General features: G+C 37.9%; 1 protein-coding gene across 1 annotated transcript; it reads left to right on the top strand.

Moving 5' to 3' along the window:
• Window positions 1–21161: 21161 nt before the first annotated feature.
• FAM83B (family with sequence similarity 83 member B) lies at window positions 21162–70827 on the top strand. The gene is made up of 5 exons (XM_041410692.1): window positions 21162–21320; window positions 25862–26365; window positions 57674–57838; window positions 66275–66399; window positions 68472–70827. The coding sequence occupies exons 2-5, from the start codon at window positions 25922–25924 to the stop codon at window positions 70825–70827; spliced, it is 3090 nt and encodes a 1029-aa protein (XP_041266626.1). The 5' UTR covers window positions 21162–21320; window positions 25862–25921.
• Window positions 70828–72089: the final 1262 nt, after the last annotated feature.

The raw sequence follows: 72089 nt of genomic DNA, 5'->3' as shown, positions 1-72089 counted from the left end.
TAAAGATGATTATATCACAGAGGATGACAAATCAACATGAAGAAAAGTTTATCATTTTCCAACCATCTGCTTTGTGTTACCCCTGCCATAAAAAGCACTCTAACCACAAAATTCTGGATAAACTGTCTCTGATTACTTCCCACAGGTGAGTCTTATAGGATCTGCATGTAATAGGAACACCCATTTTTTTCTCTATGAGCAGTGCCATTAGGAGATGACTTCGGGAAAAAGCAAGCTCATAATTATTTTTACCAGAAATACAGTATTTTTGTCAGAAATGAATGTGCTGTCTTCCTTAGCCACCTGAGTAGTTTCTTGAGGAAGAGTTGGTCTTAATTATATGATTTTGGGATATATGATCTTGAGAAACAGAGCAGACAAGTACAGGATTTGAAAAAAAAAAAACAAAACACAACAACAACAACAACAACAACAACAATGTGCAGAATCAATTTGCACTTTGTTGCAGTTTTTCCAAAGTATTTGTAATGAATTGGGAGCAGTACTGCACTAACATGTGGCATGTTTTCTTTGTTTCAAAGAAGGTACAGCCCTAATGTAGCACTTTAAAACATAGGATTAAAGGCCAAACTAAGTAAAGGTGTGAGATTAGTACTGTGGATTATAAAGAGAGTTAGCTTGGAGATATGTGTTTGGGGACAGCAGAGTGAGAGAAAAGACCTGATAGATGAAAGCAGAAAAGATGTCTAGCAGGATAGAAGGAAGGAAGCAAAGCAGATAAAAGAAGCAGGAAAATTAAAGGATTTGGAAGAACAAAAAAACAAGAGAAGAAAGATAAAAGCAGGGGCGAGGTGATGAGATACGTAAAATTCTACTCAGACACTTATAAAATTAAAAACACACCCTGATGTGTACAAAACTTAGCCACACCTTCTTTTCACACACAGATCACTTACACCACCTGATAGTCCCATAGATATGCACTCCATTTCACTAATATAAAGGCATATAAAATCCACATCCCATTAACTTTCAGTCTAAATCAGATACAACTCTCAGCTGAGCAGCAATTTATATACACACTGAACTTATTAACAGGAGACATCACATTGATTATTAGCAGGGCTTTACACTGTCCTGAAACTTGCTATGTAAATAACTACAGGTTGAGACCTCTGATATGTGTGCTTCCCACTTTATTTCCAGTTTAGTGCTATTACTAAGAACCTATCTGTCATTAAAAAACGTGAGTGCAGTGCTGGTACACAGCATGAGAAGTGTCATCCTTTGAGATCTTTGGGTAGTTAGAAAAGTGCTGTGCTAAAGTCACAGAGTGGTGTTTGAGAGGCACTGCTTTCATGTACACTCAAGCCTGCAGATATTAATGTTAGGGTGAGAGTTTCCTTTTTGGTTTAGTAGTCAAACCCATCTTGCTCTGAGGGTCAAGTGGTGCCAGGATACCAACACAAAACAAATCACAGCAGTGGCCTTGGAGACTGTGGAGGCACCTCACAGCATTAGCTCCCTATATGGGGTGGATGCCTGAGAGGAGGCTGTGACCCTGTGGGAAGCCTGTGGAGAGAGGAGCCCACGCTGGAGCAGCCTGTCCCTGAGGGACTGCACCCTATGGGAGTGACCCACTCCTGCTGAAGCAGTTTGAGGGAGCCTACTGTCTGTGGGATGGACTCACACTGGGGATTCTATCACCTGTGACAGGAACCCCGCACTGGAGAGGGGGAAGGATGCCTCTCCCTGAGCAGCAGCAGAAACCCCTGTGATGAACTGACCATAACCCCATTCCCTGCCTCCCTGCACTGCTGGGGGAGGAGGTCAAGGGGAAGGGAAGGAAGAAGGGAGAGGTGGGAAAGGTGTTTTTAAGGCTTATTTTACTTCTTATTATCCTGTTCTGATTTTGTTAGTAATAAATTCAATTAATATCTCTAATTTGAGCCTGTTTTGCCCATGAGAGTATTTGGTGAGTGATGTCTCCTTATCTCAAATAATGAGCCTTTCATTATATTTTCTCTCCCCTGTCCAGTTCCACAAGGTAGTAACAGAGAGGCTTTGGTGTCCAGCCAGGGTGAACCCCCACATTTCCTCATGAGGGCAAACAGAAGGGCAAGCACTGAGCTCATCTCTGGTGACCAGTGACAGGACCCAGTTTTGGGGGAAGTCAGTTACTAGAAGAAGCAGCCTTGAGCAAGAATTCACCATTCTGGTTGCATGGATGTGCAGTAAAATCTGAAAAGGGACTTGAAAGCTGATCTAAATGCGTGTGATCAATGTTGACACAAGCACACATTCACGTGGGTGTACACAGTCATGTAAGCATGGAGACATACATGTAGATATAATGGTTGAAAGGGGGAGTCATAGCTGCAACTAAGCATCTACATATTTTAATCCTAGGAGCATTTAATCAGATGCTTACAGCTTCAAGACCTCCATTTGCACCAGTAGTGCAAGTACTCTTTGCAGCAGGGTGATCTCACACTGCAAACATTTTTCCTGACCTACCGTATCTGTGCAATCCAATAGAGAATGAGATCTCATGAAACATCTCTTTCAAAAGATTCCTGCCTCATTCAAAATACCTATTTTGTGGCTCCAAGAATAAGGAAAATAAAGTGTTAATAGAGATAGTTAGCTTCTCACACTTTGACATATTTACTGGGTCTTCATCAATACATACAGTGTATAATTAATCTAATAAATCCTGTCACACTTGACCTGGGTTTGCACTTCTCCCCAAGACATACACACACAGCACTATACTCAGTGTCACTGTCCTGCTGACTCACTGCCAAATAAAATTATCCTGCTGGATGAGTCTAAACAGGTGAGGTGAGGGTAGATTGTTAGTTATTCCAGCTTTATGGACCCTTGGCTCATTTCCAGACATTTTGCTACAGGGAGGGCTTAAAATGGGGTGAGTCTGGTTTATGTCTTTCATGCACTAAAAACAAGCATGTTAAAGGTGTCAGTGCTGCGTATTGTTGCTATGTCTTCCCTAGCTTTAGAACTTTTCTAGCAATTGTAGAGGGGTGTCTATCACACTGATTAAAAGTACTGTCAAGCTGCTACTTCCCTTCTTTATGTGCATCCACTCAGTTACCACAACACCAGTGGCAAGGGAGATAACATCACATCCTTGTTCTCTCTCCTATCCCAGGTTTTCACAAGCAGTTTAGTAGGTGTAGAAGTGATGGTGACTAAGTTCTGTTTAACTGGACAGAATAAGAATTGTGGCAGCAGACATTGGGAGGACCTATGAGCAATAGGGCTCTTATTTTAACCAGTGTCATATACTGGTTCCAGTGGACAGCCTCACTGATTATTTAGAAGGTTTGATTATGACCATGATACCTATTTGGAGATCAAGAAAAAATACATGGCAGATAACTCTTCTCCAAGCAAATAGTAGACACAGAACCATGAGATGTCTGTTCCAGAAACTGCAAAATTGGTCTAATAACTGAACACTGAAGAGTTTGGTTCTAGAAAGCAGAAAGGGAGTGATTTCATTCTGACATTTCTAAAAAATGCCTTAATAAAAGTTCAAAAGGAAGTTAGGACAATTTCAGATTCAGACAGTTGCTTGTCTTTGAGGAAATAATTTTTTGGAGGCTTCGTGGTACCTTTTCAGTGAATGGTTGCAGTACTAAAAATGACAAATATATCTAAAAACCATTGGCACTGCAGCCTGCACTGTCATCCTACATGTTCAACAGGCTTCATGTAAATGCCTGACAGCAGAGATTTATAGGCTTCTTTTAAGTAGTGTTTTACCATCTCTCATTACCCATCTCTTCTCTGTACTCTGTCAGAAGATTTGACTAGCATTGCATCATCTTGCTCAAGTAGCATCATGTCACTTAGTTAGTATCTGGAATAGCATATGCATTAAAAGCTGCATAAAAGGCTAATAAATAAAATTATGCTGTCCATAGCAAAACACTGTTCACTTTAACATGGTGTTAAAATGTTCTTGTTTATGTGCCAAAATCAGAAGGTCTGTGATTTCAGTAGAGGTCACCTACTGTTGGAATCCAGTATTTTTTACTTTTTTGTACCTTTGTTTTTGAACCAAAAGTTCAATTAGGTCTACTGGTATCACAGAGTCTAGATATATTTTAGCTACTGTACAGTTCTGCAATTCTGATTTTATTTTTAGTTGAACTACATGGCTTTTAGATTTTAAGGCCAGTTATAGGTATATTAAGCAACCCTATGCAATACAATTGGCAGGGGAAAAATTGTGATACAGAGGATTTACCTGACAGATAACATTTGTTTATCTGGTGTATGCAATTTCTATTTAACCCAGTTTCTATTTTAATAACATATGACAATGTCGTGTTTCCTCTTTCAAGTACAGAACAATTGTTATAAATGTAGATATTTGACAATTGACTTTTAGAAAAACTATTAAAATAGGTGAAATTTTATCTCAGTCAAAAGACTATAATTTCAATTCAGTAATTTCCAGCTTAAATTTATTATCACTGTGTTTAACTTTGCTGCAAAATTTTAGTATTTTTTAAGATGAAGAATTCTTTGGTTTTGGAGGCAGCAAGGTCTTCAACACATCAGTGAAGGCATTTTAAATCTTTATTACTGTCTGTGTTTGACTAGAAGGCTGCTCTAAAATATTCTGTTTCTATGTAAGTCGAATTTCTTTTCCTGATTGGAGTGACCTACACAATGTCTCATAAAAAGTGTAATATGTCCTGGAAGCCGTCGTTCACAACTGTGAAGTTGTTAGTATTCAACTAATGTTGCTGAAGTTAAACTTCCTGTTGTTTGTACATGAATTATTACCTGGTTGTCTACCTGGCATTAGTGGCTGCAAGACAGAATTTCAGGTTAGGAATATATTTACACTGCTGTCTTTTCTGTGACTGCAAATGTTGCTGAGCAAGTCTGCAAAATCCACTAGGGAAGCTGAACAAGCAGTTTAGAAATCAACAAAGACACACTGCTCCACGCTGCTGCCCTGCACTACGAGGAGCTGAGTGCCAATACCCATCTGATCCATTTAAAACTGGCTTGGGTAGGGCTTAGAGTCTGCAGCCAGCCTCCAGAGGGTGCACATCAGGTCTGCCCTTGGAGGAAGTACAAATGATTCCGGAACTGATTCGCACGTGAGCTTGGTGAAGTGACAAATGATCCCAGTGCAACAGCAACAGGCGCCCCTGGGACCACAGCTTCTCAAACAGCAGCTAAGGGTCACCAAGAAAAGAAGCAGAGGAAGCATTAGGCCATTCCACAGGTGTTAGACTGAAATTGCAAATCCCTGCATACTGAAAACCAAACCAAACCAGTTATTTTTATTATATGACCTAACTGCAATGAGATCAATCTGATATTGTGTTCAATAGATCCCAGCTAGTATTCCAAATAATTTATTACTTTAGTTTAATCGGTGGATTAAATTGAACAATTCCAAATAAACATATTCCATTTACATTGCCAGCCTTTTGCAATCATAGTTTATAGGGACCTTATTAGACTCAGCCATATCTGTGACTTTGGTGAGCATCTACCTTCCTCCTTGACCTGTAATATTAAAAATTATGGATTTGTGGGGAATTACATTCTTTTTCTAAACACATTTAATAGAGATTTTTATCCTGGCTTATTTCACACTACTGAAAGCACTAAACTTAGAAAGCATGGACAGTCATTTCAGTCATTTCAGGAAAATGGTAGCTAGCTGTTTTCTGATTTCAGAGGAAAGCTATGCCAAGTGTTTTCTGTGCCGACTTTATATAATTCAATCAAATCTCATTGTCAACTGGGAAACACAGTCTGCCAGAAGTATTCTTTCCCTGTTCTTTACTTCATACAAATTTCACTTGCAAATTAAACCTATTTTTTAATGGATTAGCAACATCCTAACACAAGTAGTGAAGGCAAAATGCATTACTGACAGTTTAAAATTGAAACAAAGTATTTTAGCCTCACACTGTCATTGAAGCATTCACCAATTTACCTCTGTATATATATGAAATCTCACTCATTTGTTATATCTAAAACAAAATGTCTTTTCACATCCCATCAAAGTGTCAGCAAAGAGCACTTCTTATCACTTTTATCACCATTTATAAAAATGGTTCTGCACTCCCAAAGACATCTAACAGTCTTTGGACAATTTGTCCTTCAAATACTTTAGGCTTTGATTAATACCTTTGAGCTTAAACAGACTGCCAATTTAGAGGTGCTTCTTCCATTTTAAATTCAGCTTGTTTCTTGGTTTGCAATGTTGGGCAAAATGGAATTTAAGGCTACCCAGTATTTACACAGGAGAGCACAAGCTGGGGAACAAGTGAGGCTTGATTTCACCATTCCTAATACCAGCCATGCATGACCACATCCCTGAAGAAGACAGACTTGTCCTGGGTCACACAGGGGTGCACAATCAGACTGCAGAGGATGAATGGGCAGGCAGCCACAAGACATGGTGCACCAATTTGATGCCATCTACAGAGAGACAGATGATAACTTAGGGTGAATTAAATTCAATACATCATGGGATCTGTTTATCAAATACCAGTGTCTTTTCATTTCTATATCATCATAGTCAACTAAAGCAAAGTTCCAAAAATTTCTGCTGTTAAGAATAGCCCTTATTTGCATTGACTTAATTTGAAGTTAATGGGAATGTTCACCTTGCTTAGGTAGGTAATGTCTTTATATCCTTGCGACCTTGTAAGAACTGAGGAAATTAAAAAAAAAAATTATTTTCAAAAAAACAAATAGCAGCGCTTCAGCACTGAAAAATAATCACAAACAAATCTTTGAATAAATGTAAAACATTTATGTAATATTTGAAATTCCTTTTATTTGCAGCTCTCTTTCAGCTTTTACCAGTACTGGTGTAAATCAAAGTATCTGCCCAAAGTGGGATAAAAAATAAGTTTCTTTTTAATGTGCACTGAGACTTTGAACCATTTTCCAAAATTCCTGAATTCCCAAAGAATTAATTTCACAATAGAAAAGGCTATATGGATAATAGGCAAAGTCTGTGTCTGAATATAGTACCAGCTGGTTATCTGCTGACAGATATACACAGGCTCAGAGTTTACCCATTGGTGGAGATCATCAATTGCTGTTTATGAATTAAGTTATTATTTAGTTAGAAGTCAAACAGCCAAGAAGAAAGCTTGATACTGGTGCTGAATGACCAAACCTGCTGGCAATACAAAATGCTTCAACAAGCCTGTGCTTGGCAGTTGGTGAGCTAAGCTTTCTGTCAACGCACTAAGAACGTAATGGTATTGCATAGCTACAGATCTGCACAGTCTTATTTTAACTGCAAAAACTGTGCCGCAGTATATCTCAGAAACCAGACACAAGTGCAGAAATTTAAAGCAGCTGATAAAGAAAGGGAAGCATTTGCACAGAAACTAAATCTTGATCATTTTACTAAAGCCCAGTCAAAAGGCTTGGATTGCAATAATCAGCCCAGATCTCCAGGACTGAGAACAATCAACTGCACAGCAGTGGCTCCAGTGGCTGTAAACATTTTTTTCAAGTTTTATCTTGTTTACAAATTAATTTTCTTTGGCAAAATGATTAAGAATAGGTCAATGTTAAGTTCCAACAGTCTAATATTCCAGAAATGAACTCCAAGTTCCAGCATGTCCTATATGTCAAAACCAGGACACAATTAGTGTTTCTGACCCTGGCAAGGCATCAAGGTAGCTCTGACGGCTGCAAAAGATTCAACAGAGAACATTCACCAATCACACTAAATTATTATGGTATTTTAAACGAGGTACAAGAAATAGGTGTGTCATTATGGGTCTAATATATAGTATGACATTCCCTTTTATCAAAAAGACCATCCTTGAAAGAAAAGAAGACAGCCAAGTCCTTCATCCTACTTTTCCTGAAGTGGTATACTTCAAGATAGCTCCTGTCCAGGTAAGCTGTCAAAAGCATCATGTAGTCAAGAGTATTTGGAGAAGAAACAAATAAAACTATGATTATTTTACATAGGAACATAATGTTATTTTGCAAAGATGGAAAAAAATGGTAAGAAAGGTTTAAGTCATTGGTAGACATACTACATATCTACAAAATTTAATGGAAAGGGTGAGTTAAACAAAAATTTGGGAAAAAGTCACAAAACACATGTTTATCCATCTCTAAGACCTTTAAAGATGTAAAATAAATATATGGAATGGCAAGATGTAAGAATGACAGACACAGATTTAATATGGCTACTAGCACAGAAATCTAAGAAAAAGAAATGTAAAGGAAATAAAGGAAAGTAAAACTGGTAACACCTGAAAGTGATAAACCATTTTTTAAAAGTACCACAGTAAGAAGATGCAGGGCTTCTTACTGCTTATCTTGAAAGGAAATAAAGAAGCTAATAACTTAATGAATATACTTTAACTTAAGCTTGCATTCAGTTCCTGAATTCATGAGATAATTTTTTTCTTGGTGTTTTCAGTTGCAAGAGTGTATTGCTATCACTTTTCCTTGTAATAAAATCCTTTCTGTGAACAGATCTGCCATAGACAAGACTTCTTCCAGGCAAATTGTAAAAGCTGCAAAAAGGTATCAGTGTCCTATAGCAGGTTCTATAGGTGTTTACCTCTGAAAATAATTGAGTCTGTTCATGTGCTAACCTAATTAAGGATGTCTGTCTCAAATTTAGACTAGCTGGACAACAGTTATCAACAGATCATCTTCCTTCAGATGAGTTACTTTGGTTTCCATTAAAGGTCCCAAAACATTAAAATACAGGCATGCTAATTAATTCAGAAAGAATCCTCCATTTACCAGTGCATTTCCTTAGCAGGAATTTTCCAATATACTGTCTTCAATTATTTAAAAAAAACCAAAAAAAACCCAAAAAAAAAACCAAAAACAAAACAACAAACAAAAACAAAACAACAAACCCAAAAAATTGGCTTATTTCCATCTTCCTTAGCAGATTTCCCATTCTTTAGTGTGACTACACTTTACTACTGAGCACTTAAAATGTGCCAGCAAGTATCTTATCTACCTACAGATCCTAGATTTTGGGCAGAACTTAGGAAAGTAGATGAGATTATTGCATAAGATGAAGCCATACATAAGACATATGTAAGGAGCTTGACCTGGGACACATAGTTACTAAAAAAAAAGCTTTGCAAGAAAATTGCTCTTCAGGAGTCATTCGTAAGGAATAAGAAGCCTTGTTTTTGATTCCTGGAAATAAATGGATTTTCAAATATCAGAGACTGACTTTGTAGAATGGCTAAGGCCTCTTTTTATCTATCCTATGCACAGGTTCTGGTCTCGCTACTGAAATGCTCAACACCAAAAATAAAGGACCTAAGTCCTACTGAGAGAAGATAACCTTGACAGGACTCTGAGCACCTGTAATGGTAGAAAGGGGCATGATTTTTGGGATTGATGGAAGGCTGGGAGGCAGGAATATGTATTCTTTGTTGCAATAAAATGGGGTAAACTGAGTGGCATCAGTCATGATTAGGGTAAGCAGGCACACATATCTTTCTGTGGACAGCCTGCCCTGTTTGCAGAGTTAGACAAGTGAGATGGCTCCCAAACAAGGTAACTATTGCCATTAATTTGCTGTGTGTGAGCTAATTCATCCCTCTGAAAATTGGGGCTTGTTAGTAGAGGTGTGTCACCACACCGATATAAAGACACCACTTACCTGCCAGCACAGGAACTGTGTTTGCATTTCCTGACGGGTACAGCATCATGTGGACATTTCAGCTCGAGTGCTCCCTCAGGACCTCTAAAACCCACTCCACACAAATGTGTGCCCTAAAGTACCAGAGCACGATCCCCTCCAAAACCAACAACAGACGTGAAGCACCATTTTCCTCTTCTGGCAAGGCCCATTTGCAACAGTCAGAGTAGCCCATCTTTTAGATACAGGGCTAATAAATCCATTTGCTAAATGCCCAATCACAGTCTCTCCAGGCAATGACACAGCTACAATACTGTTCTTCAAGTTGATCAGTTTCACGTTGATGAATGCAAGATAAAAAGGGTGATAAAGGTATATTGCGCTTTGAAAATGAAGCATGAAATACCTCATGTTCAGCATCCAAAATTAGGGAATGTTTTTGACAATTCTGACCTTAATCTTTATGTGTCTCAATTTCTCAGTTACAAAATGAGGGTAATAGTGGCACTTAATTTTGTAGGGAACCATAGATTAAGTAATTTTATGAAGCACTTACATGCCATGGCAAGAGCACAGTACAATCATCCATGAAGATATTAGATAATTTTGAATTTGATGCAGGATCTGCCCGTTGGATGTTGAGTAAGATCTGATACCAAATACTGCAGGAAGAAGAAATAAGGAATAACTACCCCTTTATTGAATAAGGCAGGATTTCCAGATGTGAAGAAACAATACTGATACAATCATGCAATTAAAAGCTATCTGATAATCTGTGTACATAAAAAGGGCAGATTGAAATTTGCACAGGAAGCCTTTTTTTTTTACATTCCCCACATTTAAAGCACCTCACTTTTCAGTCACAGTTTTGATATGGTTTATCCCTGTAGGCAACTTTATTTTAATTGCATGAAGAGTTTAGTGCATAAAACAGTTCAAAAGATTGAAAGTTCTGGTTTTCACACAATGTCAACTAAATTATTTTGATTGTCCTTTTTAGTTTCCATGTGTATTTCTGATTTTGTAAGCATTTTTCTATAATTATAAAATAATTTATTACTTTCATTATTGTTTCTGAAATCTTATCAGGAAGTTTAGCAGTTCATTACATAATGCATGAGGCAGGTAGAATCAATTAAATCAATGGGAAAATAGAATTCTGACATCATTGAAAAAACACCTTTTATTCAAAAAAGATCCAACTGGTATCAAAAAGCTGTAAATGGGATTTGTTTTTCAATACAATGCTCTTATGAATCTTTGGGTAGTCCAGCAGTCCAGCTTTCTGCCTAAGAGTAAAGCAAGTATCCAAGAGAAGGAGTTCTTTGTAGGTCACTCCAGGAAGTGTAGTATTATTTTTGAGAGAAAATAACAACCATTGTGTGTTTAGCAATTGGCATTTCAGATGCAATGCATGTCTCTTCAGTCTTAAATTTTCCTGTTAAGACATACCAGGTATTTGTCTATTAGCTTTCTTTGTTTGCTTGGTTTTTAAATCCCCAACTCTTCCTACAGAATCTTACAAAAACAAGCAGTATAAAATGTAAGCAACTTTCCTTCTGGAGAAAAAGGAACAGATGGAACTCTACCTGCTGTTTCATGATCCATTGGAAAGGCTTAACCAAAACTTAGTGGGGTGATGGAGGAAATGATGAAGGATAAGATATTAGATCTGTATTGATTGGAACATGCTTTTTGTTTAAGAATGTTAAATGCAGACTGTAGTACATACGGATTAAGACTTAAATAAGTTTACCAACACTAAAAGTCATTTAACATCAGACATTCCAACACTATCAGGGCACAATATCTGAAATATAAAGTTGTCCAAGGTAAATACACAATAAATGTCCAAATAAAGAAAAAAATACTGATCTTAATTCAAGACAATCTTTCCTGCATTAACATCTTTATTTCTCCTCTTAATAACTAATCTTAACTGGAACAAGATCTATATTCCAAGTATGAGCACCACCATATTTTGGACAAATGTATTTAGTTCTATGCATAAATTACTTACTTTTTCTTATTAAATAAATCACCACTTCAATCTAGTTTTCTTTTTAATCCTTCATTTTCAATAAATATGCTACACACCTCATTTTTGTGTTTCATTTGTTGTCTGGATATTTTATGCTCCATATGGAGTATTTGTATTTTAATATGTATTTCCATTTATTGTGATGCCAGAAATTCATTGTAGTAATCTGCTCAGTTCCACTGTGATAGCTCTTCTCAAAGTTGCCAATCCCTCACCTGCATTTCTCAGCATCCTGGTTAATACATTAATTACTATCAAAACAGAAAGCACTATCAAAAGTTTCCAGTTACTGTTATGAATAATAACACTGAACTAGAACTTTAATTTTACATTACACAGAATTAAATGTTGTACAAATCACCTTTCTCCCTATCTTCATATTTCCATTCTCAAAGCCAGGATCACCCTTACTGTCAGGCATTTTCAGAAACCTCTCAAGGCTTCTTCTATGAATAGTGTGACTCCTGTGTGTCTGCTGACAACATCATTATCTCCACTGTGCTATTTTCTACCTGGCAATGGAGTAAGAGCAACTCAGTCAAACTCATAGTCACTCAGGCACTTTTTACCACAAATATTCTTGATTATTAATCATTTTTTGTTGTATCTGGCATTCTGTGATGCCCAATATGAACTTAAATCAAGTCAAAACTTACAGACATTCTACAGAGCTACTTTTGCACTTTGTTAGGCTATGGAGGGACATTTTGCAATAGTAATGAACAAACTCACAGAAAAAAGGAGAATGATTTTTTTTTTCCAGGAATAGCAGATTTTATTGGGAAACTGCAGGATGACAAGGAAAATGAGCAAAACGCTGACAGTGAAAACTACATTGCTGAGAAGATCTATATTAAAGGTGTATATTAAAACAGTATGTATGTGCATATTCAGTAAGGGGTAAGTGAGACAACAGAGGATGCTATTGAATTATTTGCCTATGAACTAGCCCTTGAGGAATACTTCTATTCTTATCACATCTGAATTACTTGTATTAGTATTCCTCACTAATCCTTTTGTCTCTCACTGTGTGTTACTTCTGACATGGGCAGTATTTTCCGAAACTCAGACCACGATTCATTACGACCCTCCTTCACAAAAAAACTACTTCTACTACAAATAATATAGCAATTAAATACTTAATGTAACTGCCAATTTGGAGGTTATTGATCAAGATCTAAGTGCTGTTGTTTACTTGCCTTCCAACTCCACTGTTCTTTTATTGCTTCCTACTACTAGGATATACATCATAACAACTGGAGGTGACTTTGCACTGCTGCTCTTCCTGTGGGTGTGGACATGCTGCATTCTGGTTCATGCTGTAAGCCACCAGCCCTCTGTGTTTCTGAGGTCACTGGAAGTCTTCCTCACTCACTGCAGACCGTGCACCAGCCTCCTCCGCTGCGCTCTGCTCATGTCTCTGTCGAGATGTGTGCTGTTTCTTAACAGCCTGAACTAAAGCTGACTGAAGAAAGTTGAACTGGGAGCATTTTCTATGATTTCACTGCAAATCACAGTAAATAAAAACCGAAACGTAGGCGAGAGGATCAGAGTGAACCTGAGAACCTTTCGATCTGATCACGCAGGATGTGAGAGGAGGAATTCAAAGCTTCTAGGAGTTGATCACGCTTATGAGTTAGGTGTGAAGGTGCATATAAGGACCAAGATCCTTGTATAAACAAGCACAGAGCATCAGGCACACTAGAATTTAAAAAGGAAAAATAATATTCTCTGGAGCAAGTTTAAATAACAGTTGAGAAGAGTTTATTTGATGAGCAATTTCCAAGATAGGAGTCTGAAATCCTGTGTTAGTTATGAAAGCCCCTTGTAATAGTTGAAATCATATTGGCTACTTCATTCAGGAATTTCTTAGGCTTTGATAAAAAAATGAAAGGATAGTATTTTCTTCATTTGGAGAAGATTTTATGGTGCCTAACATTTTTATGATAGTCTGCCTCATTCTAGCTTGCCATACATTTTAGTTCAGCATGACTGAACTTAAGATATTTTCTATCTTTCTTTTTTTTCTGTACAAATGACTCAGTTTTAAAACAAGTTCAATTCTTGGTGAGAACAACTGCCAATTTCCACGTTCATAACCCAGCACTTTTTACTCAATTACTCCTTAGTCCTTGTATTTTTTGCCCTTAGTTGAACAACCTTTATTCATTTACTAACTCAGTACAAATAAGACTAAGATTGCCACTTAAATGTTAATGTATTTGTTTAACTTAAATGAACTGCGAGCACATGACAACTCATAATTGGTAAATACATGATGACAACTCAAACCCACTTCTAGGCCTTCATCACCCAGGTTTTCCATTTCAGGTAGCTGAAGGCAATGGAAAGAATCCACAAAAATTTGAATTTATGAGTATGTTTTGTCCAAGATACCGTTCAAGGACCTGATTATTTCAGATTAACTATCACATATCATAGACCACTCAAAGCATTGTTCTTAACACTGAAACACAATCTCTTGCAGCCATATCAATGTTATTGATAAAGTACAAAAACTTTTCATCTTGTTTGTTCATAAACATTTGACATAGAGCTTCTCTGTGATGTCAGATAGTTCACCAATTACCAGTAAAATCTGACAGTATTTGTTTTGTTTGAAGTTTTGTAAGTGACAGTCATGTATGCTGCTATAAGGAACACACAGTTATGGTTCCAGAACTAAGCTGATGTTAAGAAATATTACGTATTATATTGGTTTCAGGATTTCAAGACAGACATTAACAGCTAGCTGAAAACTCCAGTGTTAGGAGTGAACAGTCTCCATTGATCTGGCTGTTTTAACTCCAAGGCCAATTTAAGTATCAGAGAAGTTAGCCATTCTGTTATTGATAAAATCTCTAGACACAATCAGATAATAAAATTATTTCATAACCTCAAGCTATTATTTCTCACCTCTTCTCAGTTGATTCTCACATGAATTGACAAACCTCCTCAGTTTACTAGAAGTAACTTCTGCAGCGCTCTAAAGTGTTTTGAATGTAAAACTGTTAAACTTTTAAGCCCAAAATTTTTATTATCATTAGGTAATTTCAGTTAAAGACCGGGGATAATAATATAACACAAAATAGAGATGCATAAAGAAATATTTCATTTCAAAAAATTCCTGTAAGATTTTTACCATTCTAAGGATGGAATAACCTCTGTCAGAACTACAGCTGTTACAGGAAGGAAAATAAGGACAGAATCACAGTATGACTGAACAATTAGGCTGGAAAGGGTTTCTGGATGTTATTTAGTTCAACCTCCTGCTTCAAGTCAGTTTAACTGAAAAATTAAATGAGGATGTTCAAGGACTTGCTCAGTCATGTTTTGAAAATCTCCACAGAGGTGGTTCCCACATGCTGTCCAGGAAGCACATCCCAGTGCTTAACCACCCCCACAGTGAAGAATTTTCCGGTGCCCAATTAGAATTTCTCTTGCTGCAACCTGTAATTCTTGCATCTTGGTGTCTCACTGTCACAAAGAGCACCGCCTAAGTGCCATTACAATGTATCCCCTTCCTCCCACAACCTCACAGCAAGAAACATTGAAACAAGAGTCTCTGTATTTTATCTACTTGGAAATCAGATATGTTTGGGTTTTCAGCATGCTTGAGGGATGACAATGATGGGGATCCATCATCCCCCACTCTCATATGCCTTTGAAAGAGATTAAGATGGAAGACCACAACCTTACCCAAATACTTGGTCAAAGGCATGATGTTGAATTAAATAGATTTAGTATAGATGCTCCTGTATTGTAATTGTATTGTTTCTCTTTTGTAGTTGAAACATCTCCAGTTTAACCCAGAGCAATTGTTCACAATTTGTACTTGTATTTGAAGTTTGCTGTGTCTATTCCAGGTTTGGAGAAGTATCATTGACCATAAGCTTGTCTGCTTTCCACAACAGCATTCAATGATTTGATGAAAGATTTAACTATTCTTAAAAATCTGAATCATAGATATTCTTAGTTTATCATAGTCACCACTATACTACTACATTAATTCTGAGGACACCTTGATAAATGCAGAATAAATTATATTTGTTTCATTAATTGTACACGTAAATTAACAATTTCACACTGATTATAAAGAACCAAATTCATGGGAAAACATTTTCCGAGCTCATAGTGCTCATAAGTGAACTCCAGCACTTGCTGTGCACCATTCAGCCAATAAATATTCCCTAATCATAGTGCATTTTTGTTTTCTGGACAGGTATGTGGACACTTAAGAAAACCTTGTATTCAAGGATGGAATATTTCGGCCACTTGTTTGCCACTTATGCCATTGGTAATAATTTCCTTGGCCGTACCTTAATTGGCAGTTTGGGAATCTATCCAGGAAAGAGTAAATCTGCCATTTGTAGTAGCTGCATTCAGACTTATGATGTTGGTACTTTAGAACATTGACATAATTTCCTTTGCTGTTGAGACTTCAACGTGATTTTATTACTTGATATAGGCTGGTCTATTCCCTGGTTTATTTTTCTCTTCTACTTTTGCCAGCGATACTTTTGATGGGTAACAGAGCAACTAGGGTAACATTGAAGACTCCAAGTAACCAGCTTGAGGAAAATTAGCTTCAGGCACTTCTGGGATTGGAAGGAGACAAACAGCTTTCATCCTTTTGCCAACCTCACCTCCAAGCAGAGGAGTAAATATTAGGCCAAAATTGGGTCCTTGTAAGTGGCAACCCACTGCCACAGTGGTTACAGCTTTGAAAATAAACCATGCGCAAATCAAGCAACAATTTGTTCCCTCTAGCCCCATCTCATTGTTTCTCTTTCTATGAATTTATTTACAGGATTCACCTTTTTTTTTCCAGTCAGAAGGACCCTAGGAGCTATGAATTATCCTTTTGACTCAAAGATCCTTACAGCTACGTAGCAAGAGTCTACATGAAGGGAGGAGATGCCATCCAGAGGGACCTTGAGAATCCTGAGACACGGGCGAAGCCTGTGAAGTTCAACCAAGAGAAATGCAATGTCCTACACCTAGGTCATGGCAATCCCAGGCACCACTAGAGGCTGGGCAGAGAAAGGATTGAGAGCAGCCCTGTGGAGAAGGACTTGGGGCGATGGCTGATGAAAACTCAACACAAGCTGGCAGTGGGTGCTCACAGCCCAGAAATACAGCTGTGCCCTGGCCTGCATTCAAAGCAGCGTGGCCAGCAGGGTGAGGGAGGTCATTCTACACCTCTGCGCCACTCTCGTGAGAACCCACCTGGAGACCTGCATCCCCTGTGTCCCTGGCATAAAAAGGATATGGAACTGTCGGAGCAAGTCCAGAAGAGACCATGAAGTTGATGAGGCCTGTAGCAACTTCCCTGTGAAGACAGGCTGAGAAAGTTGGGGCTGTTCAGTCTGGAGAAGAGAAGGTTTTATGGAGACCTCATAACAACCTTCAGTATCTGAAGGGGCCTACAGGGAAGCTGGAGACAAGCTCTGTAAGGAACTGTAGACAGAACAAGGAGGTACAAATTGAAAGAGCGGAAATCTAAGCTAGGTATCATGAAGACATAAAATCTCAGAGAAACCTACTGCCCATTGTGCAGTCCTCTTCCCCAAGGCAGGGGTGGAATCATATTAAATGGCACACACGGATATCTCAAGCCTTTAAGAATACCAAGAGGAGCTACCTCTCTGATCCGTAGAGAAGGAAGTTAATCCCAAGTAAGAAATCTGTGCTCCTACAATTTCTTGACACATTGCCTTTACCATGCTCTGAAGGAATCTAAGAGCAGCTGTATGAATTCAGAGGTTTGTATAGCCCTGTATCTGCTCTTTAATGACATGCAGACTAGTGGCAAAGAGAAAAGTGAGAGGAATGAAGAGAATATTTTGTCAACCTCCATCAGCTTAGAACTTCTTGTCTTGGAACTGCCTGAGGGAGAGATATTGGTTTAATATTAAAGCTGACCTTAGAGGAGTTTCCTCCTCTGGATTCAGCCTTGTTGTACATTGGAGCTGCACGTCATGTAATGAACCATACCAGGAGGCCTCAGTCACCAACTCCATTCCAGTCTGAAGAATCCCAGACTGTGTGACTCTTCCTCAGATGGCAGCTCCTCTTCACCTTCAATCATCCTTCTCACTCTGCTCTTTTACCCTCTCTCTCAGCTACTTATGCTATGAGCAGAAAATAAGGACTGGTGGACTTCTATTTATTTACTTGTGTCTCAAAAATAATGTACTTTGCATAATTATATTAATCTCTTACCAAAATTTCTCAAAGGAAACACACAGATTCTCTTCACACAATTGAACTTCTTGAAGTAATTTCAGAAGGCTTGTACAAGCTTTTAACACAGGACATGACCTACAACAAAAACCTACCATATAGTATATAGCACATATACCCAGACCCCAACATATGGCTTAGGAATGCTCTCAGTAAAAGACTTTGGCTTTAATTCTTTTTATTTTGACTCCTGGCTTTTTCTTGATAGAAGCTGTGAAAGATGTGGCAAATTAGCCAGTGATTGGACATTGCCAAGTATTTCCTTAATATTATAAGGACCAAATTAATGTATTCTTGATTTAAGAATATGATACCAAATAGATTAGGTTATGATTATTTTATTTGAAAAAGATGTACTGAGAGGACGACACCTGCTTTTTCATATTAATTTGTAGTTTTCTGTCTCATTTTTTTCTCTGCTACTTTATGAAAGTTGTGGATTTTGTATCACTACCCATCAAGCTTTGTTATAAATGAAGTGCAGCTCCCTTTATATTCATATCTGTAAAAGCACATTTCCTCTAATTTTAAGAATAGTGTGTGAAGTCTCTGTGATTATGCTTTAGAGTAGATGGCCATTGATTTGTAAATAGTATGAATCTTCAGGACTGCATTATTTCTACATCTGTTAAAATCTAATAAAGCTCAACTCATAGGTATCGTGAATTGTATAATCATCTACTGCTTCCAAATCAATGTTCCTTTTAGTAAATCTAAATGAAATCTTAGAAAGCATGCAGTAGGAATAGAAATATAATTCATATAAGTATTGATCCTTAATAAACATCCCTACAATAAACTTTTGGACTGGTGCCATTGCACATGTGCTAATAATCTTTTATCTTCTGCTTGCACTCAGCTAGACTTTTATAGGGCAAGATGATCTGTCAATACAAGAAAAGTCTCAGAACTGCAAATGGATGGGAGCAGCAGGGACCATCAGCACCACGATGATCTGTCAATACAAGAAAAGTCTCAGAACTGCAAATGGATCAGCAGCAGGGACCATCAGCACCATCACCCCACCTGGGTACCCAACTACCCAGGTCACTTAAGACAATCATTCTAAAGATGGTGGCATCAAACATATTAAGTTGATAATTTTCTCTCATGTAGTTTATGAAAGAGCTATGTCTAAGAACTTCTTCTGCAGTTTTGAGGCTTTATGAATCAGTTGGATTACAGTAAAACAATTCCAAACAGCAGGATGCTTCAACTGATCCTGCCCAATGCCACACTTTCAATGGCAAAAGGAAAGGCTGTTTAGGAGAATGAGGGCTGCCCAATTTCTGCAGTCCCTTCCCCTCAAACTGCTGCAGTTCCACAGCTCTAGGAGTAAAGACACTGAAACACATTGTCCTGCCCCATACTTTTACAATACAGTTTTATACCTATTGTTTAGAATTTGTCTTACTGCTTATTAAGCTTGCTCATACTGTCTGCTTCCACTGATGCCTGTGGCTGCAGGACACAGAAGTTTGCTACCTGCTAGGTAAAAACATTCTTTATTTTGACAGCTAACAGTTTCCAAAATACATTACCCAAGTTAGGTTTTATGAACTGTCTGGTCTAGTATAGCTACTGGAGGGCTTCAATTGATAAATTGTAAGGGAGCAGAAAAAAACCTTTTCTTGTACAGATACTAATGAGGCAAAAAAACCCCTAGATACTTTCCTTCATGCAGATTTCCTTATTTAGAAAGCTATGATTGGTCTCATTACAGCTTTTTGTTTATGCTAAGCCTGTACTCAAACACTTAACTTCTTTAGAAGACACAGACTTGTAAATTTTGTGTAACAAAAGTGCAACCAATTCATTCAAGGTCAAAAGGAGTTTTGTGACCATTCATTTACTTTCCTACCCTTTCTTAAATAATTTTAGAAAATAGATCTGCTCTCTTAAAAAAATTAGATAGCCTCACCTCCTTACAGGTAAGTTTCCACAGAAACTGTCTCTCTTTCCTGACTACGTATTCTCATGGAACAAAAAGTGCTGTGTACTGACTATAAAGTTCTATGTACATTTTAAAATTTTGTTTTTAAGGCGGTTTTCACCCCTTGTTTTTCCATCAAAACCAGGGAAATTCTTTTTTCAGTGTGAGAAGAGTCTAATAGTTAATCCAGATGCTCCTTTGTCTGTAAAGGGTAGTCCATGAGTATGTTAACACCAACTATTTCCTCCTGCGCATTCCACTACCTGAATGAACTGCACAGGAAAAAACCATTCCCTGATGGCCAGACTTACACACTTTCATGTGATATTGCTGTGCAGATATTGCATATTTTTACTTTTTTCTTCAGAAACTATCATCAAGATGTCACAGCATAGGATACATCCCACACTTACTATTAGGCAGTACAGGTTAGGAAAATGAGTTTGTGCTTAAAGCCAGACTGGATGAGTTATTGCTAATAAAGCCTAACTGTCAGGGTTATACTGCATTGTCTTAAATGCCTCAAAAAAGAGCTGCCTGCAGACAAGCACCAGACTATGATGCGGACAAAGTCTACAAAAAGTCTAAAATTAAAAAAACCCCTCAGTGTGCTGTTATGCACATGGGATGTGCCGATCTGTTGGCGGTTGCAAGATCCTGCTGAAGAGATGACCGTGTGTTCAAAGAGCCTTTCAGAGAAAGAAATAACCTTTTCCGAGATTTCAACACGTGCATTGCCACGCAGCGTGCCCAGCCGGCTGCTGGAGAGAATGAAGCAGGGAGGCCCAGCTGCACTGCTGCCAGGATGGGGGCTCTACCTTCAGGTCCGCGTCTCTCACCCAGACATCAAGAACATAGGAAGAGCCTTCTCAAAGCAACCGAGCTATGGAAAAGGGGCTTGTCCATACATCCGACTTTGAAGGTCTCAGACGGGTATCGCTCCCTTGCCGCGACTTGCTCCACGGGAGTTAACCTGGAAACCGTGACTCGAGGCTGACGGGTTTATTTTTTCTTGAAGCCAACGTTTACTTTGAGTTTAATCTCCCACGCACACCCCGCTCCCGGGCCCGCCGCGGGGCAGCCGCTGCCTTGGCTCGGGTCGCCCCTGCCCCGCGGGCTCCCGCGGTGCCGGCCGGGCCGGCGGGCAGGGCAGGGCAGGACAGCGCAGGATGGGCCGGGCGGGCTGCGCTGGGGCGGGGGGCCCAGCGCGGCCCGGGAAGGCGCTGCCCTTCGCTCCGCGGGAGAGGGCCGGGCTTCCCCAGTTCAGACAAGTCCTCGCCCCGCTCCCGCGGCGGCGGGTTTGGTGCGACACCGTCCTGACATGTTGTAACTGGTTTCCACACCCACCGCGCCTGAGAGCGACGGGAAGTACCTGCGATGAGCGCTGCGCCGCCGTGACTCGCCGCCGCCGCGCTCGCAGCAGCCGGGTCGAGCCGCCCCGCCGCTCCGGAGGCGAGACCCCAACGCGGGGCACCGGCGCAGTAAGTGGGTCTCCCCTCAGTCTCCCCGGGAAGGGACGGGACAGGAGCCGGGCAGGGCAGGCCCCCGTCCCGCCAACATCCCGCTCGGCGCCGCGGCGCGTTTGAACGGGGCCGCGCGGGTGGCGGAGCGCGGGCGGCGCCGCGCTCCCTGCCGGGGCCGCCCGGCGCAAGCGGCCCCCGCGCCGCCGGGACGGGGGCGCCGCACGTGCGGTGCCGTCCAGCCGAGCGCCCGCTGCCCTTGTTTCGCCTGGAAAGTTAACTTTCTGGTTGAACTAACGAAGCCACCCCTCCAAAAAAGAAAAAAACAAAACGAGCAGAAAAACAAACAAGAGAAAGAGAAAATAAGGAAAGCGGCAGGAACGCTTGCGGTGTTGTTTTTCACTTGGATTTGATGCCCTTTGTATTCACAGAAAATGTAATTTCGTTAATAATTAAATAATTGCCTGTCACTGCTTAATGTAAGGTAATTATTATTTATTCTTGATACAATTCTTTAATAGAAAGGTTGGTGGAAGGCGGGTGTCATAAAACGCCTGTTTGTTCTCGTAGAGGTTGGTCATGCCAGGCCCTTAAGCCGTGGGGAGGCTCCTTGGCCGAGCTGTGGGCCCGAGGTGCCCAGGTGGATACCCTAAAAACCATACCTGAGAGTATGCAACAGCTCGCAACAAGCTGTTCTCGAGCTGTAAATTTCCTGGCAAGGTTGAGACTTTATGCAGAAACTGTCAAAGTAATCACATTTCCATTGAAAAAGCAATAAGGACATCCTGAGGAAAGCACCATGGCCAGGCCCATGCCAAGGACCGGCTGTACGAGCCTGAGGTTAGAGCTGCTCCCTAAAGTTGCTGAATAGGAAATTTTTCAAATCCTGTGAATATTAGTATGGCAGGGAAGCTCCTTGTCTCTAGTACTAGTCTGGAACCCCTGTAGAATGTTACATAATTTTCTTTAGTGGACATTCGTCATCTGCTGTATTTGTGAAGTCTGTGATAGTCTCCAAATCTTTCTATATAAAGGCATAGTCACTTCTTTCTCATAGGAAAAGGTCTTTTCTTGCTGGGTTCCTGGTAATGGTGCTAGAAAGGTCTGAGCATGTTAATACAAGGACAAGATGATCACATCAATACAGGATTCAGAATCTATGTTCTTCAGCAGAAGATCCAGTTTTAGCAGCTCCATTTGGGTTTAAATTCAGTTAAAGGCCATTAATAGCACTTAGGGAAAAAGTTTTAAGTGACTGATCCCTGTGTTCAAGTAGAGAAGATGGCTGATATGCTGGGCTGGCATTAACAGGCAAGGTTGTTTCTCAGAGGATGAATGACAACTTTCCTGGTGCTGGTAGAATTTGTGATCATGTACATAAAGTGTGATAAGGATCTGTAAGCCTCAAGAAATGGGCCTCATTCTGCACAACCTTGCTAATGTAATTGTTGACCTGAGGAGGACCTTTGAAGAATCAAGTTTATTATGCGGAAATCACAATACATGGGTGAAGACGACATCAAAAAGTTATTAAGAATTTTGTCCAAATCTCTACTGTTTTATACAGAATTATATGGTTTCACAGGTTCAGTTTCTGCACAGTAGCTTTTACCTTCTAAGGAGAAAAATACCTGTGTAAAGACATCTAGAGCTTTTGTTAAGTATACCTGAAGCCACTGTTTTAATTTGGGAGTTCTCTTTTGTTTCATATGAATGTATCTCATGCTGATGTCCTTCATTTCAAAAACGAGGATTAAAATTTTTTCATTTGTTTCAAGTGTTCTGTGATTTATTTCCATGCTGGCAAATTTTACATTTACTTTTTTAAATTAATGTGCACTGCTTTAAGCTTCTTTTTTAAACAGCACTTGTTAATCAAACATCAACTTCAAAGATGTTCACTGTAAAATGAATGTTCTTGTTTGGAAGATGTTGCACTAGAAGTCTCACCTTTTCAAGGTTACTTATATTTATACTCTGCTTTCAGCATAAGTCTGAGCATAAGTTGCTGTATTTGACCTATTCCACACTTAGTTAATTCATTATGTTCAATGAAAAGTCAAGCAATATACTATACTATTGTGAAAAACAAATGAAAGAACCAAACCAAATAAAAGAAATGCATGTGAGGCAGAACACACATGTAATAATTTTTCTTACTTTTTATTTGTTCATAGCATTCAATATTTGATATTGCACAATGTTACCTATTAAGTATAGTCCTATTCCCTTAAGTTATTTTCAAAGGACAGTATGAGAAGAAGAAAAAATCAATTCAGACAGGCTTTTGAAATAAACACATCTTTCACAACTGTGTATATGCAGTCAGTGAAAAAAATTCTGTTTTAGAAGTATATCCATTCCAAAGTAGTGAGAATTTTAGGAATATCTTTCACTTGCCTTTGTAAAATCGTATTTATTCTTACATGTCGTAATAAGACTGACTTTTAAGACTGACTGTGTTACTGCAGTGACTAGAGAATGATTCGTCTTGGAGGGCCCTAAAAGAGGGGTGTGTTGGAATCTCAGTGAAGTCATCTGTATTAGTGTTCAGACTCTTGAGGGCAACTCAGCTGAGTAACCTGCATTTTGTACTCTTGGTTGTTCTTCATTCTGTGTCTAAAATGTCTTGAAAACCTGGTCCAGATGATTGGAGCGGTCCTGATATGACTGTTTTAGTTTTACACTGAGTTTAATCTTTGAATCTGTCTTGCCTGTACTGTGTGCTTAGTTCTCCGTCATCTTCCACCACGGGCTGTCTCTGCATCTGTGAGAAGGGAAATGGTATCACTCCTGTTTTGTAACATTTCATTTCTTCTTGGGAGAGCAGTGTAGAATGAAGCCCTGAGTAGCTGTCAGAGGAATACATGTAGTTCTTAGTTTGGGGAGAGCAGTCAGATCCCTTTCGTGTTCTGCTTTCCAGTTCACCACAAAGAGCTACTCTTGAAGCAGCAAGGAACACTCCTTTCCCCCAGGCTCGAAAGCAATCCTATCTGGGAAGATCTGCCCTGCTACTTGGCTGAGAGACAGGATTCAAATGGAATTATTCCATATGACATGCTGATGCCAGCTTCAGATCTGGATTTTTATTTCTTGGTCTTTTTTTAACCTCAGACTTCACAAGTTCCTTATAGATCTTGGTTTAATTGAACATCTAATTGATTTTTGAACTATCAGCAGATATGCAGATTTTTATTTTCATTCCTTTAGGTTAATATAGCTAATTTACATTTCCTTTCGGGAAGATTTAAACTGTTCCAAACAGACAGTAGAAAGCAATTGCATTGTTTGCAAAAATATCTAGAAGGTCTTGCTGGGAAGAGGGAATTAAGTTACATTTATATGCCAGTAAATGAAATCAGAACTCCATATAACTATTTGCTATTATAGTGCTATAATATTAATTAGGCTTGTAGGGAAACCCAGTGTTAACTTTCAGCCTATCAAGCTTTTTCTAATAATTCTGCCTTGGCTGGATGTTCTTCCTAATTCCGCAGTCTTTCTCTTAAGCTTCATGCCCTAGCCCTGGACGATGTGCTACCATCTTCCTGTTTTTACATAGCTATGCTAACGCTGCTGCTGTGAAACACCTTCCCCCCTCTTTTTTTGGTGAGTTACTGAGGGTTGCAGAAATGTGAAGGAAGAAACATTGGTATTTGTTCTCTCTCTTTCTTAAATCTCCAATGTGCAACACAAAGCAACCATCTCAGACCTTGCTAAGTGAAATCAAAAAGTATAAGAACGAATTTATAAAACATCAACAGTAAACAACTTGTTATTAATGTTTTGAAAAAAAAAAAAAAAGAGATTAAAGCAGCCGCTCCTTTTGGCAGAAGGAATAAGAAGGAATAAGCAGGGTGGAAACTAGACATCAAATTGCTGATTCAGAGTTTGATCCCAGATGTGGGAGGATAAATCTTTCTGGAGTTCCTCATAACTCACTGAAATGAGGTAGGCTGGTCCTGCTTGGGAGCAACAAATGGATTAGATCAGCATGGGAGAACAGATAGATAAGGAGGAGGACCTGAATGTCTGTGGTTTCAAAGAAGCCAAAGAAAAGAGATGCATTGCAGAGACAGTAATGTATGGAAAAGTAGGAAATTTAATTGGTTTCTGAAGTGTTTCTTTGGACATGACTTAGTCAGTTGGTGCAAAGTGGGTTTTGAAGCACAACCTGTGACAGTGCATTGGAACATGCATTGGGTATGCATTGGTGTTACTGGTATGGATGTTTGGTGTACTGTGAGCTCTGACACAGCTTATAATATCAACTTCCTAAAATCACTGAACTATGTGTTTAGTATCATTTATATAAAAGCTCTTTATCTCTCAAATATAATATCATCTATCTCTTTAATATTTATCTATCTGTCTATCTCTTTAATATTTAATTTTTGGCAGTAGTAGTGCCTGAGCCTTTTCAAAATATTTTTAAATTCTTGGAAAATGCTAGAAAAACTTAGAGCAACTTTACCAGAAGTGTGTTTTAGTTAATAACTGTGTGCGTGTCATAGTTATCTAGAAATATTTTCATTGTTTTCTTCCTTATTTTCTCTTTGCAGATACATTTCATCTGCTCATGAATGGACTTTTAAAAGACTTTATACAAAATACATGTAAAAATGGAAACTTCATCTTTGCTGTCATCCTTACATGATGAATGCAGATCAGACAACTATATTGAACCTCATTACAAGGAATGGTACCGAATAGCTATTGATGCTCTGATTGAAGGAGGTTTAGAAGCCTATAAAGAATTTCTTTCCAAAGAGAGATGCTCAGAGTTCCTAGCAGATGAGGAGATTGATTATATTTTGAACAATGTTCACAAACTTCCCCAAAACACAATTTATTCCTCTAACCATGCCATTGATGACACGTCTTCATCGGGAACCTACTGGCCCATTGAATCAGATGTGGAAGCTCCAAATCTTGACTTAGGTTGGCCCTATCTGATGCCTGGAATTTCTGGTGGCACAAATATTGATTTGCTTTTTCATCCACCAAGAGCACAGCCTTACACCATAAAGGAAACTGTTCGGAAGATGATACGAGATGCAAGAAAGGTAAACATGAAAAATAATATTGGGGGAAAAGTGGCAGTAATAATCATCTAGTTGGTATTTTATTACGTGGGTTTTTTAATTTTTATTTCTGTGCTGGCAGGAAAAAATTATCTGGTTGCTCACAATTCAGCAGTAAAGGTTTTCCCAGACTGAGATCAGTCCTTCGGTGTCACATGCACCAGTGTTATTAACCTTAATTCAGAGGGCTCAAAGGTTAATTGCAGGCATTAATTAATACTGCCATTGTAATGAATAATTACCATTTTACTGTAATGCTGACCAGTGCGTGGGAAGTTTGTAGATAATCAGCACACATTTTCTTTGACCTCAGTTGAATATACATTGGTACAATTCTGTATAACTTCAGGATTTATACTAATGTTTCTGTCTTGCATCAGCGGCAACATGCATTGGTTTGGCATGGCAGACAGTTACAAGAAAACACCTCGGTGTTCATCCAACTCACATACCTTGAGAGTCTGTTTTTTGTGATTTTGGCATGTTCTTGCAGAAATCAAACTCTGAATGAAAAAAAACAAACTAGACTAAGCAACAAGGAAATAGATCTTACTTGTGTATATTGCCTTCATTTCTGATTAATGGCTAGAAAATTTGGACATTTTTCCAAATGTGCGTGTCTCCACTTAGAAGCACTTATATCTTGAGTTTCCAGCTTACACCTTAGCGACAGAAAGTTGCATGTATAAACCACTATTGCTCTCAGTATGTCAACTTAAAACTTTTAAGGTTTACATTTTTAAAACAATGTCAGTTAAAAAAATCAGAAGAAGTATTAGCATGCAGATCTCTTTGACATGGGTTTATAATACCTCTTTAAAAGGTATGACAAACATTCAGAAGTATTTCTGGCAAGTATGTCACACTCTCAAATTTCCCCCATGAAATACAATTGTGTTTTGCATGACTCTATGAGCTTTAAATTGGTAGACTGGGCTCTATCTCACAAACATCTGTAAACACTTCAGTGGCTGAAATATGTTTGTAAATGTGCGCAACAGAAACGGACTGGGCAGGGCAGGGCAGGACTGCGTCTTTCTACAATGTCCCTGCCATATTTAGATAAAGCATATAATTTGTTGCCATAATAGAGTTATCACTAGGCCTTTTATCCTACAGTTTATAATTTAGAATGACTGTATGCCCAAGGAAGAGTTCATTAATTCTCTCCCTTTTTTGTCCCTTTCTGAGTGAGATTTAATATTTTCTGTGTTGGTATGTAGTGAGACCTGCAGGTAAACTGCCCAAAATACTCTTGTCAACGGCAGCTCCTGACCTACCAATGTATCCGCTGTAAGGGAAACAACTAAAACGCTGTTAACTCTGCTGAGAAGACTAGTTCTGCTTCAGAAGACAGTTTTGCTTCAAGGTCTTGAAATGCCATGAAGTTAGGCCATTCCCCCTTAGTTGCTCCTTTAGTGCAGCTGCAGAAAAAAATTAGGTGTGCTTCTTGCTGTGCTTTGGAAGGAGGTTGAATGCATAGTGCTCCTTGGTGTGCTTACTTTGCTTCCACTTTATAAAGAGGATGTTTTATGTGTCTCACTGTCAAATCTGACAGCTGAAAGGTTTGTTTAGTTGATCAGCACCACCTCAACATCAACAACCATAACACTTTTGATACAGTGATATAGATTGGTTGCTTCAGGGACCAGCAATTAAATCTAACAGACATAGTGTTATTCAGCCTCTTTTGTCTGAAGATGCATAGAAAAGTTTAAAATATTTCTAAGTAAGGTAAAATATTTAAATCATGCTTACAGTAGGTAATCCCTTTGTAAACAGCCTAGTGCACTTCTCCTAAGCCACTTAAAAATGTTGTTATAGTAAACAGGTTTCTTTGTTATGTGGTAGTGGAGATGTATAGTCTTGAGAGTATTCAAAGGCAATAGGATAATGTTGCACATGAAAAACAGAAAGCTGTGAAGAATAAATCAGGAAATCATATTCAGCTAACAGAGCTCTAAGCAAAATCTATGGGAATTTCAGCAAACTTCTGTGTGAAAATAAACAGGCTGTTGGAGGTGGGCATGTTCATATCACTTAAATTCAAGCACCAAGCCTGATTGTCTGAGTTCAGGCATTGATTTCCCTGGGCTACCTGACAGCTCAGTGTTGTAGGAAACCAGCTCCTACAAGGGCAAGGCAGAGAATATTTCTGCTGATTCACTCCATGAAGGAACCCATCTGATGTGTATTTATATGTATAAACTATCCCAAAAATTCATGAAGGAGACTCAGCCACTTGAAACCTAGATGCTTTTGAATATTGGGATATATATAAGGATAAGATGACGTTATTAGTGGACTTACTCTTGACCTCTTTCATGCTTGATGCATCACAGTGTCACTCCTTAAAATGATTATTATGTATGTTAATTTTGACCTTAAGAAGATGTTGTAAACAACATTAAGCAACTTGCTTGCTGACTGATTTTTTCCTGACTAAAGAAAATCATTTGTAAGCCCATGCTGCACCAGAATAAAACCAGTGACTATAGAGAAGTGTTGTAATAAAGTCTTGTCATGTATTTCTTGAATACGCAAGCAGCATAAAAATTATAGACATCACCTTCATTGTAAAATACAGGTGATATAATAGTGGAATTCTTACAGAAAAGCATCAGTACTGTTAAATCCTAGAGAAATGAGCTAACCATTTTAAAGAGATGAATCCACTCTTGTGATATATGTTTCTGAAGGTTTGTTAGAGCAGGGAAGCTGTATTGTACACAGCATGGCATTACATTGTCACCTATATACTACAGCACTTCTGTGGGAGAGATGTGATGTTAGCAGAGTGCCTTAGGTAAAACCAAGATGTCAACAAGATGGGCTTACAGTTGGTGTAACTAAACCTCATCTCTAAATGATACAGTTTGCCAACCACCCTCCTCTGTCAACATAACCTGTGTTCACACAAGGAGGCTGTTTGGCGTGACTGTGTCAACTGGGGAGACACGAGTCTTTTTCACATGTTGATATAAGCATGTGAGGAAAAAGCACTGCAAGGTCTGTCTGACCTTAATGATGGAGACTTTTGTAAACAAGCTGGTAGCCTTATTTCTCTTACATTTTGGAGGCTTCTACCTGTAATCATTGGCAGGTTTCCGGCTTCTCTGAGGCTCGAGGTGCTCCTACAGCCTGACTCATCACGGCTGGGCTGTCTGAACAGCAACTGATAATGTTTAGCAGTTTTTACTGAGAAGATTATTCATCTGGGAAATGATATCAAGATTATTACTCATCTGTGCCAGGTTGTAGTGGGTTGATGCTGGTTACCATGAAACTTCCTTCTTTCAATACACTGTAACTCAAAGATTTCAATAATGAAGTGTTCTCTCCCTCTGTGACTTTTCCTAAGAGTTGCCTCAAAACCATCTGTTATGAGCTTGTGCATGTGTGCAAGAAATCTCTTGTACTGTTTTCTCAGGTGTGATTGACAGGGTGAGGCAACAGGGAACCTTCTGGCAGTGTGTATTTCTCTTTTACAGCAACTAGCTTCCTCTGTCGACCATGGATTTTATTCCTAAACAGTTTTCGAGAGAAGGCACATTCAGACTAATATCCAAATAAGGATCTGCTCTTCCTGGAGGGAATTAAAATATGTTTTCTAAAGAACCGTGTTGCTTAGACAACCCAAGGGTTACTGGTTTGTACACGTGCCAGAAAACACTTAAAGACTTTCCTGACGTACTTTTGGGATTTATGATGGAATGTGTGACGTAGCACATTATTCAAAAAATGTGCAATACTTTTCACTGACTTTATTTTATTCAAATATACTTGTAGTCATAAGCCTGGGTTCATGAAGTCAGTAATATTTGTAAGAATTTTTTCAAAATATCATTGCATAGAAGCTTAAATAAAAATTAGAATGGTTAGTGTATTGCAATTTTGGAAGATAAAAAAGGCAGTTGTTTTTGCTGAAATACTCATGGTTGGGGTTTTTAATGAGACAAGTTGCAAAACTTGGACCCTTGGGAAAGAATTGCATTATGCGTTGTGAATCAGTGTAACTTGTTATTAGTCTTTCTGGACACACTGTAGGTAAGCACTTGGTCAAAAAGGTGTTCCTTTGGGTTCTTGCGAGAGAGAGTTATGTACAAAATGTAATGCCTTGCATTGTTTTCTATAGCAGTGGACCTCATCAAATAAAAACAGTTGATTCATTTTACAAATATATAAAAAGGAAAATATTTTCTTTTACTTTTGTTTTTAAAATTTTGTTGTGTATTGTTTCAAGCAAGAGTGAAAGGTTTGTATTACAGAAAAAAATTATTCACTATTAATTCATTATTATTTGCTACTAATTATTATTAATTATTGTTCATTCTTCACTGTTATGTACTGTTAATCTCATTTGGTCATGTGTATAATACAATAATAATAGTCTAGTACTGGCTGCAGTCTAGTATGAAAGAAAATCAAATTCTTACATGCAAATATGAAGAGTAATGTTTCTGTACAGGAGAAAACTTGTAGAATATGGATGTGTTGAGCAATCTTTTATTTCTCTTTCACCGGCACTCTTTGCCAACTATTTTAAATATAATTTGAACACAGACTGGAACAATGATAATGAATAGTGCTTGTGGCAGTACTTGTCTTAGCTCACTAATTGCATTGGTTCAAGCAGATGAGAGAGGGGATGCACCTTTTCGATGTAAAAACCACAGCAATCTGCTGAATTCAGGGAGAAAGAATAGATAAATACAGTAGTTGTCCCGCTCAGACATTTTCTGTATTATCTTTAAAGTGTTAGATAATCAGCAGATACCATTTTTTAAGGTGAGAGTAACACATAGAAATACTCAATTTCTGGCTGAAAACATGTAAGGCAGCATTTTCCCTGCCAAGATATTTGCTCCACAAGGACTTCAGCAGGTGCCTTTTGGTTCAGCCGCTCTGTTGAAGGGTGAATTCATAATTAACTTCCTCTCAAAGTCTGTTAAAAGATTTCCTGATGGTTGAAAACCAGCATGGCAGGCATGTGTATGGTTTCCAGGTGAAACATAATTTTTAGTTGGTGATAGATTTATTTCAGAAAGTGAGATTGTGTCCCATTTTTTCTAATTGCACAGAGTACATGCCGTGTGTTGGAAGAGGATTGGTTTTGTTCCTGTTGTGACTATGTGACCCAGTATCAATTTTTTGTCATCACAAAGTAGCACTGCTCACAATAACTAATTGTTTCAGGCACTTTCTCTGCTTGGATTTGCCTTTGGAGTCTTCCCACTGTTTTACCTGCCTGTCCCCTTCTCTCCCTGCTGTCCTGCTCCCCCCACGTAAGGATGCAGTCACAGCAGTGCGCTCCCAGTGCAGGCAGAGAGGACTGCCATCGATGGGACACATCTGCAGGCAGTTTCGTAATCTGGAAAACCTGGGACTTTGTGAAATCCAATTCTTACGTGCTCTAAACATGAAACTCACAATTTTTCCTGGTACTGCTCCTGTTATGTGGGGAGGATACAAAAGTGAAGAGCAAGCAGAGTGCAGAGCCTGGGGAGTGGGAATCTTTGAGAACGTAATTTTTAATTTGTTGTGGTAGTTTTGTATTTACAGGTTTCTCTCTTTGCAAGACTTATGACATCTTCAATACTTGTATTAAAAGATGTAATTAAATAATTTATAGGTATTGCCATTTTTCTGTCAGAACTGTGCTAATGTGTTATCAAAATACCACACCTCCATGATGAATTTAAAAATAGAATAAGGAAGATTAAAGGCCAGATATTGCAGGCAGCTGTATTTTTTATTAATGTCTGTCTCATTCACATACATATGAGAAGTAAGCATGCACATGTGCTTTGTAGCAATTCCTATCATTAAAAGATTTTCTGTCATTGACATAAATCTCTGTCAGTCAAGACAAAAGTGCCATTAAGAAGTCATTTACGCTTTTTGCACATTCAGTAGATTAAAGTGTTCTTTATCATATTCAACAATAACTTGTACTACATTATGCTGAAGCAGTTACAGATCAAAATATACTATAAATACATGACTGTTGATTTAAAATAATTTTGCCCAGGCAGAACGCTTCTTTCAGTGCCCAGACTAGTGTATTTGAGTTTTGTCTCTCTCATTTTCTTGCTTGCCCAAAAATACTGATAATGTTGAAATGCTGGTTTTATTCATCTGAATTCCTCTCTTGAAGAGATCTCCATTTTTCTGGGGGGATTTTTCAGCCAGGAAACAATCTTGCCTGAAGAACTATAGCTCTAATCACATTCTTAAATCCATAAGCCTTTTTTCATCTTTTGCGGTTTTAGCACAGCTTTTGAACTCCTGATGGCTTTCCAGCACAGCCAGTGATGCTCTGAGGGGGACATATTTAGGGTCATTTTAAACTTTGAACTTGTTATGTGTCAGAATTTGGAAAGTAAAATATTATATTATCTGTGGTAGAATTTTAAATGAGCATAGCTTTGTGTGCAGATAGCTGCAGTACTGAAGCAGTATTTGTGTAACACAGTGTGATAGAATCTACACAGAAAGTGGAGAAGTGCTGACAAAAAAAAGTTCAACATTTCCCATTCTTCTGTTTGGAAGGAGTGGGATTGCATGCCAGTGAGTTACATGTATTAAGTTTCCTCATATATCAGATCTAAGTAGAAGTAGCTACTTCTCTTGTAACTATTTCAGAACAACTTGCTTAATGGTGCATTATTTTTCTTGAGGAGTACTGCAAGTATTCCAGCACAGATGGTAGAAGAGTCAAAGTACACTTTAATATTTACCTCTCTGAAAGTAGTGCAGACCTTGCCCTAGATAGCTGTGTAGTCATGCCTTCCATTTTAGCCTGTTGATAATGTATCTATACCCATTTTCTATATCTATAACAATTTTCTAATAAAGATACAATAAAATTGCAAGAGAAGCTAAAGTCCACATTTTCAGAAATGTTGTCAATGTGCGTGAGACCTCAGAGTGCTTTTGCTCTCTAAAACTCTTCTGTAATTTATCTTTGGAAGGAAGGAAGCATTGGCATCACAGCCATAACAGGGTGTAACTGGTGCTGAGCTTGCTGCTTTACCATAGGATCTGCAGACATCCATAAAATGACTCACCTCAATAGAGCTATTCAAAATAAATAATTGCAAGATCTGGCCATCGCTTGCTTGATCAACAGTTAATAATTTTTCAGTATACAATCCACTGATCAGTAGGCCAGCTGAATTTATAGTAGTTTTATTTACATTGTAAATACAGGATTATAAGCAATCAAACTATCTATCTCTGCTTTCCTTGCCCTCATTTGTCATCTTTTCCCATATCTTAGGTGTTTGTTTTCTGAAGCAGTGAACGTTATTATGTTTCACTGCGTGTCTGTATATCCTGTGGCTGTTGTAGCCTCCCCCATTGGTGCCAGCCAGTACACACATACCGCTACTACAATATAAACAGTAGATTCAGAATTTGTATGCTCTCCTTTATCCTTAGCCAACAAAAAGCATATTCTGTAAATGAGACTACTGAGCATTAAATGAATGTAAATCATGGGTTTTTTTTTTTAAAGAAACAGTTATAAACCAAAAATGTGAGAATATTATACATTAGCAAACAGTACTCAGAGCAAGTAGGGGCCGTTTTTTATTTTCTTGCCTCTGTGGTTTTAGTTTTTGACAAAAATTACAGTTGTGCATTTGCAATTATGCAGGCTATTTTCTGATGAACATCAGTACTTCCCTGATAAAAGTTGCAAACCGTAGCTGTGTAATGCTTACTTTTCAAATATATTTGTAAAAGCATGAAGCATTTCCTAGCTGCAGATAAGAAGGGTGTGACGTGTACAGGGTGTTCTCATACCTTATCTGGAAGCGGGTTATCTTAACCAGCTCTGTCTCTTGGTCTGGAGTGCTTGTGCTGACTGCCCAGAAGATCTATGGTGGGAGGGAACAGAACAGATTCCTCAAAAACAGGGTCCATGGTGACCCCTGCTTTCCCCAGAAAAGCGTGAGGGCACGTAGCTGCCTTCAGAAAGCTTCTTGTTGTGTCTTTTATCCAGGGATTTTTGCTAGCTGCAGCACCAGATCTCCTCAGGCTTTTTCACCTCTGCCAGTGATCCTGCTGTCAGAGACGAAGCTGAGTGATAGGATAATATGCACCATATCTCTTAGAGATGAAAAGAAAACTTTGAGATCTGCATGATCCACTAGCAATCAGGCTCGAACAGTAGCACAGGATTGTGTGTTCAGGTAGCCAAATAGGTGTGCCTTGAGTTCAAGCAGCAGATATAACATCTCAGCCCTATTTTCATGCTGTTTCCTGGAGCTGTAGGCACTCTTTGCTAGGAAGGCTGCACTTCAGCTCAATAAATTCCCATTACGGCTTAAGCACTAGGTGAAGCACTAAGACATCACCTTTGAATTCAGGTGAATCTGAGTGGCATCAGCCCACAGAAGACATTGTAGTTAGTGTTTTTCTTTAGGCTTTTGATGCTTGATAAGGAAGAAATAATATGGAAGATGAGATGAAATAAGCAGCACAGAAGAAAATTATTATTCCCAGTGGGACTTTTCTCAAGAAATGCCCACTAAGGGACTAAGCTCTTCTTAAGCTGTGCAGAACTCCCTGTTAGTGAGCTGTGCCTTCTGATTAGAGACATCCGAGACAGCAAACAGAAGTTACAGTGTCAAGCCAGCAGCATTGATTTATTTCAAATGCCAGAGAGATGCTGCTTGTCAAAGCAACTAGGTCTCCATCCAGCATGACAGAGCACAGTAATATCAGAAGCTGTCTGTCAGAAGCTGTCTGCTGTTCTGATAATTTCCTCTCACTGACTAATGGTGGATTAGCACAGGCATGCAGTAATTGCCTGAAAAGTCACTCTTAAGGGCGTGGGGTTTTTTTTTAAATAACAGACAGGCCTATGTGGCTGCACAGAATGTGTTTGATAGAGATCAGTAACCTTTGTTTGCTGAGGATGGGCCTAAAATACAGACATCTACAAGTCTAACTTTTACAGCAGTATGTACTCTAACAATTCTACAGAAAGTTGTTTTAAAACATAACAAAAACTATGTTATTTTGCTCAATGGATATACTTTTGAAATGAGAAGACTAAGCGTAGATATGAAACTGGGAACTATGACTGATTCTTCCATTTGTTTGTTTATTTGCTATCACACTATTTCATGTTTTAGCATAACATGAGCACTAGTAATATCACTGTATTTTCTAATGGATTTTATGATGCACAAAATAATTGCAGTAATATCATCATCTATTCTGTTAATGACTTCTAGATTAATGAATATCAGTCAGCCATTTGTGCCAGAAATCTCATTAGTCAAAGGATTTGATTTCTTATGCATAAGTTTAATGATGACAGTTCAGTCCAGATCTGAAGTGCCATATGATATTGCAATCACCCATTACAGGATTTCTGTCCCAAGTAAAGGCCTTGTTCTTAATTTTGGAGTTAGAGGAGTTAAACAGTGTTTTTGCAATGAGTTCTTGAGAGCTCTGGAAGCTCTTTCTGTGTGCATGCCACAGCCTTTCAAAGCCAGAGCTCCAGGTGCCTTTTGGACAAATGAGAGCAAAGGAAGGAAAAAATGTGCTGTTCTTGGGTGTTGGGTAAGAGGCGTGTCAGAGGAGCAGAGATCCTGCCAGTCCTTCCAGTTGATTCTCTTTGGAAATCAGTGCAGCAACTAACCACTGTTTTCGACGTTCTGAGGGACCATAACACTCTGAAGCCTGCACCCACGGTGAAAATGCTGGCAGCTTGAGGTTACTGCAGTCTTAGAACATCATGTGGAAAGAGACAGCTTAGGACATACACAGATGAACCAGTGTTTGAATCAGTTGGGCTCCACTCTGTGGTGGTGAGCATCGATCAGATGTAGTTTCCTGAGATTCTGTATCAAAGGGGTAGGAGTAAGGCACAAAACCTGTACATACTGAAGTGATCATCCTTACATACCTGGCAGGAAACCATCATACATGCATTTCTGGTCATAGTTCCTCTTCCCTTTCCCTCCCTCTTTGGCCCCCTCTCCAGCTCTGTCCCTTGGACAGCCCTACCTCCTCTGTCCTTCCTCTTTTCACTGTGCACCTCAGACAGAGGTGAAGATTTGCTGCCTGCTCTAGACACTTGTGACATCTTTCTGGAAAGCAATTCCAGGTGGGACATCTGGAAGTAGTATCTCCCTCTTAGGCCAGTAAAGAAATGTGGCTGCCCTGGAAGGTGCCAGTCAGCATACCTGAAGACAGAGCTTGCAGTATGGTGTTTGTGTCAGTTCCCCATCCTCTGTCACTACCAGTAAGAACTTGTAAAGCACCAACATGATGCTAGAAACACAGCACTGCTTTTGAATTGCTAATCCAATCAATTTTATTGCCAGGTTTCTGATTTGTATTATAAATTGCATCTCTGATATTAAGTATTAGGAAGGTATATTTTCTGAACAGGACTATCTTACTGATGTTTTTGGCAAAAATTACAAAGTTTAGAGATTGAACAGTTGTGTATCAGAAATTACAGTAGCCTATTTAATTACAACTGTCACTTATATACACAACTGCTTTTCATCTCATTTTATCAAACAGTACATCTAATAAAATTTGACGAGAATTTTTGAGGGAATATGTAGTAAAGAGCAGAGGGACAAATAATATCTGCTCAATGAAGACACTTTTTTTTTCTTCAAGCAAAATTAGATTTGTAATTCAGGGAGGATTTAAATACTGTAATTTGTGTGCATGAGAGGTCCTATTAACTTGACATGCATATGTTTGCAGGATTGATGCCTAGGGATATGGCCATATATCATTAAGGATCTGATTTTGATGATTTAATTAATTTCTTTCTCTTAAATCATGCCACAGTACATTTGTAGTCCAAAATGAGCTACATCTCGAGGTGATTCCATCCACTGTGAGCACCTAAAAAAAGAATAACATGTCCAAGCAGACTGCTGTAATTCTTTTATTCTAAATAAAAACTGAGTTGAATTCAAACTTTCAGTTGAATATCTGAAAGCCAAGCAAAGCCATGAAGCCAGTGGAATGTTTTCCTTTCCCCAGGTCCTATTCCATCCCTTTACTGACCCCTGCATTCAGGCCCAGCTCCCACAGAAGTGGGGTGAGTGTGCATATTGATGTTAGAGAAGATAGGCTGGTCCTTCAGAAGAAATACAAGAGTGAGACTTAATTTATCATGTTGATACATTAAGAGCAAGAACAGGTTTTGCCGATATAGAATGTCTTTCAAAGAACATTTTATTCTGTAGTTGCCTCAACCAAAATGATTAAGTCCTCTGCTAGCAAACCTTAACAGTTTATATGGGGAATACAGGCTTTATTCTGTTTACAGAACACATGTTTACTGAGCTTAGGTACACTGCAAGGAAAATTCCATGGAAAAGTTTCTCAATTTGTACTCTTAAGTACAAGTTAAGGCTTTAAAAATGATTGCAAAATGTATTGCAAAAAGCACACGTGCACTTTTCCGTGTATGCTGGTATGCAAGTAACAAAAACAAAAGAAAAACGAGTAAGGAGCGAACTTCTGGAATTTAATTATTGCGGTAGAACTGTCCAAAATAGTTTATGGATTTTGTTTTTTAAATGCTCCATATTCTTAAATTAAAACAAAACAGTTACCTCAAGAAATGGACAATTATGACATGTTGATACAGAATGGTGTGTACATAGGTAGGTCTACCTATTTTGTATTTTCTTAGTGGTGTTTAAAAAATTCTAGGGGTCAGAATTTCATAGTCTGCTAAATTCTGTGCAGAGACCTTGCTCATACTGTCTGAGGAGGTTATTTGCTAAATTTAATTACACAAAGTAGTCCTTTGAGTAAAAGAACACTGAAGTAAAAGAAGAAAACAGTTCAATGTGTTACTGTCTAGTTCATAACCCAGCCATCTATTTTAAGGTACACTGCACATAACAAAAACAGAGATAATTTGAAGAGAGAAAATATCTAATTTTTGAAATATGTAATAACATATTTCAGTAATTTTTGAAATATGTAATAACATATAACTTCAGTGCCTGTATTTTAATGCAGGCACTGAAGTTACAAAGCTAAGTACTCTATCTGAAAGCCTCATCAGATAATCCTTGTCAGACTTTTTTCCACAGAACATAATTAGTTTGAAAATACCACAAAAAGCTAGGTCTTTAAAGATTTGGGGGCATTTCCAGTTAAGCACATTTGTTGAAACATTCCAGAAGCACAGTTATAGTTACCTGTTGTGGAAATATGATACTGAGTGAGAAACTGTGATTGTGGAAATATGATACTGAATGAAGAGCTGTGGCATTTTAATTCCAAATGCAGAAATCTTTCTGACCTGTTTTAAAGCAGTAACAGTGGCATTGTTGGCTGCCTTTCATTTCACACTGATGTTCATACAGACTTTCTAGTCTTAAAAACTCAAATGGAACTTGGTCATAGCTGCTTTTTGTCATACAGTGTGTGTGGGGACTCATAATATATATAGTGCATGCAAAAAGAAACAGACATGGATTTAAGCATAACTTTTCCTTACTCACTAGATCTAAATCTGGCAGTCTCTTTGATCAGTCTTGGCTGAATCTGTGTAAGGAATCTAAAATTTTCCCTAAAGAAAAGAAACCCCTGATATGGTACAAAAAAGCTTCTTGTCGATGCCTATTGGAGGCACTGCTGTCCTAACAGCGCAGAAGTTTCTGAAAATTATACTGAATATACTTCAGTTTGGAGATTATGAAAGCAATCACTTTGACTAGAAGCTACTTCTCTTGTGAGAAACCTGGAAATATAGAAAGCATTGTAACATAAAAGTTAAAAATAATCCAGTACTTTACTTTTTTTTCCTAATTTAGTGACTTCCACTGGCTGTCCTAAATTACAGTAAAAATACACTGATTTTTATTTTTTGTTTTTCAACAGCCATGAATAAAGCAATTACACTGTAAGTAATAAGCATTGAACTATTGAACTATTCTAGTTTTGGTTTTAAATTGCAGATCTGTGGGTCTAAATTGGATTGGTGCCTGAAACAGTAAAAATGCAAAAAAAACATCCTATTTTGATCTATTTTATACTTATAAAATACATAAATGCAATAAGAGAAATCTCTTCACCTGTTAAAAAAAAAGCAAGAACTGACATTAAATATTTCAAAATAATCTGTATTAACAGGTTACAAAATATTTATATAAATAAATACACACACACGCACACATTGGAATTTCATTGAAAAACTTGCTGTCAGCAGTGCCATAAGCTGAAATGCAAAACACCTGTGAATATGAGGTGTGCCAAAAATCTTTCATTGTAATTATGAACATAGTTAACTAAATTAATGCATTATGAAAATTGAGAATGGTATTTCACTTAGGACAGTTTAATTAATTTCAATGTCATGGTTGGCTCTTGAAGGTCAGCAGGTTGTCCAGGAAGGATTTTAATGGTAATAACTGTACACTCCTTTTTCCTTCCATTCTCAAATTTGTTCAAGACCACAAAACTGAGAAAATCCCAATTTAAATGTTTAATTTGTTTTCGAGTTGTAAAATATTCCTTGGTGTTTCACAGAATCTGCAGTTTTTGCTTCCTTGGTGGTTTTTAGTCATGCTTTGGGGTTCTCTGTGCCTGGGAATTTGAAGTGAGTGGCTCTTTGCATTGTAATTCCTATGCTCCGTGTTCATTCTCCTCAAAATCCCAGTGGCCGGCCTTTAGTTTTGAGCTCATTCATAGAGACATGACCTTCCCCCAAGACTAGCAGTCATTCTAGTATTTTAATGAATGCTATTTCTTCCTATAAAGCAGTCTTGTGTACTTCTCGATTATATACCACTGCTTGTACTGTGTTCATGTGTCCTATTTGTGAGCCTTGTCATTGCTTTCCTTTTCAGATATGATTTTCTAATTGATTTTACTGGGAGTTGTTTTGAAAAGGAGCTGGGGAAATGGGAGCCTGTGATCAGTGTTTGTAGCCTTGAAAACTCACAGCTTGTTTGGGCTCTCCCTGTTCATCTTTGCAGCCATTTCTGGACTGTGAAGTCAGCAGAGGCTGATAAATCAGAGAGATTCACAGTTTTTGATGTCAGAAGGGACTGTAATCATAATGACATCTGACTACCTGCACAACACAAGCCTGACAGTGTTGCATCTTGAAAGAACTGATACTAAGAATAAATCTGACCTTAAAACAGGTGGTGCTAGTCTTACCATCAACACTTCTGGGTAACTAATTCATAATTGCCCAGGAGATAAGGTTTTTTTGGACAATCACTTTGCTCTAAATGATGGAATTTGCTTGAGAAAACCCAGGTTCCAAGCCCAGACCAAGCCTACTTGAGCTTTCTGCTTGTGTATCTCATCATTCAACATGACAGCCAAAAGAGAAGGTGCAAAGAATTCTAAATGCAGGACTGGAGGGTGAGGTGAGGCTCGGGCTGATCCATAGCGGCAGGAGTTGCTTTCATGGAGACCTTGGGATGCTCAGCCTCTCTCTCCACAATCCCTGGCTGTTGGCCTCTGAGAAGCTGCTCACACAGCAGGGATCAGTGCACAAGGGCACTGGCGAGGAGCAGGGTGTCCTCACCTCCTCTGAGCATCACCTTAGCGTGACCAGAGTGTTTGCAGTGGCAGAGCTCATTAGCAATGGGCTGACTCAGGTGTCCCTGCACAGGACAGCAGCGTGACACGCACACACATACCCTGTTCAGTTTCCCAGATAAAAATAGATGCAATATGTTATTCTTGCATTTATGGAATGGTTTGCACCTTGCAGAGGAAAAGCTATCTGTGTGCATTTAAGTGTTAACTTAAGAGGAATTTAAAAAGAGACTTACTTTTTTTCTGGTAATTCTTCCAGAGTCTTCTATGACAGAGAATAATAGAAACAGATTTCAGTACGTTTCTGTTTTTTTAATTGCTCCAGGGATGATTTGGGAGGTTGTAAATAACATTACTCTTTTAAAAATATATTTTTATGCTAATATCTTCTGGAAGTGGATAAATTTGGAGTGATTTACATGTTTTTTCTAGTTCCCTGCATTTGTCTGCATTCAGAGGTCTTTTACATCCTTAAAAAAATGGCAGTTTTTGTATGTTTTTATTTTTTGTTGAATATAAAAAAAATTCTCATTAAATACATTGGTCTAGGACTTGGAAGACTTGTATACAAATTCCTTGTAGAACACAGACTCCTCATCTATAAATATGAATATAATCTCAGAGTGATTTGTGAAAACATAATGATAGTTTGGCATACTCGTGCTAGGGGTAGGGAACAGTTTATGTTTATGCTGAAATCTACCTTTTTCAGGTGCTTCCAATGTTTTAAAACTTTATATTTTGCATTAATCTTTTGTGTATTTGTTTTGTCTGAGATTGTTTGCTTTAGAACATTGACGCAGAAATATTTCAGTGACATCCAAATATGAAACAGAGTTGTTTGCTTCCCCATTATCTGCCCATCTTCTGATGTTACTTTTTTTCTCACAATGTCCCTCTATGCATGAGAAACAAGAGAATAGCTTTTCTGTTGTTCACTTGAAATAGGGTTTCTAATTTAGGTTGCATTTCAGCAAATGCTCAGTCACCCAGAGAAGTGTCGTGAAAGTCTTACCTTTGTATACCTGAGTCTTGTTTAATTACAAAAATTGTTCCCTGTGTTAGTGAAAATTACGTATATTGCACATCTAAGATTGAAAAGAGACTGGAGTATCTTTTAGTTACCAGATGCTAGTCTCAGTAAACCAAAAGATATAATAGTCTCACTGAAAAATTCCTTCCTGACAGCTGTACTTCTTGAGTGAATGCACACTGTACTAATATCTGAAAGCAGATTCAAAATTACAGTGAGAGACTCTGAAGAGCAGGAAAAGGTATACACCTTTTTAAGAGAGAAAGAAAAATGGATAAAAACTGTCCTGTTACTACAATCTGATGTGATTGCTCTTTTTTTCTTTTGTCTATACAGTGCTGGTTTGAAACTTTTTATCTGAAGGAAATAGGCAAATAATAAAACGGGTTTTTTTCACTCAGTGTGTGTGCACATGTGCACATTCCTCTATGTGCACACTGTGCTACAGAAAGTGTGGATTCCATGCATGCACACAGGCACAGGGAGCAGAGCAGTCTGGGATGGGGAGAGGCTTTCTGCCATGAACTCAGAGAGTGGGCAGGTTACTCAAGGGGACATGTTTCCTGAGACCTGAGAGGTACTTTGTAATAACAAATATTTATTTGAAAGGCACTATTTTGCATTGAAAAGCAACACTTTACACAGTGTTCTTGGAATAAAATGTTCACCTCTCCTCCACAGATGTATATTGCATGTTCTCACCTCCATCCTTGCTCCAAACAACTGATGTTGTCTCATATATTTAGCTATTAGCATGCTTGGCACATTTTCCAGCAGAGCCAATTTGCCAATAGAACATGGCTTAATGTAAATCCATGGGTGGTTTGGTCAGTGTTGTTTCTGCTTTCACTCCTTGTTGATGGCAAATAAGTGAATTTCCCTCTCAGCCCCTCATGTTTCCTAGCATATATGCCCTTGAGGTACACAGATGTTCAACACAGGAATGATGTTTTGTGGTTACAGAGGTTTCACTGGCACAAATAGACAGCAGATCTTGCAAAGAAAGGTGCTGGAGAGCTGCAGTAGGTACCATTGAGACTGATTTTCTTCTTCCTCCATTCCTAAATTCAGGTGTCTGCTGTGATGTTTTGGAGAATACCACCTTGCTCTAGCAGGAGTTTTGCATTTCTTGCCAATGTTCAGCAGGCTTCCTGATTATGTCTCTGATTATCATTACCCACATGGAGGTTAGGTGTGTGTGTGTGAACTGGCATGCAATGCAGATTAGGAGGAATATTTTGTAGAAAGGGGAATGCTCTCACATACATGAAGCTGTACAGTGGAAGACCTGTCATAACATGTTTCTCTTTTTCTTAAAAAAACCCTATTAACTTGCCATTAACTTGGTCACTAGTTCAATTGAGTATAAAGGGTTCAGTTACCTGCACAGTGATAACTCATTTATTTGAATAAGTGCTCATTTTAATGATTCTTGAATGAGTGCTTCATTATGCATGCTATCCTTGTGAGAATGAGGAAAAAATGAGAGGAGCAGAGCATAGTGCCCATCTGTGGCTGAGGCAGATGGAATCTGCGTCGCGGAAGGAAGGCTTGCAGCCTGGCTGTGTGTCTGCTCCTTCCCAGATGTGTCCTGGAAGTGGCCTAGGGCTCTGATTTAAGAAAACATTATGAATACACTTAATTAACTTGTAACCATCAAAAATAAACGTCTACATTTAATCGGAAAGAGTAGTAGATAGCAAAGATGGAGTATTATAAATACCTGACCAGATCTTATCACAAGGATCAAATAATCTTTCCTTTGATTTTGCATAATTGTAGTATCAGATTGCAATTGATGAATTAATACTTGTGTGGTCTTATGGAAGAGCTGTGCAGATCAGTGAAAGCTGATGCTAACTGCATTTTCAAAATAATAGTGTCACCAAGATAATTGTAAAGCTGTATTGCTTCTTGCTTGACAGAGATGGTTATTCAAAAGTCAGCTCACAGAGAGGCAAAAGATCAGTTGAGCAAAAACCTGGCAGAAACAAGACAGAAATGTTTCTTTAATTTTTTTTTCACTTGTGTCTTTTAATTCCATTTCTTCTGCCTTGACTTGCAGCTCCCTCAAATATCTCACTACCTGTGCAGGATTCATGCTCGAACAAGAATTGTCAGGTTTCACTTAAAAAGCTTTTAAAAATTGAAATTATTTTTATAAATGTAGTATTTTTAAGCATAGCATTGGTACTGAAGTTATAATTCTTGAATAATTTAATATTTTTAATTGTAATTATTTTATTGCTTTTGTTTTTAAGTGCTGCACTTGATCAGAAATTAAATTATGTTTAGTACCTTGTTTAGTTCCAATTCACAATTCACTCCACTGGGGCTACAAGAATTGCAGCATTACTTATCTTCTTCACTTCAGTTTGCTTCATGGGAGGTTTGAGCAGGGTTCTTATAATTGCTTCCCCACTATTTCAGACATCTTGCTCCATATGTTATTGTGCATAAAAATTTGAATCTGTTTTCTTCCTGAAAAGCTGCACATAATTGCTTATTAACAAGACTAATCTTTTCTTATCTTTAGGACATTCTGCCGATGCTTTCAGACTAGTCTGCAATTATTTTTTTCCTTTTTCATTTAATCTATAATAAATAACCTAGCATGCCATGGTAATGGATTTCACCTGAGGACCTGAACATGATCTGCAGACAACAATTAATTAATTAGTTTCAGAACCTGTCTTAAATAGGTGAAATTGAAATGCAGTCTGCCAGCACACAGTCATTAGCAATATGTTGCACAAGTAGCTGTGGCTGCTCTATGAGCAGCTGGTGTAATCTGCTTCTCTTGAGTATCAGGGAAGGTTCCTGCTCAATTGGCAGCATGTTTAAAAAAGTAAATAGTTTAAATCATCTGATTAGGTTGTTACTGGCATTCAGATGTGACTGTGTGCCATATGGATTTATGCAGGCTTACATTATGTCTGTGATATATGTTTCAGAATAGTGATCTGATATAATTGCTGTTGCTTTTTTTGCAACATAAATGTTATTACAGGTGTTGTCCAGTCATTCTATTTTTACTTATAAATGCATTTTACTAGATAATGTAGCTAAACTGGAAACATTTTAAAGGTAAACAGAGAATCTGGCAGAGCTAAACCTTGCAGAAACTTTTCATTATTCATCCTCTCTTACTTATACCAGAGGATCACTGGCTTTCCTTTGTACTGACCCATCACTGACCTGTGACCAGTAATTTTAAACAGCCTGCATTCTGTATTTTTCTGGTTTACTCTAACCATATTACTGCCTGAGTTGGCCTCCTTAAACATATTTAGGTACATCTATATAATTTGAAATTAGTAGCATTGAAGCAAATAGTAGTCGTAGCAGGAATCAAAAGCCTTGTTGTGAATACCATAAGGGTATAGTCATAAAATGTGGAATAGAAAGGGGAGTATTTTTAAGCTTGTATAAAATGCATAGGAGCCCATTTTATGCCCACATTCAGTATCTAATATCAGGGTTTTTTTCAGTCTCAAATTTAAATTAGTTTGGAGCTCTTCCCTTGAAAGAAGGAAGAAGGGACAAGAAGGGAGAAAGAATTCAGGGAATCAAGTGGTAGAGGGAAGAGGGAAGTAAGGCAAAAGCAGTCACAGAGGGAAGGGAGGGGGGAACAGAAATAGGCCATAATAATCTGTGAATTATAGTGGGTTTGCATCCCCTTTTGTAAGAGCTGTATGAAAATCTTTAATATCATTGAGCCTTACCAGCTTCTAGAAATATGTAATCAGAATGTTTTCATTGGAGAACTACTTTACACATCTGACCAATAACCAGGTCTTAAGTGTGTACACCTCATGTGTCTTTTACTGACTCTCAATGACAAGTATGAAGCTGAATACAAAAGCTGTATTTCGAAAAAGGATGAAATAAGCAATATTGGAAAAGGTGTTTTCCCATTTACCGTTCCCTAAATATGTGATTAGCCTTCATTTCTGTATTAATTGACTATTTGTTGGTTTTCCTTTCAGAAGTCAGGCTGAAAAACCAGCTTGGGTCATCAAGCTGTTTCTTAAATTGTGGCCATAAGCATTATTTCCCTGATACTCAGAAGTTTAATTAAAAATGACCAACAGCAAAATTATTTTGCTGTCTTGCATGTGTTCCATCCAGGTCTGCTAATTGCAGCTGCAACAAGTATTACTGTATTGCAGTAGACTGTAATGTTCCTTCTTAACCTAAATACAAAGAAATTATGCTACTACTTTCCAAAGATAAACAGGAGCCTCTGTTGAGGCTTCCTTTCTGCACTTCAGTATTACCTTCTCTAGACCATGAACTAGAGGAGGTTTGTAACCAAAATTGCTTCTAGTCTCATTTGGAGTTCTATGGACATACATCAGTGTCTTATGCAAGGACTCCCAATTTTTTATTCCTCTTTTTTTCCTACATTTATCTCTGAAACACTTTCTCTACCAGTGTTCCTTATTCAGTCTGTCTTTCGGAAGAAGTTTTGAGTGTCTATAGAGGACTAACCTTCGACAATTAATGATATAATTAGGACTTGTTTCTCAGTATTAAGGTCATTAAGTCATTTATATAATCAGGTCATGCTCATTGGTCTGCAGCCCTTCACTGATTTGAAATCTAGTGATTGAACTTGGTTTTGTTTGGTTTGGTTTTTTTGTTGTTTTTTGTTTTGTTTTGTGAGGGTTTTGGATTTTTTGTTGTTGTTGTTTTTGTTGTTGTTGATGATTTAAATTGGGCACTGCCTACAAAAATAGGTTTGTTTTCTTTTGGATGCAATGCCTTCCGTGTTAGAAAATATTAGTCTTTGCATGAATTTGTGTTTGCTTGATACAGGGTCACCCTGGTGTAAGGCTCGTGGACTTAGCACTACACGGCTTACAAGTCTTCCTCAACTGTAGGCTTTTATTTTTCCACTTGCTAAAAATGTTGACAGGCCATCCATGTGGACTGTGCCTAACATACTGCATATAGGTATTCCAAAGCCTATCTTTCTGAATCATAAGCCATTCTGAAACACATCAGGTTTGTCTGCTGAGTTGGATACACCAAAATTTTCATGTGCATAGAAATGCAAAAATAAGTGTTTTCTGCTTTTGAGACACTTTATTTCATCTAACTCCATTCTTTTCCAGCATCTACTGTGGAGTCAGTCAGCAGTTTCCACCCCTGTATTACTTATCTGCCCTTCTTTCTGGATTCTCATCTGTGCAAGTTGTTCCTGCTGTACCTACTTATTCTTGTAAGCAAGAGCAAGGGATTTCAGGCAGTTTACTATTAAGGTATTAAAGATGACAAACAGTACACAGCTCTTGCATAAGCAAACTTAAAAGCAAAATTATCCTTCCTGGTTTAGAAAAGTTGGTCTGAATCATCTCTTCTTCCTATAAATCTGCCTTTGATGAAGAGAATCTTTGATTGTTTCCAAGCGACTAATTAACAAATGCCAGCAGAGTTCTATACTTTAAGAAATGCTTTTGTTATAGATTAAAGTTCACAGCCTGTAAATGTTCATTTATATTGTGGGGTTTTATACATTGTCTAGCATTTTTCAATATATAAACTCTCAGGAAGAGGGGTTTAGTATTGAAAATGTATACAGGATTCTTGAGGAAACCCAAGTGAATCAGTGGGAAGGCAGACTGACTCAGAACAACACTCCATTCCCAATCTAAGAAACCCCACCAAAATGTACTGTTAAAGGTGGCAAACCCCCAAAATATTCTGTAGAATTGTTATCTAGATTAGCTGAAATCTCATACATTTACTTTAACTCTTTGATAGGCAGTCAGTTATTTGAATATTTCTTGAAAGAAATCACAGGAGTGTTGATGTCCAATCTAGTTAACTGTGGCATGAGGAGCATTTTTAAGCAGGCGTAATTTGAAAGGACAATTTTAGTGCATTTAAAAAAATGCTTTTGTCCCTTTGCCTTCCCCTTATCCCCCTGCATTTGAGGTATTCCTTTCCCTTGTTCTCAGGTGTGAGATAATTATTTCAGGTATTTAAAGAGTTTTTAACTTTGCAGTAGTAACTCATACTACTGAGACTTTTAAATAAAATAATTAAGATTTTTCACACTGTTGTGCATTGTTTGTTTTTGTGCAGTTACTAAATACACACACATGAATATGTAAGTGCTTCTACTTATAAAGAAATTTAAAATAAAAAGTATAACATTATAATATTAATTCAAGTAGCCTAAACATTCACTAAATATTAAGGGATCCCATAAGAACCCACATATTGAAGCTGTTAATACTCTTTTAAATAAAAAAAAAAGTATTTCTGAAGCAACAAGTCTTTGAAATTCATCAGAGAGAAAGCCAGAGGCTAGAGAAGTACCTTTGATTTTTGTCATGAATTTCCATTGTAGTACAGCAGAGTCGTAGGCCGTCAGGAATCCTTGCATTTCCTTTCTGACTGCTTTCCTCAGAAAAGTCTTGGCAGCTTCTCAACAACTGAATATGAACATTCTGAAGAGCTAAATACAAATATTAGAATCTTGCTACCCAACCAGCTGCAGCCCACATGGCACTGGGAATACAGCAGTGATACCAATGGCAAGAGAAGAAAGGGCAGAGGAAGGTCCCTAATGCATTCACTCCATCTTTCCAAGGATTTGCTGTGCTGCCTTATGTCCTTTCCTGTAGGAACTCTGCCTGCCTCTGTTCTCAATGACAGAACACAACTTGCTTGCTAAATACCAAAAGCATTTTAGTTGTTGATGGGAGCACGGCAAGCAGGAAGGAGAGTGTTAAAATTGAGCATTGTGAACGCTTGTTGTTTTAATCATGCATGACAGATTTTTGCAATTTAGGTAAATATTTTCTTGTCTATGGTGTGCCAGCACTGAGCAGCAGCTGTTTCTTTGCAGATCCTTCATTCCAAGGATTAGGTTTATAAATGCTCTTTGGAAAGTCCCCATAAAGAATGCCTGGAATATCCCCTTTCATCTTCTCGTTGGCATGACTTGCTGACACTCAATTCTGCATGTGTGGAAGTAAAGCTTCAGAGGAATTACTGCCTGTGCTGCTGGCCAGAGTGAGGAAGTGTTACCTGTAATTTGGTCAGCTCACGATAAGTTCTTACTAATCCTTCAGCCAGAATAACAACTACCAAACTCGTAGATAAAGATCACATTTACAGAATTAATGTAGCTCACTCCCATGGGTTTTGCAAGATAAAATTCCCAGTTGCCTGAATTTCAAGAGGTGACAGAGAAGGTGTCACTTTAAGGTGTTGTATATATGACTTGTAGCTTGGCTTGCATTAGCTTTGTGAAAGGTAATGCAGAAGGCTTCTATACATTAACTTTTCAGAGCAAACAGACTTATTTACATTTCAGAGAACTTTGCTTTTGTTTTGGTTTTAGTTTCACCTGTCAAAGAGCTAATGCTGGTCTTCTGATCTGCTTTTTTTAGACATACTAAGCTACAGAAAAGTTCCCAAATTGAGCAAAAGGCAGAATTCTTGTGTAGTTTTAAGATTCTTCATTGTAAAAATTTGATCTTCCCAGTGTTTTTCAAAGTAAAATTGCATCCTTTCTCAGAGCTCTTGTTTTTACTGTCATATTACTCTTCACCAACAGAGTCAGACATTTTCCTCTGTTACTGGTAGCTAGAAAGTTCCCCTACTGCACATCTTTTGCATGTGTTCCTTAGACAGAACAGATAAGGCTTTACCATGTGGACTACACAGGTAAACGCAGTTAAAAATGAGCTGGGGTTGTTCAGCCTGGAGAAGAGGAGACTTGGAGGTGACCTTATCACTCTCTACAACTTCCTGAAGGGTGGCTGTGCTCAGGTGTCCCAGGCAGCAACTGACAGAACCAGAGGACACAGTCTTAAGCTGTGCCAAGGGAAATGTAGGTTGGATATTAGGAAAAAGTTTTTCACGGAAAGAGTAATTAAATACTGGAATTGTCTGCCCAGGGAAGTGGTGGAGTCACCATTCCTGGATGTGTTTAAGAAAAGACTGGATGTGGCACTCGGTGCCATGGTTTAGTTGAGGTGTTCAGGCATGGGTTGGACTCGATCTTTAAGGTCTCTTCCAACCTTGTCGTTCTGTGAATTCTGTGAAAACTATTTGTATAGTTGCCTTAAGTGGTTACCCACCTTCACAATTTTCTAATGGTTTGCATTGGTTTTTCTTGTTCTATTGCAGGAGATAGTTAGAAGTTTGGTTTATGTTTTCTGGACAGTGAACTTATTGATATGATTTTTTGGTGGTGGTGAACTTTCCTGATGAGCTGTTGAAGAGAGAAACTGTTGAGGTTATTGAAGATTGCTAATGTACATGTTGGAAGTTAATTTTTATTCCATATAAACTTAGTTTTTACTTTAAAATCCTTAGATTTTGTAGGTGATACATGGCATGATAAAATGAGGCTTGGTGATGAGAACAAAAGGTGTATTTGGTTTTGAGAGCCTGTTCCTCAGAATAAATGGTAGAACTGTTTTGGAGCAGGAGGAGGAAAAGAGGATAAGTGAGGGTTAGGAGAGCTGATTCTGAGTTGATGTAGCTGCCTGTAATAATGAAATGCCAGACTTCACCCTGTAGTTAATTAAATTGCTTTTAAAGAATGCAATAATGGGAGAACATTTCCAAATACACTGCATAGTTATGGTATATCGCTCTGTGTCTGTAGAGCCAAATTAAATATATTAAATAAGATCTCAGGGGGTCAATTATGATGATAATACAAGTAGTGACAATGCAACAAGTAGTGATATTAATTTCATGAATGTTGCACAGGTATAAATCATCTCAGTATTTGTTCCATTATATTGCCACAGAAATTGTAGGAGAATGGATAGTACTCAGATGGTTGATTACTATTTATATTATTGTATTAGGCTGTATTTACAGAGCAAGGCTCCCCTCATTATATTGCACTTTGGCGCTTTATTGCAAGACTTCTCATTTGTTACTGTATTGTGAGACCTCAGCAATTCATCCAGCACAAATGGTTTCAAAGTAGACATTGCAATAAAAGGATGTGTTGTGCAAAGCATTTCAGGGCTGTCTTCAATTTTGCAAATTAATACCAAATTAATGAACTTTTGTCTTAGAAGCACTCTGCTGTGAGCAACAGTGCCAGAAAGAAAGGAGAACAGATGATTTATTAGGGAGTTGTTAATATGAATTACAGGAAAAGTAAACTGGATCTGAACCCCTCAACCATAAAAACCAACATAATATAATTGAGAAAAGAACCACAGTAATTTGTGGGACATATTATATAGCTTACAAGAGGGAAGGTTGTCTGCATTGACCACCAAATTTGTCTATTCTGATGCCAGAAACTCCCCAGTCCATTTGCTGCCTGCCTCCTGTTGTAGCAGCATGGTACACAGCACTGTATCCTCCTTCTGCACTGTTGCACTTGCCTGCTCTCTGAGAGAGACCAGACACGGAAAGCACTGAGCTGTGCCTCAAGGAGATTCTCCCCAAAACAGAGATCTGCAAAAAGAGGACTGGAGTAAAGAGAAAAGGTCAATGAAAATAGAGTAAATAATTCTGTCAGATATGTGGTTCTTTGTTCTTGGGGTGAGAAAGGGTGGTGACATTTAGAGCACTGCACAGCATTATGGATTTTTGTCATGCAATGCCCAAAGTAAGCCACATGTGGATTACAAGAAATCAATACTCTTGCAGAGTAGGGTAGATCTTCAGCATTATTCCTCACCAAGTTATTGATATTGGTAGGTGTCACTAGTAAAGCCTGCCCTAAGGAAGCAGTTTTAGTAGAGGACTCCTGTATTTTTATTGTTTATAGCAAACGAGTTGTTAAATGACACACACTGCAATAGAATCATAATTCATATTTGTGAAAGAAGTGGTAATGCTGAGATAATGAAACTGTCAAGGGTTCACAAAACAGACTTACTGAGCACTAGCAGTAAAGGCCTTTTGTTACATTTATGCTTGAATGTCAGCACACACCTATTAAAATGTTCGTTTTGATGTCCTAAAACTCAATGAAGATTAAAATCCACTTAGTTTTTCTTATCAAAAATTGAATAAATAAAGCAGAAAAACTCCTTCTCTTTTTATAGTCTCTGTTTGTTTTCTTTAGGCCTTACAGCAAAGTTTATAATTACTACCAAACACAGCAAAATTTGCTTTCATTTTGACAATGATGGGAGTGAAGATCTCTGAATCATTGAGTTGCAGCCTTTGGTCAGTTGGAAGTCTCCAGCCCAGCCTCCTGCTTAAAGCATGGCTAGTGGTAATACCTGAACAGGTTGCCCAGGGCTTTATCCAGCAGGGTCTGGAAAACCTCCAAGAATGCAAACTGGACTGCTCTGGGCAACCTGCTCTTCTGCTGGGATGTCCTTGTGGGAATAAGGGGGTTTCCCTGTATCCAGGCAGAACGGTTCTGGTTTCAGTTTGACCATTGTCTTTTGTCCTGCCACCACTGCAGAGAACCTGACTTTGTCCTTCAAGAACTTGCCTGTAAAGTATCAGGAACTGCTGTAAGATTCCCTGAAGCCATCTTTGCTCCAGGCTGAGCAACCCATATCCTTCATACAGTCTGCACAGGGCAAGTGCCCTCTTGGTGGCCCTCCCCTGGATGCACTCAGGAGTTGTTTAATGATAAGTGTAACTGTTGGGATTGGCAACTTCTTTCTAGATAAGCCTCTGAATAGAATTAGTTTCTGAAGGTGAGAACCATCTAAGCAAATAGAATGCACATGGATAGGCCCAAACTAGCGCTAACTTACCCTGTAGCATACTAGGTACCACAGAACTGAACATTGACCTCCATTTACTGTGTCATGTTATCCACTCTGTTGCCATGTCACCATGTACATAATTTCCTGTTTATCAAGGATATGCAAGATATTTCAGCTATAGCTTTTTTTTTTTTTTTTTTTTTTTTTTTTTTTTAACCAACAAATGCATATGTGCCTTCATGAACCTTGTCACCGGTACTTTTTGTAGGAGTCAGTAATTTACCAAAATTGAAGAATGAGGATTTTGAAAGAATGAAAAGAGTACTCTGTATTCTTACACAGTGATGATAGTTTGGAGATACTGAGCTTTAAAATGGTACTTTCCTCACTAACATGCAAATTAAATAAATCAGCTTACTGAAAAATATTGTTTAGAATATTTGCATAAAAATAGTCCTATTCAACAAAATTATACTTTCCTCTCTGTATTTACATGTTTTTAAATGCCAGAGTGGGGTGTGTAGTTTACTTTTCTGTTGCAAAGCATAGTCTTAGTGTCAAGCCAGTAAGAAGGATAATAGCATATGGTTCTACTGCTGCCATCAGATAAGTTGAGCATTTTGTCAGATTCATTAAGAGTCATTTTGTGCTTGACTTCAGCAGATTTTCCTGTTCTGGAAGGATGTCATTGAAACCAAATTTTAAGCTTAAAAACAACCATCGCTTAAAAAAATAAAATGGGTAGATGAGATAAAAACACTAGCAGTGACAATCAAAGATTATTTTAATTTTGGGAGAAAAAAGCCAGCATAAAAACTGTTTTCTGCCCTGTCTTCACTTTTTGTTGATCACTGAAATGTGCTCTTCTATCTGTACCCACTTAGGTGGTGGTAGTTCCCTCTTGCTGTGCATAATAATTTCAGTGCTGTGTGATATTATGCACAGCAAGTGTCTGTTCTACCAACTATTTTCTCCTTCCTGGAGGTGTAACGTGCTTGCTTAGCTGTTCCCAAATGAGGGTCATTTTTGATGAGGGTGATAATCAGTTTGACAAGGTTTGGAAAGTTCTCCCAGAATTCTGGTGCTTTCATCCAAAGACTTCTATACCCATCCACTTTTCCTGGAACGGTTGGAAGGCCACTGTATTTGCTTCAAAAGCATGAGTGGTTCATTTTAAAAAGATCTTTGCATGGTGGAAAACAAATACGCTTCGGAAAAAAAAGGCAGTTTGTAAGGAGGCCTCCTGTATGACACTAGAGCTTTCTGCCTTGAGGAGGTTTTCTTGACTCAGGATAGTGTTGTTATGCCTAAAAGAAACATAATGTATGGAATAGGCAATTTTCTGATGTATTACTGCAGTTTGAATTATATCAGTTTTTCTTCCTTGCTGAAATCCACTGTTGTGTTCTTGTAAGTACCAGGGTGGAAATTAGCTCTGCAATTGCAAAAACAAAAGTAAAAACACAGCAGTGAAATCTTTTCTTCCAAAGTGATGCAGCAAGTAACTAATCCTGCAGCTGTTGTTGCAGCTTTAATTAAAGGTAGGTACACATTATAGAATACCTCGCTGAAGTAATTTCCTAATCTTGGTCTCCGTAATTAATCAAAACTTGGAACCCTGAATACCATATTTGTCTTTTCCCATGTGCAATACTCCCTTCTGCTGCAAAATAGGCAAACTGGGGAAATGTACACATACCCCTGTCAAATGGAGAAAGAAAAAGGAAGTTTAATACATTTAAAGACCAGACTATTCCATGACCTTTATGGAATCCACTCCTTCTGAATCAAAACCTATAGTTTATGGTCAAACATCCGTTTTGGTTTATGGAAATCAGTATGTAGAAATTACCTTATCACTGTTAATGACTTTTTACATATTGTGTGTATCATGTGTGTATCATATATGTATCACATGCATTGTTCAAATTTGGCACTCTTCTCCAGCAGCTGAGCCTAATTATGTTTGTGTTTAATAGATCAGTTGAGTGTTGCTAAGAGTAATTGGGCAGCCTAATGAGGACATGCAACAAGAGTCACCTCTGGTTTGTAGGAAATGCACAAATGGGTGCCCATTTGGTTGTCAAATCATGACTACTGTGGCTGTGCATCTATGTACTCAAATTCTGGTAAGGACTTTTCAGACAGCACAAGCTTTGGGTTTCAAAAGATAATCCCTATTCCAGCTCTGGAAGTGAAACCTGCATTTTCTTGCAAGACTACTTGATGCTTTGCAGAGTTACTCCAGATTTAATAAGATAAATGGTTTAAGAATAATTCTACTAGTGAAGACAAAGAGGGTCCCCTGTTCATTCCCAAGTGAAATATCTGCACAATAGTGCACATGCATCCTTCTTATGGCACCAGCTTACTGGCCTGCTTGCTTATGTGTTTATTTCTCTACCTTCTTCTTCATAAAGATAGATGTGGCCATTCTAGTCAGTGCTGGGTTTTAGTTTTTATTACATGTTCTTGTGGGTTTTTTTCTGCATCTTTCCAGTTTAGCAGTCTTTGCAACTGCAAAATGCTGCAAAACTGTGAATATCTTAGATATCTGCCGTAGGAAAGTGTTAAAATTATTTTTGAGGACCGTGCTGTGGGTTTTGAATATTTAATGTACTCCTATCCATGTATACTAATGAATTCATTCAGGACTTTTTTTCTTACATTTAAATTTATCCTAGAATGCAATGAGCACCCATTTCTTGAAGATCTGAAGAATAGGAAAGTCTAGAAAGAAATTAGGGGTTCAGAGGAAGGGGGAAACAGGTAACAAGACTATTTGAGAACAGATTATTTTTTGGTCTTTACCTACCATACTTGATATGTCTTGGCAGTTTTCTTCTCAGATGGAAGTGAAACAAGACATGAATAAATAGGGTTGCCTTATTCAGTTAATGCTGTGTATCTCAGAAACAAGACCAAGCAGAAGGTGCAGTCTGAAGGTGATGAGATCCTTGGAGTCAAGATAAACATTTGTGTTCTCAGTCCTTTGATAAAGAAATATATTCTGTACTGGACATAAACATGTTTAGGTTTTACTTTCAAAAATCAGTAAAGGAAATGAGGTTGTGCATTGGCATGTTGTCTGAGATTTTCGAAAGAATGGAATTCTTTGATGCTGTTCAGTTCCTCTCTGACTGGTGAATTTGTGAAGAATGTTTATTGCCAGGTGACATGTAATGAAGAGGCCAAATTCATTCCTTTTCTCATATTCAGGAGTTGTCTTTTTACCTTTTCTAATTGTTTCCATTATTTTTTTACTTTTACTTTATGTAAGTCATCTCTCATTTATATTTCTAGTGATTTAATTACATATTTGGCATAAATGAAACTTTTAGTTCTAAGCAGGTGGAATTCAAAAAATGTAATTCATACAACTGACTGGAGACATAACTTCTACCTGGTTGTGTGCAACAGCATTTACCTGTGTGAGGTAAATAGTTCTAGAATAAGATGAGTACTTGCAACTTAACAATTACACCTTTAAAGTTGATGTACAGGTAGTTTAAAGATTAGTGAAAATGGTAAAACATGCTCTGATCTGTGAAAGGTTTTATTTGTTTTGAATTTGCACCTAAGACATATCATTGGAACTTTTCATGAAAATACTAGTGGATAAAAATAATACCTTTAGAAGTTACACAGACACTGATTCTTCCTCTTATTTCCTTTCACGTTTCAGCAGTAGTTCTTCCCAAATTACTAATGGTATGTCAACAGTATAACATTTCTATATATATATATATCTCCAAAATACCACTAGAGGGACATTGCTTTTCCAAATCAGACACACTCACTTTATCCCTGTGGTTTGAAGGGTGTTGGTAGCTGGTGTTCAGCATGCTGATCTTCTCCAGCCAAGCTCTCATGAGCTGAGGACGTTTCGTCCCAGTAAGTGTGCCTCCAGCTCTTCAGTGTCTGCTTATTAGCTACTTCAAGCTCTTGAGCCATTAGCTTTAGAGAAAATGATGAAAGACTGAGAAGCCTTGTGTACAAAAATTTTATCTGATTTTTTTTAATGCATACTGCAATTTTGAAGATTTTTCCACAGCATTTGTATTGCTGTTTTTCCCTCCCTTTCTCTTTTACTGTGTTTCCTTTTCTGTCATAAAACCAGTCCCTACACACACCCATGTCATGGTTTAACCCCAGGTAGCAGCAAAGTTCCACACACCCACTTGCTCATTCACCCCCTTAGTGCTATGGAGGAGAGAATTGGAAAGAAACCCTTGTCGGTTGAGATAAGAACAGATTAATAATTGAATAAGTAAATTTACTATAGTAAAGTACATTTTTACATAGAAAGTAAAGTATAATAGTAATAAAAGGATACTATTTGTGTTTATAACAATAATTGTAAGTTAAATGATAGAGAGAGAGAGAGAGAGAGAGAGAGAGAGAGGTAAAACCCAATGAAACAAGTGATGCGCGTTACAGTTGCTTACCACTCACTGACCAATGCCCAGACAGTCCCTGAGCAGTGATTGGCCCCTCCCAGCCCACTCCCCTCAGTTTACACACTGACCATGACATTCTGCAGTATGGAATATCCTTTTGGCCAGTTTGGATCGGCTGTCCTGATTGTGCGCCTCCTGGTTTCTTGTGCACCTGCTCACTGGTAGAGCATGGAACACTGACAAGTCCTTCACTTGGGGTAACCACTACTTAGCAACAACCACATGAGTTTGTTATTAACATTATTCTTGTGCTAAATCCCAACCACAGCATGGTACCTTCTATCAGGAACAAAATCAACTTGATTCCAGACAAAACCAAGACAATCCACAACTCATTTTGCTGGACTTTGGTATTTGTGACAACGCCGCACAGGTGGTCACTTGATTTCTCAAAAAGAAGATCCAGTGGTCTTGAAAGCTTTCAGGTTAAGTGGAACAGCATGGAAAATAGAACATTTTAATGTGTAAAAAATGTTCGTGTATTAGCTGCTCAGCACAGGCTTCAGTGGAAAATTCTGTATATGAGTTTATACAATACAATAATTTGTATCTTTCCTGTTTGATTCAGGTCATTGCCATTGTTATGGATATGTTTACAGATGTGGATATTTTTAGAGAAATTGTGGAAGCATCTGCTAGAGGAATTGCAGTGTATATCCTGCTTGATGAATCGAACTTCAGTCACTTTCTGAAGATGACAGAGAAACAAGGCTGTCAAGTTCAAAGGCTCAGGGTAAGGCATACTGTCTTCTTTTGCATGAACATTCACTACTTACTCCTCCACAGCCCACTGAAAAGTGATTGTTATTGGAAAAGTGGTTATTAAATACTGATTTTTCAAATTAACAACCAGGTATAAATAGGTAAGCTCTCAGCAGAACTTTCTCTAAAGATACGTTTTTTTAAAGCATCTTTTTCAAGTGTCAAAACAAGAGCATTTCACAGAATGTCATAACTTCCATATATATATATATGTTATAAAATTTCCATTATTGTGTATTTAGGAGTACTGTATATTTGAAAAACTAAGCTTTTTTTAATCCTTTCTCCTATAGTTGCCTGCTAATAAAGTAGTAAGACTTAGATAAATTAATAAGTTGTGTACTTCATTTAATAATTTCTTCTTTAAAGTTCTGCATTAAAATACTTTAGGAGGCCCAAGAATCTATTTTAGTAGTGTTTTCGTGAAAATCCGTATTTTCATGTCTGTGCTCTGTCCTATTCCTTTTACGCATTAAATATGTAACTTTATCCTGTAAGAGAGATAACAAGATGACATTTACATTCTCATGATGTCCTGCACTGCCTACATGTTTATCAGGTGTCAGAATATAAACCATGAGCTGCCCTGAACTGACATAAGTGCTTCATAAATGCTTGTAGGTTTACTCTACTGTTGACAATACTAAAGAAGTCCCAAGGATGTTGTCGGAGTCTGCTTGCAAAGTTCTGAGCACTGCCTTAGCTCATTGCTCCATTTGAAATTCCTTGCCTCTGTAACTAGTTAAGCTACATTCATGCCAGTCAAAAGTATTATGAAAGTTCTTTTTAGCAGCGCCTGCTTTAAGAACCCAGTCCAAGAATTGGATAGGGATGTGGTGTATTTGTGAGCAAAAAGAGGACTTTCTGGTAGATGTTTGGAGCAAACTCTATTTTATACCCATTTTTATTCTGGAGTGTTGACTTATGTCCTCAGAAGTATTCTCATTCAACTTTCCATGCTTGTTTCTTGCTGTCTGGTTGCCTAATACACAGAGTTGTGGGAACTTCTGAGGAAAAACCACCAAAACTGTGGTGTTTATAAATACTGGTAGTGATTGCCTTCATGAAGTCAGTATTTGGCAGTACTTCCATACTCTGGAACTTGAGATACCACCATTTGCTGATTACTTGGGTTAATTATGCCATAGAGGTTGCCAGAAATGGTCTATGTCTATATATGGATTGAGTTTTGTCTTCCGAAATAAAAAAAATCAAGGCTGTGCCTTTCAAGTGATGTCTCAAAAATGCCATATGTATTTTCAAATTAATTTCATGCAGTGTGTACCCACAGCTGTTTCAAGAGCTTACCTTCTTTGGATTCAAGTTGTCTTTTTAAGGCAGTTCTATAGAGTTTTACGTATTTATACCATGGTTGAAAATTTAATATACATAGATTAGAGTGGATTAGTGTGGATTGGAGAGGGTTGTATGTAGCCTCTTCAGTGACATTGTGTTTCATACATTTCTGGGTTTTGTTGGGAGAAATAAAATACATCTTTATTCTGCAAGGTTAACTTAGAATACTGAGCTTAATCAGAAAATAAAAAATATATGCCGAAAGAGCTAAGCAATAATCCTGTTGTGTGCTGAGTTTCCAGTTTAGCTGTTCAAATTAATGGTCTTCTCATCCATGGGCTACTCCCAGTGACTGTTGCTCTGGGAGTAGCAGTTTACTGCTCCTGCGTATTAACTCCTGTTCCTTTTTAGAGGATAATAGGGAAATGCCAGTGACTATGAAAGAACAGCCAGTATTTTGAACATGTTTTCTCCCATTTCCTTTTTCACATCACTCTAGGTTCAAAAAAAATATAAACAACTTCACCTTTTTGTACACTTGGCTTCTGGTCTTGCCCTTCTGTTCAGTGAAGGCCAGAAGAGAACAGAGCTGTATGGGTCTGTTCTTTTTCCTGAAGATGTAGCACCAGCAGCATTGGTCTTGTTCTTGTCTGGCATGATTTGGTTCAGTCTTGTTGGGGTATGGGTGATACTTCTTAGTCCATACACTCACGACGAGTTTTCTGCAAAGCATTTCAGACTCAACGCCTCTGTCTCTTTTTCTCTCCTTTTGAATCAAGAAAACCAAGATGCAGTGATGAACAAAACTGTATTTTTTAATTCATATTTACAACTAAGAAGTTTTCTCTATGGAAAAGAAAGAGGATTTTGTTCATAAATCTTCATTAAATGTCTGTGCAGACAGTTTTTCTCATCTGTAGTCTGACTCCAAATTCAGGGCATGTTTTCTTCTTTATTGAAACATATAACTGAAAAAATGGATGGACCATATATTCTGTCGTTATTTTGTGAATTCCATGTAGGAAACAAGGAAATCAGGAGTTTCTAGGGTTATTTTTAGTCCTTTCTGCAGCATCTTTTCATGCAGATTGTTTCTTACTTACATCTTGACATCACATCCATCAGTGAAGCTCAAATAAATCCTTTCCTGTACTTTCCCATTTCTCTTTTCCAGTTTCATTCATTTTCTGGCTGTACTACATTTGTCCTCAGTAATTATTTGTTTCTTTTTTTTTTTTTTTTTTTCTTTTCTCTACCTAAGCTTCTTGATTAATTTTGTCACTGGTCTGACTTGCTTGGTCAGCAATTCCTTTGCACAGAGAGATGAAGAGTTGTTAGAGATTCAAACTTTTTTTCAGAAAATAATAAGTAAATTTTTTTTCACCTTTTTTTTTTTTTTTTTTTTTTTTTCCGCTACTGACACATATTTTATTTGATAATGAGGTGAGACGGTGGAGGTTCTGTGCTCAGGAGAAACCTCTTTTTTTACTCTCCTGCTAGTAATGAAGAATCATTTTGCTGCAGGAGGATATTAAAAGCTATTTGGCAGGACCTGTTTATTACCTGATAATCCTCTCAATATTTTTAATGAATTGCGAGAAAGGGAAAATTAAACCACTAATTTATTTTACTTTCCTTCTGTGAAATCTACTCCCATATAGCATGTTTAAATACACAGTAGGAGCTGCTCTTTAAGACCTGCTTGCAGCCTGTTTTTTCTCACCAGTGTTACCAGAATAATCAAAAATTTTCCAATACTTCCACATCTAAGGCAAATTTGGTTATTGAATAGCCACTCACAGCATGATGTTCTATCTGTGGGCGAACTTCTTTGATAAGGACCAGACTCCAGTCAAGTTTTGAGTGGTCATTGAGTCATATTCGAAGTCAGAACTGAAGCAAACTCGAAAACTACTTGGCATTTGTACATCACATATGTTGTCAATAGTTAGTTTTTAAACTGACAATCTGTCACAAGTGGAATCATCCAGGGATCAATTCTGGGCCCAATGCTGTTTAATATCTTCATAAGTCATCTGGATGAGAGGATCAAGTGTACCCTGACAAAGTCTGCTGGTGATACCAGACAGAGTGAATAAGTGGATACTTTGGAAGGGGGAGCCACCCTGCAGGAGGACCTGGATTAGCTGTAAGAGTGGGCTAACGAGACTCTTACGAAGTTCAGAAAGCATGAGGATAAAGTCTTGCACCTGGGAAAGCATAATCCAGGAATGCAGCACAGGCTGGGATGTAACCAGCTGGGGTTCTGCCCATTACAAGCTCAGTGTGAGCGAGCAGTGTGCTGCTCCTGCAGGGAAAGGCAGCAGCGTGCTGGGCTGCATCAGCAAGGACATCACCAGGAGAGATGAACAAGTCATTGTCCCACTCCGCTCAGCACTTGGAATAGTAGTTCAGTTTTCATTCCCACTTCTTAAAAAAGATGTGGACAGGGTGGAGAAGGTGCAGAGAAGGGCCACAAAGATGGTGCAAGGACTGGGGAGCTGCTGTATGAGGAAAGGTTGAGAGAATTGAGTTTTTTCAGCTTTGAGAAGAGAAAGGGAGACCTTATCACTGTGTTCTAGCATGGAAAGAGAGGCTTCAAAGAGGATGGAGACTCATTTTTTACAAGGAGTCACTTGGAAAGGAGGAAGGGTCTTGGGAACAAGTTACTCCTGGAGAGATTCCAAGAGGAAACTTTGTCACAGGGAGAACAATCAGCCATTGAAATAATTCTCCTGGGGTAGTGGTGGATTCCTCAACACTGGACACTTTTAAGACTCAAGTGGGCAGGTGCTGGGCCATCTTGACCAGACTGTACTTTGGCAAAGAATGGTTGAATCAGATGATCTTTGAGGTCCCTTCCAATCTGGTATTCTTCATTCTATGACCTCTTTTATCTTACTAGAGAAGAGAGGCACAGGACAATAAATAATTTTAGTAATGAGGAACAATATGAGAAATTTGACTATTTTTCCTTTAAAACTATTAGGCTAAATATCAGGTAGACATCCATTTTCTTCTTGTGCATATTCTTGACAGCAAGTATGGGGCAAGTAATAGAACACTGATAAAAGCAGTGCCTACAAATAAAAAGTGCTGAAATTAAATGTTTGAGACCAGTATACTCACTGTACCTAGTTATCATATTGGAGAGATTTTACTAAGAAAAATGTATAGTGGTGAATAATACTTCAAAATTTTAAATCATCATTATGTGGCACTCTCTGGAATTAAAATGTAAAGAAAATATACAGAAAGCGTACATAAAATAGATTAGAACTTGTTCCTTGTTCATCATTGGGTGTCATTTAACTGGATAGCACTGATGGCTATCCTTAAACTGCAGCCACTGGATGTTTTAAATGTTCCTGAGTGTCCTGTAAACTCTGGGACAAGAGAGAAGATCCATTTGTAAATGAATGATTGCTCTACCCACAATGATGCTGTGATGAGCACACTGCTGTTAGGAGAGTCCTATAGCCTGAGGATGAAACCAGGCAGGAGGGTGAAGCTCAGCATTTCCTACCAGATGGGGCTTGTAATTCAGTATGTATGTGTTTACTGCTTCTAATCCCAAGTGAAATGCATTGTTTCCATATTCCAAATATGGTTTGGGTGATTTGGGATCTTGGGTGATTAATAAAAGTGTGCATTCCTGGCACCTTACTTAGAGGGTTTGAAGCTGGTGAAGAATGCTGAATGAACTGTGCAGGAAAAGGAAGTGTTATGTGAGAAAGGTAAGCATGATCTCTGGCACTTGTCACGTGCCCATCTGGTAATGGATGACCTACCAAGGGAGGAAGAGTTCAGAATCAGGGAATAGAGATGGAAAAGCTACAAGAGGAAAAATACTGAAGAGAAGGTAAACAAAAACAAGAGAGTGACTGCAGTGACTACAAGTTTTTTTAAAACCTCACAGGAATTTAATGTAAATAATTTTATTCCTTTTTTACATATGCCTACTTAAAGTTATATTTCAACTTATGTGTACCTAAGGCAAAGCTTTTTTTTTGGTGTAGTATGGTAATTTGCAAGCCATTAGACTTGGTTGTGCCTCCAGCATTGATTCCCAAATTATATGCTGTCCAATACTGATCAGACATTATCTAAGTAACATTTAATGTGTTCAACTGGCATGTCTTTAGGCCAGCATTACTTGTTATGGATACATGAAAATGTATAAGCTGCTCTCAAGTTACCTTTTTCAAATTATAATGACATAAATATGATTAAATATAATTAAATATGTCTGAAATACACATATAATTATGTGGTCTATAGAACTGGGTAAAACAGTCATCAAAGTAAATGCAAATTTCATTACTAATTCACAGGATTTTATAAAAGTAAGGAGCTACTATTATAGTTATCTTTAGAATGGGTAAATTTCCATATTTTCTTCTTTTTCAGGACTTACTATTTCCATAGTATTTATCTTTCAAATAGAAGCTTTTAACATAATTAGTTGAATCTTGAATAGCTGCTGGTGAAGAAATTATTTTCTTCAGTGGGCTTGTTCAAAGTTCAACAAAATCACTTTGGAAAAGCACGAAAATTGATTTTCATCAAGAAGAAAACTTCTAATTGGAATGCAGAAAACTTAAAAGAACATTCAGTTGCAAAAGTGATTAGCAGTTAGAGATGCAAATTTATGTTAACCTGGCATTCAGTAATATAAATTGGGTTGTTATTAATTCTTCTGTAGCTATTTCGGAAAAGAGATCTAAGTACCTACCTGTATTTTTGCTTTTAAAATTTTTACTTTTTAAAATGTTACAGCACTTCTAGATAATACCCCTGTATTTATCTAATGAAGAGATAAACTTTATATTTCATATTTGCTAGACATGTTTTACATTTGCTAGATATACAGCTTACCAAAAAAAAAAAGTAATTCTTAAAGCTGTCTTTGTACATTTTGAGTTGAGCTTTTTCAAATCTTGACAAAAATGCAAAGCAAAAACTCTCCTAACAGTGAATGAAGTTTAGACCACTTTGATAACTTGAGTTAAACCCTAGTTTTCCAACTCAGCAGCTTTTAAGTGTAACTCCTGCTTCTGTGGTTGGATTTTTCATTTGATAGAAGTTTCAAGAAACCAACACTGAAATATACACTGATTTAGAAAGCATGTGTTATTTGGAACTGTGCTTTCATGTCATGGATATTTTCTCCTGATTTTTGAATTTTCTGTTTGGAAAAATAAAGTCCATTGGATTGTAGTAGATGCTATCTTTAGAACTCCTACAGCCTCTTTCTACCAGAGCTTCATATGTTTTAGGCAAATGTAGAAGTGCTTCCATAGATAGTGAAGGCTTATGTCACTGTATTGCAAACTCAGACATACTTTATAGACTGGAATTTTAAATGAATTTGTAAGTTTGAGTGTTTCTAAAACTTCCTGAGGATGGGAAGTGAAGAAGGAGATGCTGGTCTCTTCCCCCTGGTATCAACTGACAGGATCCATGGGAATGGTTCAACCCACCACAGGAGGTTTAGACTGGACGTCAGGAAGCACCAAGAGAGTTGTTAAACAGTGGAACAGGCTTCCTAGGGAAGTGATCAATGCCCCAAGCCCATCAGTGCTTGAGAGTCATTTGGACAACACCCTTAATAATTTGCTTTAACTTTTGGTCAGTCCTGAATTTGTCAGGTAGATGGAGTAGATGATCATTGTACCCGCTTTCCATCTGAAATTGTCCTATCCTATCCTATCTTATCCTATCCTCTCCTATCCTGTTTATTTAATCCTCCTGATTTTGCACAGTCTTTTCCATTTGCTTCATGAACAGCCCTTCCACCTGTAGCTGACCTTTACAGAGCACCTCTGCTGTGATCTGCAGCCTGCCCTTGTGGCAGTCCTGCTGAAGGTGACATTCCTGTCTACTCACAGCTCTTACATTCCACCATTTCCATATGTATGTAATGTATGTAAAAGAGTATGTAATTGTGTAGATTCTTGGTTTTTACTGCCAATGCTAAATTATGGATTTTACTCCCACTGGAAAGCTTAGGGTTCCTAGAAGAACTATTCCAAGGCTAGAAACTACAGTAAATACTGTGATCGTTCACAGTTATCTTCCAAGCTGCTTTTATCTCTTGTGAAGCATTTTGTCTCATATTTACATGAAGTAGATGCTGGTGGGTTGGTTTGCATTGAATATAAATTTTAGTTTTTCTATAAGTAAGCACCTCTTATGTAACATTTTCTGTTAAATGTGTCTTTTTTCTACATCCCCATAAGAACTTTTTGAAAATTGTTATTAGTACAGTCCATAAGGTATAGTAACAACTTTTTTCAAATTTTCTATTTCTATGAGCATAAAAACCCAAGTGACAGTAGAGAGAGAAAAATTACAAGATGCTGACTTAGTTGAATCGGTTTTGTCCGTAGTCTGGGATAAAAATTCACCACATTTTTGAGATCCGGCATGAAAAATTTCCCAAGTGCCATTTACTGAGTTTGCATGAATAAAGCATAAAGCTTAATAGAATTCAAAATCAGCTGCTGCATTGAGTTTGTGCTACCTATGCACATTGTGTTAGTGACTCTGAATTTCAAAATGTGATTAATCTCAACGGTGCAAAGCTGATAGATAAATTTTATTAGTGGTAAATCTGCAAGGGATTCTGACTCCGAGTAGTATCATTCAGTGGATGATCTCAGAGTAGGGTATATGTATTTGTAGACACAACAGCCTTGGTCAATTAAAATAAAAGTGATCCTGTCTCAAAGTTTCTCTATGATTAGCTGAGATACTTGGAAATCATATAAACATATGCATCAGCTGATGGAAAGAATTATTTTTTACAGTACAAAACCTCTTTCCCTTGTTAAAGATATCTTCTGCCAGAACCTCTTCTCTGAAGCTGTGGCTATGGAAAAGTGGAATTTCGTTCTCTCAGACCTAGGGAATCTCATCAGTATTGAAGACAAAACAGTAATTGACCATTTTGGGTCCCTAGGTGATTAGTTTGATCAGCATTTAATTCCCTGCAGAATTTATTAATTTGTAATCATTTTTCTCCTACTGTTCCTCTGAATTTTAGCCCTCTGAATGCTAAACATGGACTATAGTAGACGAATTAAAGTGTTTTGATTGTCTTTTTCAGAATATGAGGGTGCGGACAGTGAAAGGACAAGATTACTATTCTAAAACAGGAGCAAAATTCCATGGAAAAATGGAACAAAAATTTATTCTTGTTGACTGTAAGAAAGTCATATATGGTTCTTACAGGTAAGATCAATCACTGAAGTGTCTGTAGCAAATCTGTCATCTCAGTACTGCTGCTATAGCAAATTTTGGGGTTTTGTATTTGTGAAAATTTTTCTAGGGAATCACATGGGTAAATTTGGTTATGTTTTTTGTAATTTAACAAGTTTTCATAGATACTTATTGCTAACTAGCCTAAGAGATCCTATGTTCATTTTTCACAAATAAGAAATAAAGGATATAAGTTTTCCTACAGCCGAAGAGTTGTGAAAAGAAAAAAATCGTGATTTGTCTTATGTTGTCTGAATTATTCTTGTTTAACATTCACTCCAGAGAAGTGAGTGTCAAAATTTTTTCATAAGATAGTTCCTCCATGTAATGATCTTCTAAAGCTAATATCAGAGACTGATTGTGTAGTTCTCTGGTATATGATGGTCAAATTCAAAATTGCCCATGTCTCTTTCTGTGTTTGGCTGAGTTTCTGTATTCTGTTTTCCTTTGTATTTTCAGTGTATGTGAGCAAAACAGGCTGGAAGGACTTAACAGCCTTGCAGAGATGGAAAAAACCTAAGTTAAAGCAGAGACAGTCTAAACTCACATATTATTAAATATTTTCCTTCTTTTCATGCTACACTTTTCTTCTTTGCCCAAGTAAGTTAGTTTCTGCCAGCATAGTGCCTGGGTGCCAGATCCACAGCCACTGCCTTTCATAGATTTCCACCGCTGTAAGCTTTTGAAAATCTAACCTTTTATTTCCTCTAAGACTCAGCCAGCCCCAAATTGAGACTGACACATATAAATGGTAGTGAGGTAAGTGAGAAGTTCATAAATGACTCAGGGTAAGAGACTGCAGGGAGAGCCTGCATGCTTTGACATCTACACACAGTGTCATAGTCTGTGAGAATGGGATAGGTTTTCTCATTCCAGTCTGAAAAACAACACTGCTTGAACACCTTGCACCACAGGGGCTGGAATCATCAATTTCTGTAGAAATTAGGCCTTCTTGGTAAAAGAATCTAGTGATTTGAAAAACAAGTTTTTCTGAACTCTGTCACTGAACTCAATTTAAAGTTCAGAGTTTTTTTCCAATATTATATGCTGTTCTTAATTGTGAGAATTAATAGGAGAAGAACTTATGCAGCATGATTTGATTTAATCTTGATACACTGTCACTTCCTGAAAAATACAAAAACAGCAAAAAAACCTCTTAATCAGTAAGCTATTTTTGTGAACAAAACTAACATATTTTCTAACATCTAGAAGAAAAATGCAAATAAATAAATTCTTTATTTTTTTACTTTTTTCATGAAAAATAGGATTTCAAAACAAACTTTTCTTTGTTGTAACCTACAAAATTGTATGTTTTTCACTCCATGATATTAGTCTTGTTGCAGCATCCTTAATGTACATGTTAATTTATTTTATCTCATTTTGTAGCGGTAAGTTAATTGCAGCTACTTAGCTTTGAGGATGTGTTCAGTCTTTTACAGCAGAAAAGAGAAAAAAAGCATTATCAAAGCATTATTATTTCAATTAAAAGAAATTTTCATATCCAATGCAATGTGCATATTAGAAAATGTAAACTTTTTTCAAATTCTGAGATGGATCCTTTTGAAAATGTTTAGAATGAAGTACATTCAAAATTGCTGAAGCATTCCTGCATGTTATTTCAAATGTATTTTTTTCACAACATCATCACACAATAACATTCTCTGACAGAAGAGGTAATTGAGTGGGTATAGGTCTATCCTGCCGTAGACTTTGTAGAAGTGATTTTTTTCCATTAGGTATTTATACTTTACTGTTCTGCGTTTGTGAATCCTTTTCTAGAATACTTTTTATTCAGGCAGTTATAAGGGTAGTTATAGACTCATTCCCGCTCCCACTGAAATCAGTGGAAAATGTTCATCTGAATTTAACTGGTGTTAGATTAGACCTTCTGAGTCCAAATTACATGAATCATGCCCTCAACTTAATTATTTAGAAGGTGCTTTTACAAACCCAGGGTTTGTGTAAAAGCTTTCTTCTGAAGCAAGACTGGTATAATACTTTAGCTCAAAAGAACTATATCTAATGGTCATTTGTTCTTATTTCAGCTTTATGTGGTCATTTGAAAAAACCAACCTCAGCATGGTTCAAGTTATCACAGGACAGCTTGTTGAATCCTTTGATGAAGAGTTCAGGACACTGTATGCCCGTTCTTCTGTTCCCAGCTCGTTTGCTCCAGAATTAGTGCGGGTAAACAGTCGCAAGACGCTCTGGGATAATGATACATACCAACACTCAGTGTCTTCCTTGGCTTCAGTTTCTAGCCAAAGAAACCTTTTTGGTAGGCAAGACAGTGTTCTCAAGATAGATCCTGTTTGGAAGTCTCGTGGAAGATATGCAGTAAATGAAATAGATAAATATGTCTTGAGAAATCAAGCCTATAATAAGCAACCATTTAATCCAGCTTTTAATGTTCAAAATCCAATGCAGCAATATCAACCTAGTGAAAAAAATGAGCACTGGAAGAGACATAGTTATGCTGGAGAGAAACCAGAAAGGACACCTTACCTATTGCTCAACAGAGCTATTAACAGAGCAAACAATCTACCAAATACTTGGAAAATGCCATCTGATAGCCTTAGTATTGTGTCATCATTACGAGGAGGATATGCAAATAACTACAATATTCCCCAGCAGAGTTTTGCTGATCAGTTCTCACGACCAAAGGTGAATCTTGCGGAGAGAAATTCAATTGTACGGAGGTCTTTTAATGGGACAGATAATCATATCCGCCATCTGCAGCAGAGGATGCCAACCCTTGAGCACACAACAAAATCATTCCTACGTAACTGGCGAATAAAGTCCTATTTGAATGACCAGTCAGATTATCCAGTAGAGTCAAATGGGTCAGCCTTGGGTGACAGATATGATAGCTATGACACAGCTGAAAATATTAAAGCTCACGCACTGTACTCTCATTCTCGCTTGCGATCGTCATTGGTGTTTCAGCCAACTTTGCCTGAACAGCAGGAAGTAAGCAGCTGTGCAAGTTCTTCAAATTCAACTATAATTGGGTCAGAGGGAAGTGCAACACCCAAAGGGACATCTAACCATGCTCCGAGTGTGGAAGATAGAACAGATAATAATTTAGAGGAGCTTAGCACAAACTCTCCTCTTAAATCAGATGCACCAACAGGCCACAGAATTCAGATTGCAGAGAACACAAAACCTAGTGTAAATTCAAATGCAGCTGGCGACTCATCACTGTATTTGTACACAACGCTGTGTACAGACAAACATGCAGAAAATTTGAAGAACCTTCAAAATGAAAATATGCTCAAAAGGAGAAGTTTTCCCATGTTTAATTCAAAGTCCATATTGGATCCTGCTACCAACAAACATGCATCCAATTATGTTTACAGCACATTGACTAGGCACAGACTTAAGCAGCCAGTTAGTCCAAAACTTCCAGAAGACATGCTGAAGAGTGCTAAAAGTTTGCATAGTGTAACCAATCACTCGCCACAGGAGGAAAAGGACCTGAAAGGAGAGCTGAAGAGCCCGACTGCTAGCAAGGCAGTCTCCATGGCGGCTCTCACTGAAGCTAGCAGGGAGGAGTCTAGTAAGGATTGCACATCGAAGAAAGAAAGTAAGAATTCCCCAAGTTTTCTGAAGAAAGGATCCCAGAAACTGCGATCACTTCTTAATCTCACACCAGACAAGAAGGAAAACTTGTCAAAAAACAAAGGCCCTGCCTTTTACAGAATGTGTAGTAGTTCTGACACATTGGTTTCTGAAGATGAGAATCAAAAGCCGAAGATTTCTGAAAATAAGACAGATTCTTCCCCAAGGAGAAAAAGAAACTCATCATCAAATTCTCAAGGTAGTTTGAACAGAAGTAAAGAGGATGTCACCGGGAGTCCAACAAAGTCTCCAAAGTCTCCGAAGTCACCTAAATCTCCAAAACCTCCATCTGATGAGAGCAATAAAAAGTGTCCTCTCTTGTGTCCCCTTGAAACTAAGTTCATTGAAACTGCAGGAGATCCATCTACTCCAAGATTTAATACAGAACAGATTCAGTATCAAGATGCAAAGGAAATCTCCACCAATACTACTTCTGAAAGTGCTCCTGTTTCTGCTCTCCAAAGAGCAAGTTCCATGACCCCACAGCTGACAAGCTCCAAGCACCAAGAAGAGCTGAGATCTCGTTTGAGTGAAAGGCGTGTTTATAGTCGCTTTGAGCCATTCTGTAAGATGGAAAATGCCAGCCAACCTGCAGGAAATGCAGCCAACAGCAGTTCACATCTATCAGATATCAAAAGCAAGACCTTAGGGAATAATTACGGCAGGAGTAATCACATGGTCAGCTACAACTCGGCTGCTTATCACCCACTGCAACCTAATGAAAACAAGCTGAGAGGATTTATGCAAAAGTTTGGGAACTTCCTACACAAAAACAAGTAATGTTATAATTTTGTTGATTATATTGAAATACAGCAAGACTGGCAAATCTGGACATAATTTTCATTGGACAAAGACTCGTGGCAACTTTGTAGAGTTGACTTGGATTTCTTCTTGGGTCTAGGACGTTGGAATGAATGTAGATATTTTTAAAAATAATTATTCTAGAATTGTTATATGTAAATCTTCACAGAAATTCTCTGTCCAGAAGATGTCTCAAGGAAGTTGTTTATAGTGTTGATATTGTAAGATTAATTTTATACATTTTCCTTGTGAAGAAACTACATTCTAGTATATTTTAAAGATTAATAAACATGGGGTAAAAAATATGGGGGATGTTTTTAAACTTCAGATAATACTGTCTCCAAAGATTTTCCCTTCAAAAATAGAATAGCACTAGGAATAGAAAATCATATTTTTCAGCATTTATGTACACTTTCAAATGATAAACACAAATGTTAATGCATTGCATAATGTTACTTGATTTTTGGAAACCTCTTTTAGGTTTCATCTTGTTAATAATTTACCCCCTAGCATCTATTGAACTGTTTGGGCAGTAGATGGATCTATCTTACTTTATTGAATTTTCTGTGTAATATGGTATTTTTCTGAAGTATTTGGCATACAGATTTGAAAGACCTTAATCTGGGTTTTCACGGACTTGTTTACATGGTTAAACTAGTGCGAATGCAGAATGAACTTTAAAAAAATCTATTTATAGAAAAGGTGCCTTGAACATAAACTACAACTAGTTTAAATTTCAATGGGTTAATTACATTTGTACAGCATGCCAGTATTCTGTAATGTCTTTGTTAAAAAAAGCTTTTTTTTATTACATTTTTCGTTTGGTGTTTAAAAAAAAAATTCTGTGGACTTCCATTTCTCAGGTAAGTTTTTGAGTTTCACATGCAACAGTCTGTTTTAAGTGTTGCCAGATGTTTTTGCAGCTCTGGCTTTTAAGTGTGGCCAGGTATTTTGTGGCTTTAATGGCCTTATGTCAGGATGACTATTACAAGCACGTGAGGAATTAGGCAGCTAAAAGTGAGATTTGTAAAAATCACCACATCAAATGATAAGGCACCTTTCCTAAGACAAAGAAAGTATCAGTGAAGGGCAGTAGTGGAAAGTGCTAAACATCAGTGAAGGGATTGAGGCACCTAACTGCAGTCTAAGGGACATTTGGTTTATCTGAGCCAATGTATCATAAAAAAATTCTCAATAATAGGTGACTACAGGTTAGTGCTCACAAAAACAGAGGTGTGGTG

The sequence above is a fragment of the Onychostruthus taczanowskii genome, unplaced genomic scaffold (genome assembly GCF_017590055.1).
Source record: "Onychostruthus taczanowskii isolate IOZ18803 unplaced genomic scaffold, ASM1759005v1 scaffold33, whole genome shotgun sequence".
Lineage (NCBI taxonomy): Eukaryota > Metazoa > Chordata > Aves > Passeriformes > Passeridae > Onychostruthus > Onychostruthus taczanowskii.
The sequence above is the reverse complement of the archived record's forward strand: the minus strand, read 5'-3'. Positions and strand labels throughout refer to the sequence as shown.

Coding starts and splice junctions, on each gene's coding strand:
- FAM83B (XM_041410692.1), top strand. CDS start 25,922: ATGGAAACTTCATCTTTGCTGTCATCCTTACATGATGAATGCAGATCA. Junction 26,366..57,673: donor TGATACGAGATGCAAGAAAG/GTAAACATGAAA, acceptor TGTTTGATTCAG/GTCATTGCCATTGTTATGGA. Junction 66,400..68,471: donor GTCATATATGGTTCTTACAG/GTAAGATCAATC, acceptor TTCTTATTTCAG/CTTTATGTGGTCATTTGAAA.